This window comes from Serinus canaria, chromosome 21 (genome assembly GCF_022539315.1).
Source record: "Serinus canaria isolate serCan28SL12 chromosome 21, serCan2020, whole genome shotgun sequence".
NCBI classification, from domain to species: Eukaryota; Metazoa; Chordata; class Aves; order Passeriformes; family Fringillidae; genus Serinus; species Serinus canaria.
Window position 1 is genome coordinate 1,579,752 of NC_066334.1, and position 69,519 is coordinate 1,649,270.

Consider the following 69,519-nt stretch of genomic DNA (forward strand, 5'->3'; position numbering starts at 1 on the left):
TGGAATTTGGGAAGAAATTCCTGCCCAGGAAGGAGGAGAGGCCCTGACACAGCTTCCCAGAAAGCCGTGGCTGCCCCTGGATCCCTGGAATGTCCCAGGCTGGGCTGGATGGGGCTGGAGGCACCCGGGAAGGTGTCTGGCCATGGAATGGGATGGGCTCGAAAGTGCCACCAACCCAACCTGAACCATTCCGGGATCCTTTTCCCTGTCCCACAGTGCCACCTGAGGGGGAATTCCCGCAGTTCCTGCAGGAATCCCCGGCTCCGGAGGGATCAGCGTGTCCTGGGACCGATGTGATCGGACACAGCCTGGACACAGCTCAGGGGCGTTTCCCTCCCTCTCTCCCTGTGAGCGGAATTCCCTTGGGATCTCTCCGGGGATCTCTGAATCCCCTCCATGGAGCTGTTCCTCGGCCCCCATCCCGGGTTTTTTTTGGGATGAGCAGCGCGGCACCGCTCGGCATTCCATCGGCAGATCCCTGCTGCCACCGTGTGGATTCGGTAGGGAAGGTTCGGGAAAAGAGTCCCTGCTTTTCTCCGTGATCCATGGATCCATCCATGGATCCATCCATCTATGGATCTATCCATCCATCCATCCATCCATCCATCCACCCATCCATCCATCCATCCATCCCAACTCCATCCATCCCTCCTTTTCCAGGATAACGGATGAGGGATCCATGGATGGATGTTTTATATAAAATTTTATTTCCTCTATAAAAGGTTATTCTCTTTCAATGACATTTTCTATAAAATTATATTTTCTATTAAAATGACATTTCCAAAACTCCTCTGAGGAGGTTCCAGTGCCCCTGGACACTTGGGAATGCTGGACTGGATGGAACAAGCAGCACTGGAACCTCGGATCCTCCTTCCCAGAGCCCTGGATGAGACAGGAGAATTCCATGGAATCCTGAGCCCTTCCACCGGCCTCATCTGGGGACCTGCAGGAGCCCCCAGCTCCTCCCAGCCCCTCTGGGGATAAAAATCCTGGATGTCAAGGATGGGGAATTCCAGGGAGCTCCAAGCGAGACCTGAGCATCCAGCAGGGTCCAAGGAGCCTGGAGCAGGGGGAGCTGGGATTGGGAAGGACCCGCTGGAGGGGCCCCCTCTGCCAAGGAAGGAATTGTCCTGGGACTGGGAAGGACCCAAATCCGCAGGGCCGGGATGGGGAGGAGCTGTGGGATGAGCTCCCTCGGCCTTCCCGGGGTTTGATCCCCAGATCCCAGCAAAGAGCCATGGAGACACCCTGGGGAAAGATGTTGGAGGTCCTGGACTCCATGGGAATCTGTCCCTGGATGTGGGGCTGGATCTGGTGTGGAGGAAAACGGGACAATCCCACACCTTCATTCCAGGTGATCCCAAATCTCTGAACCAGGATCTGGGGCTGAATCTGGCTTTGGAGGAGATCGGGACAATCCCACAACTTCATCCTGGACAATGCCAGGCCTTTGTTCCAGGTGATCCCAAATCTCCACCTGCCCTGAAATGTGGGACTGGATCTGTCTTTGGAGGAGACTGGGACTATCCCTTCATTCCAAGTGATCCCGAGTCTCCACCTCCATGGCTGGATCTGGCTATGGAGGATACCCGGACAATTCCATGTGTTCCTTCCAGGTGATCCCAAATCCCTGCCTGCACTGGGAGGTGGGGCTGGATCTGCTGTGCAGGACACCGGGACCATCCAATCCCTTCATTCCAGGGATTCCAGGGATCCCAAATCCCTGCCTGGACCAGGATCTGGGGCTGGATCTGGCTCTGGAGGAGACCAGGACAACCCTGCACCTTCATCCTGGACAATCCAATCCCTTCATTCCAGGTGATCCCAAATCTCTGCCTCAACCAGGTTCTGGGGCTGGATCTGGCTGTGGAGGACACCGGGACCATCCCACACCTCCATTCCAGGTGATCCCAAATCTCCACCTGTATCTCCCCTCGGGATGTGGGACTGGATTCCTCTTTGAAGGACCTCAGGAAAATCCCACACCTTCATCCTGGACAATGCCAGGCCTCCATTCCAGGTGATCCCAAATCCCTGCCTGCACTGGGAGGTGGGGCTGGATCTGCTGTGCAGGACACCGGGGTCATCCCAAGTGTTCATTCCAGGGATTCCAGGGATCCCAAATCCCTGCCTGGACCAGGATCTGGGGCTGGATCTGGCTCTGGAGGAGACCAGGACAATCCCACAGCTTCATCCTGGACAATCCCATGTGTTCATTCCAGGTGATCCCAAATCTCCACCTGCCCTGAAATGTGGGACTGGATCTGGCTCTGGAGGACATCGGGACAATCCCTTCATTCCAAGTGATCCCAAATCCCTGCCTGCACCAGGATCTGGAAGTTCAGGGCTGGAAAAACAGGGAATCTGAGTTAATCAGGATAATTCCATTGGAACTGGGGTAATTCCCATTGGAACTGGGATCATTCCATTGGAATTGGGGTAATTCCCATTGGAACTGGGATCATTCCATTGGAACTGGGGTAATTTCCATTGGAACTGGCATCATTCCATTGGAATTGGGGTAATTCCCGTTGGAATTGGGATCATTCCATTGGAACTGGGATAATTTCCATTGGAATTCAGTGGTGGAAATGGCTGGGGGATGGATGTTCCTGGAATGTATATGGAATATCCTTTCCTGGAATCCCCCCATGGGAAGAGAGGGAACGGGATTGGATTTAGAGCCCTTCCAGTCCAAATAATTCCAGGATTGTGCTGAGGAATATTCCAGATGAGCACCCAGGCCAGGAGCTGGGAAGCTCAGGGCTAGGAAAACTGGGAATCTGAGTTAATAGGGACCATTTCCATTGGAACTGGGATAACTTCATTGGAATTGGGATTATTTTCATCAAGACTTGGATAATTTCCACTGGAATTGGGATCATTTCCACTGGAATTGAGGGGTGGGAAGGGTTGGGTTTCTTAGGGATCATCCTCCCCCTGGAAGCCCAGGGAATGCCTGGGGCTGGGAATTTGGGATTCCCTCACACCCCAGGGTTTTCCAGGGGGTCAGAGCTGGATACAGATCCCAAGGGAACCCCAGGAGAAATGATCCCATGGGAAAAGATTCCTTTGGTTTCTCCAGGCTGTAAAAACTGCCCTGATCCCAGATTTCTGGAATTCCCAGAAATCACAAATTGGCTGGAATTCCCACCTTCCCCTTATGCTTTCTTCTCCCTGTCCTGCAGGAATTTGGGATGAATCCTGCACTGAGCCCTTCCCACAGAGAAGAAACCCGGCACAGCCTGGATAAATCCCTAAAATTCCAATATCCCCAAGTGTGGTCTCAGGGAAATTCAGGAATCCCAATGTTCTTCTTTCCAAGGTGATTTTTCCCAAGGCTGCTGGAATTCCTGCTTTTCCCTCCCCCTTTGGCATTCCCTGGGCACGGAGCTGCTCCCCGAGGGATCCAGCAGGATCCTCATGCTGGGATTCCTCAGGATGAGCCCAGATGGACCCAGGGGAAGCTCAGTGGAAAACCTCTGGGAAAATCAGGAATAAATCCCATTTTTCCTTAAAAATTCCAGGAATTCCTTTGAATTCCCATTTCTTTGGCTGCTCCTTGTTCATTCCTTAAACTCCCTTTTCCCTGGGAATTCCCATTCCTCGATTTCAAAGCCATGGAATTTTTTTCCGTGCCTGCTTTGTCCTGTTAGGATGAGGAGCACCGGGAATTAAAGGAATCCAGGATGCCTGGGAATAAAAACATTTTGGGAAAATGGCATCTGGGTGGATCCCAAGGAGGAGCAGGAGGGGAATTCCCACTTTTCCCTGGATGTTCCCTCATTCCCAAAACGCTTTTGGGCGGCTGAGAGGGAGAAGGGGCAGAAATTGGGAAAAAAACCCTCCAAAATTATGGAATTTTCAGCCTTTCCCTATGGAAATGGGAGGAATGAGGATCCTGCTCCCTGTCCATGTGGGAATGAAGGATTTGCTGGGATGAGGAGCTGGGAATTCCCAGATTCCTGCCAGTTTTGGGAATTTGACATCCCAGCTGAGCCCCGAAGATGTTTTGTGCCTTCCAAGTTTTTTCTGGGAAGCATCCAAGTCTTTGCCAGGACTTTTTCCCAGGGATAAAACATGATCTTTGCTGGGATGAAAACTCCTGGGAAAACCCTGGGTGTAATCTAGGAATAAAAATTCCGGGAAGATCCCTGAAGCTGCAAACAAAGCAGGAAAAAAACCGCTGGAAAAGCCAAAGGAAAAAAAAAATTGGGAATAATGCTGGGAAACCGGGAATAAATTCCGTTTTTCCATGTTTTCAACCGAGAGCCCCTAGATGGCAGCAGCGCCCCGGGGAAAAGCTCGGGAAAAGGGAATTTTGAGGATTTGGGAATTTTGAGGATTTGGGAATTTTGAGGCTCCGTTGGGCTCAGCTTCCATTGAAAAATTCCGAATTTTAAAATTCCTCCGGATTTCTGCTCTCCTGGATTTTTTTCTCCTCTCCTCATTCCCGGATTTTTCCCATTTTAGGGAAAATCCTCCATTGAAATCCCAAAATCAATGAATTTTCCTGAAGATCATAAGGACCCTAAAACAGAATTTGGGATCGAGATAATCCCAAATTCTGTTTTAGGGTCCTTATGATCTTCAGGAAATTCCTGGGATTCTTCATCCCCTTCTCCAGCGGGCCTGGAAAATCTGGATCCCCCAGGAAAGGAAAATTCCAAAATTCCATCCTCATTCTCCAGCTCCAAAATTCCCAGTGTGCAAAAAACCCCTGGAATTCAGTAAGAACACCTCGGCCTGGGTGGATTTTTATGGAATTTCTCCAGGATTGGGATTTCCAGTGCCACGCTGCTTTAGGGAAGCAAAACCCTGGAAGTCTCATCCCGGTGCAGGAAATTCTCCTCAAAAATCAGGACAGATCCCAAAACCCATGGAAATATCCCCAAAAAAGGAAGACAGACCCCTAATCCATGGAAATGCTCCTCAAAAACCCATGGAGAGGCTCCAATCCCATGGAGATGATTGGGGTGGGAATCCCACATGGATGCAGCTGGAATGGTGTGGGAATGCTGTGGGAATGGGATTGGGGTGGGAATCCCACGTGGATGCAGCTGGAATGGCGTGGGAATTTAGGGAATTGTGGATTTTTATGGATCCCATCCCAGGGGGCTGGAGATCTCCAGGAGAAAACTCCCTGGAAATCCCAATCCCAATTTCCCCCCTCCGGGCAGGGCCCTGTCCCTGTTCCCAGCTCTGTCCCCTTGGGATCTCTTGGGAATCTCTTGGGATCCCTCGGGGGGCACAGCCTGGGACAATCCCCTCTCCCTGCTGGCTCGGGATTCCAGGTGTTATTCTAGGAATTTCTCTGGATTGGACCATTCCCGGTCCCTGTGCAGTTCTGGAATTCCTGAAGGATGGAAATGGAAATTCCCAAATTCCCTGGATTCTGGTGGCACCTGCAGATTCAGGTTGGATTTCTGGAAAAATTTCTCCTTCCAGAGGGTTCGGAGCTGATCCGTCTCCCCACGGAATGGGAACATTCCCAAGGCTTCCAGAGCCCTGGGACAGTTTGGAAACGTGGAATTTTGGGATGTCTGAGCAGGATTTGATCCCTGGGGGTCAAATTTTGGTTATCCCGTGATCCTTTGGGATATTCCTTGATCCTTCAGGAACACCTCATCCCATTCCCATCCCGCTGCCATTCCAGCAGGATTTGGGATCAGGGATAACGATCCCAGGGACGGCTCCGGCTCCGGCTCTGGGATGGAGCTCCAGGAGTGGGTGAGGGGGATCCAGCAGTGCCTGGGGATCCCTGACCTCTCCCAGCCCTTTTCCAGAGCTTTTCCAGAGCCCCAGCTCCCCCTGGAATTCCGGCGGAGCCCTCGGAGCCAGCTCAGCTTTTCTTCCGTTCCCCGAGCCCGGCTCTGCTGACGCTTCCCGGGAGCAAATCCAGGGAAAACAGAGCGGAAGGGAAGGAGCTGAGGAAGCAGGACTGGGGAAAAGCTGGGAAGCAGAAATGATGGGAATGCTGAGGCGGCTCTGGATGCCTCCTGGGGTGTGCCGGGAATTCTGCTGGAGCTGCCAAAATTGTCCCGGAATGAACTTCTCCCGCTCACTCCCTGGATCCGGGGGTGGGAACAGGGAGAGCTCCCTGAATTCCAGCCGTTCCCAGAATTTCTGGAGTTGCAGCTGCAGACCCCCAACAATTCCAGGGATTCCCAGATTTTCAGGAGTCTCTGCTGTTGGAGAGTCCTTGCAATTCCAGGGATTCCCGGATTTTCAGGAGTCCCAGCTTCTGTCCCTGTTGGATCCAGGAACTCTCCCTGTTCCCATCCATGGATCCACGGTGACCTCTGGTTGTTCATCCTTGGATACTTCCAGAAAGATCCATGGGGAAGGTGTGGAGTTTATTGGGATACACCACGTCATTCCCAACCCTTTTCCCTGGAAATTGTGGCAGCTTTTCCAACCTTTCCATGAAAATCCAGGACATCCCAATGAAAAGGAAGGACCAAACCTTTGGGATTTGGGGTCAGGGAATGAACCAAACCTTTGGGATTTGGGAGCAGGGAAAGAACCAAACCTCCAGGATCTGGGAGACTTCCAGAGGCTCCTCCCTGTGCTGGGTTTGGGAACAGGGAATGAACCAAACCTTCGGGATTTGAGAGCAGGGAAAGGACCAAAATTCTGGGATTTGGGATCGGGGAGTGAATCAAATCTTCAGGATTGAAGAGCACAGAGTGAACCAAGCCTTTGGGATTTAGGATCAGGGATCGATCCAAACCTTTGGGATTTGGGATCAGGGAACCAACCAAACCTTTGGGATCTGGGTGCAGGGAATGAACCAAACTGTCCGGACTTAGCAGACTTCCAGAGGCGCCTCCCTGCGCTGGGTTTGGGAACAGGGAACTAATCAAACTTTTGGGATTTGGGAGCAGGAAACCAACCAAACTTTTGGGATTTGGGAGCAGGGAATGAACCAAAGCTTTGGGATCTGGGAGCAAGGAACTAATCAAACCTCCTGGATTTGGGATCAGGGATTAATCCAAACCTTAGGGATTTGGGAGAGAAGGAACCAAACCTTTGGGATTTGGGATCAGGAAACGATCCAAACCTTTGGGATTTGGGAAAGAAGGAATCAAACCTTTGGGATTTGGGAGCAGGGAACCAACAAAACCTTTGGGATTTGAAAGCAGGGAACGAAACGTCCTGGTCCGGGTGTGGGTTTGGATTTTCCTTTTCCCTTTATTTTCCCTCTCCCTCATCCCGAAGTCATTCCCACACACTCCCGGCCTGTGTGTCCTTCCCGGCAGGACAAGGCCAGGATGTCCCCGGGCGTTTTTAATCTCCCAAATGCTTCCCAAAATTAATCTTGGAGAGTGCAGGAGCGGGGGAGGGAGCGCTGCCCGCGCCCCGTCCTTGGCGCTGATCCCCCGGGAATGCGGGACCGGCGGGCAGGAAGGGGTTAAAGAGAAGGTGAAACTCGAAACGCACCGGGAGAAAGGCGGGATCTGGGAAAGCTTTCCTGGGATGGAAAACAACCCGATGTCCTCTGGAAGGGCTCCAGGGCCGTTCCCACCCGCCGGGAGCTCTCCTCTGCAGCGGTCACAGGGAAAGGGCAAAAATCGGGATTTGGGATGGGGACGCACGCTCCGAGGGGCTGGAAAGCTCCAACTCCGGGAATTCGCCGTGGGAAAAGCAGGAATGTGGGGGAGCACGAGCGAGAGGAGCAAGGAGTTAAATAATGATGGGAAAAATAAGAAGGTTTTGGGATTCATGGAATTTCTGGGTTGAAACATCCCCAAAAAAAAGAGACTCTGGGATGAGCGAGGTGGGAATTCCAGCCCGGCAGCAGTGGGATGATCCCTCTGGAATGGCCCCGGGGTGGGAGAAGGAGGCTGGAGTTGGACAAGGGATCAAACCTTCGGGATTTAGGAGCTGGGAACCAACCAAACCTTCGGGATTCGGGAGCGAATGAACCAAACCTTAGGAATTTGGGAGTGAGGAAAGGACCAAACCTTCAGGATTTGGGAGAGAATGAACCAAAACTTTGGGATTTGGGAGTGGGGAAAGAACCAAACCGTTGGGATTTGGGAGAGAATGAACCAAACCTTCGGGATTTGGGAGTGGGGAAAGAACCAAACCTTCGGGATTTGGGAGCAAAACCTCCAGGTCTGAGCGTGGGTTTGGATTTGTCCTTTTCCCTTTATTTTCCCCCTCCCTCATCCCTGTCCTTACCCCGGGTCCATCCCAGAGGGATCATTCCGCTGCTGCCGGGCCGGAATTGCCACTCCCACATCCCAGAGTCTCTTTTTTTGGGATATTTCAGCTGGGAAATTCTGTGAATCCCAAAAAAATCCTCCTGCTCCAAGAGATTCCTGCATTTCCCATGACGAGGAGGGGTCCCTCACCCACCCCCACCAGCAGAAGCAGCCTGGGCAGGTTTGTTAATTAACAAAGCCCCGGGTTAATTAATTACCGCTGCCCCAGGCTCATTAATTAACGCAGCTTCCCAAAGTTCCCTGCCCTCGGTCCAGAGGCTCCGAGCAGTTCCTGGAATCCTCCGGGAGCGCTTTGGGAGAGAACGTTAAGCCAGGCTCTCCTAAACCGCCCCGAGCAGCGCGAAATTCCCAAAAAAACCTGGAAGCCCCATCCCTCCTGGAATCCCCATCCCTGGAAGTGTCCCAGGCCGGGCTGGAGCAGCCTGGGGCAGTGGGAGGTGAAACTGGGGGGGAATTCAGGACCTTTTCCCCAGCCCCTCTGGAATTGTGGGACAAGCAGTGATTTCCTGAAAAAGCTGGGAAAAGGGGATGAGGGAGTGTGTGAGCCGGGAAATGCTGGGAAAAGGGGATGAGGGAATGTCTGAGCTGGGAAATGGGGATGAGGGAGTGTCTGAGCTGGGAAAACCTGGGAAAGGGGGATGAGAGAGAGTCTGCTCCCAAAAAAAACTGGGAAAAGGGGATGAGAGAGCATCTGCTCCCAGAAAAGCTGGGAAAGGTGGATGAGGGAGTGTCTGAGCTGGGAAAATCTGGGAAAAGGGGATGCTGGAGCGCTGCTCCCTGTTCGCCTCCCCGGGGCTGCCGGCCGTGCCTAATTAGCCATGTCGAACATGCAGCGCGCTCCTGCCTCCAATTAGGCTCGGCTTAAAACGAGGCGCGGGGTTCGTTTCACCGAATGTTCGCTTTAATTTAGGCCCAGCTGTGCCTAAACCCCGAGCGCCGCTTTACACAGAGATTAAACACAGACAGCGCTCCGAGGAGGAGGTGAGAAATAACGAGATAAGAGATCAGAGATAACGAGGCCAGCCCCAAACGAGGCCAGCCCCAAACTCTTCCCAGGGTGGGTGAGGCGTCCCAGTGACGCTGGCGGAGCTTTGGCGACCTCCACCCTGAACCACTCCCCATCCGTGTCCGGGTCAATGTTCCCCACCCGGAGCCTGAGTCAGGTCTAAATCAGGTCCCGAAGGGTGCCCGGACAGCTGGAGCCCGCGGAGATCCGGGATTTGCTGCCGCCCAAACAAACACGGCCCGGTTGAACCTCCCCTGAGCAAACGAGTCCGCCCAGCTCCTCCCGGCGCTTCCTGGAGCCTCCTCCGGGCTGCGATTCCCGGCAGCGCCCGAGGGTCTGATCCCTTCCTCCTGCCTGGGGTGAGGAAAGAGGCCGGATCCAAGGGTTTGGTCTCTTCCTGCATCCTGGGTTGGGGAAGAGGTCAGATCCAAGGGTTTGGTCTCTTCCTGCATCCCGGGCTGGGGAAAGAGGTCAGATCCAAGGGCTTGATCCCTTTCTCCATGCCAGGGAATGGGGAGAGGCTGGATCCAAGCGTTTGATCCCTTCCTCCAGCCTGGGGTGAGGGAAGAGGTCAGATCCAAGGGTTTGATCCCTTCCTGCATCCTGGGGTGGGGAAGAGGCCGGATCCAAGGATCTGATCCCTTTCTCCATGCCAGGGAATGGGAAGAGGCCGGATCCAAGGGTTTGGTCCCTTCCTACACCCCAGGGTGTGGGAATAAGTCGGGTCCATGAAGGGGTTGCACAGCTCGGCCTGGGCGCTCCTTCTCCGGCTGCCACCGCTCCCTGGGGACCCCTCAGGGCCGCGGTGGCTCCGTGCCCCCCTCGGGCAGCACCAGGACCGAGGGCAGGAGGCTCCCGTGGGGCGCCGGGAAGGGCCGCAGCTCCTTGGCCCCGAAGCGCGGCGAGACGGGGTCGGCCAGGAAGCGGAGATGGAAGCCGCGGCCCAGGCAGTGGACGAGGCCGCCCAGGGCGGCGCAGCGCAGCCCGGCCGGCTCGGGCAGGGGGTGGCTGCCACAGCGGTACCACAGCCTGGCGCTGGCGCTGCACCGCGACACGGCCACCTCGGTGCCGCCCACGCCGCGCCGCAGCTGGAAGCGGTACAGGAACCCGTGGGCGCTCACCAGCTCGGCCGTCCTGTCCTTGTCGCCGACGGCCGGGCTGGCGGCCCAGCTGTCCCCGCGGGTGTCGTAGCGCAGCAGCAGCGAGCGCAGGGTGCCCCCGGTGACGTAAATGTCCCCGTCGCAAGCGGTGGCCGCGTGGGCCACGGCGAAGGTGTCCCGGGGCAGGGCGGCGGCGAAGGCCCAGCGGTCGCGCCGGGGGTCGTAGCGCTCCATGGTGGCCAAGCACTCGCCCCCGATGGCGTAGAGGTGGCCGTCCAGGGCCACCAGCTGGCAATGTGGCCGCGCCTGGCGCAGGGGACAGATGTCGCGCCAGCTGTCGCCCAGGGGGTCGTAGCAGAGCACGCGGCGCGAGGGGCTCCGCTCCGGGCCCGCGCCCTCCCAGCCGGGCACCACGAACAGGTAATTGAACATGGAGCACACGGCACAGCCCCGCCCGGCCACCTCGGCCGGCAGCTGGCACAGCTGGCACCAGCGGTCCCCGTCCTCGTCGTAGTAGCAGAGGCGGCCGCGGCGGTGGCCGGGCTCGGCCGGGGGGACATCGGCCACCACCAGGCGCGGCCGCCCGCGGCTCCGGAGCGCCGGGAGCAGCTCCCGCTCGCCGGCGTTGAGGCGGCCGTAGATGGCCGGGGAGCGCAGCACCTGCAGGAGGTGGTCGCTCATCACCTGGAGCGCGGCGTCCTGCAGGGCCCGCAGCTGCTGCGCCTTGGCCGCGCGCAGAACCTCGGAGCAGTTCCCCAGGTGCACCTGGCCGGGCGGTGACACCTGGCACGGCTCAGGACCCGCAGCTGGAACCCCACCGGGCAGCGGGAGCTGGGGGGAGATCCCCGGGGTGCTGCTCTTCCTGTCGGGAGAAGGTGGCTCGGGGGGGCTCTCCGTGCCCTCCTGTGGAGCTGAGGAGGGGTCGGGATCAGGAGTTTCCAAAGCTGGATTCTCCCCCTGGGTTCCGGGGCTCCACGGCTCTGCCTGGCCCTGCTCCCCGTGACACTGAGATGTCCCCGCAGGGACGAAGGGCAGGGACGTCCGCCTGGACACCGACTCGGAGGTGGACTGCACGAAGTAGTCGTAGACTTTGCCCCGCAGGCCAGGCCTGGGCGAGCTGTCCCTGTCCTTGTCCCGGCGCTCCGGGATGAAGTTCTCCTCCACCTGGATCTTGGCCACGGAGGAGAAGCAGTAGGAGGTGTCCGAGCCCGCCTCGCTCGCCGTCAGCAGCAGTCCCAGGCTGGAGGTGACGCTGAGGGTCCGGACTGTCCCCGTGCTGTTCTCTCTGCTCCTCCCTGCTCCAGCCGGATCCTGCTCCGTGCTCTGGGCGCATCCATCCCCCTCTGTCCGAGCGTCGGGAATCCCTGGGGAACGCCGGGAGCTCGGGGCAGATGCGTCCTTCCCTGCGGGGCTGTCCCGGCCTCCGGCCACGGCCCCGGGGTCGTGAGAGCCCAGATCGCTTCCCAACGACATCCCCGGCTCACTTCCCACCTCCACTCCCGCCTTGCTTCCAAGATCTCTTCCCAGACAAATTCCCGGCTCACTTCCCAGCAAAATTTCTGCCTTCCTTCCCAGCTCACTTCCCAGCTTGTTTCCCGGTTCACTTCCCAGCTCAGTTCCCACTTCAATTCCTGCCTTACTATCCAGCTTGCTTCCCGGTTCATTTCCCAGCTCGATTCCTGACTCAATTCCCAGTTTATTTCCCAGCTTGTGTCCCAGCTCTCTTGTCTGCTCACTTCCCGACTCATTTCCTGGCTTCGTTATCAATTTGCTTCCTGGCTCACTTCCTGGCTTTCTTCCTGGATTGTTTCCCGGCTTGATTCCCAGCCTGCTTCCCGGCTCTTTTCCCAGCTCGCTTCCCGTCCTGCTCCCGGGATCACTCCCCAGCTCAACCCCCGCCTCACCTTCTGATTTAATTCCCAACTTCCATCCCAGTTTCCTTCCCAACTCCCTTTCCATCCTGGCCGGACCGAGCGGAGCTTTCCTGGGAATCAGCTCCGAATCCACCTCCTCTCCTTCCTCCTCCTCATTCCTTGGAAAGCTCTGCTCCCCGCCGAGAGCCGCGTGCCGCATCCCGGGGCCATTCCCAGACTTGTCCCACCCATCCCTCCTGCTCCTCTTCCTCAGGGCCCCATCCCCATCCCCATCCCGGTTTTCTCGCTGCTCTCCCGGCGGGATTTTTCCCGGGGGAGGCGAGCGGTTCCTATAAAACCTGAAGGCCAGGGACAGGAGCAGCAGCGCGGCCGCCGACAGGAGCAGCTTCCCGGGCAGCTGCATGTCCGAGTGCCAGGCCGGGGGCACCCGCTGGGGCATTTTTCCATGCGGGAATGCCGAGGAGCCGATTAATGATTTGCCGGGAGAGGCCGGAGCGCGGCGAGCTGGGACAAGGTGACTTTGAGCGGGCAGAGCTGGCTGGAGGCTTCCGGAGGAGCCGCGAATGTTTGGGATGGGCTGGGCTCCAGGGAAAGGTGCAGCCCGGGGCCGGCTCTGTTGGCCCGGGAAACAGAGAGAGAGGCTCGGGGAAGGGCGCAAAGGCAGGAAAAACATCCTCGGGGAGCTGCTTCTCTCTGTGGTGCTTTAAAAAGGGTCACGCAATGAAAAAAGGGGGAAAAGAAAAAAGTTGTTGTGCCCAGCGAAGGCTCCTCATCCCCCTCGGTGCTCCCGGAAAAGGGAGGGAGCAGCAGCCGGGAGCCCTTTGGGCTGATGCCGAGCAGCTGCTCCGCGGCACGGCCGGGTGACGGATTCAGCAGCTGATTCAGTGATTAATTAATTCAGTGATTAATTAATTCAGCGGCCCTCGTTTGCCGCGCGCTGCCTAACGAGGGCTGACGGGAAAGAGCCCCGGAGCTTGTGGGGTCTCTCGGAGGCCGCCGTGGAAGTGGCGGGGAAGGAGGAGCTGGTGGGAAAGGAGCTGGGGGCGTCGGGAAGGGGAAAATCCGGGAGCTGGGCGGGAAATCGGGGCTGGAGTTCAGCTGTGGGCACGAGGAGAGGAGTGAAGGAAGGAATAAAAGCAGGGAGAAATTCGGGATGGGAAGGGATGGGAGTTGTCATTCCTGAGGGATGCTGCAGGGATCAGAGTCACCGTGGGGAAACTGAGGCACGGCAGGGCTGCCTTCTCCCCCCGGGAAGGTGCTGGGGTGGATCCGCTCCCGGCCTGAATTCCGAGGATTTCGGGGAATTCTTGTCCCCAAGACGACAAAAGTGGGAGCACGGTGAGGGGGAAGGCGGGAGCCTGGGGAATGGCATCGCTGCCAAGGGAGCGGAACTCAGAGGGGTCCGACCCAGGGGAACACCCGAGAGAGGCGGGAAGAACGGGGGAAGAAAGAGCTGAACTGGGCGTGGGTGGAAGCTCCAGTTTTCACTCGGGGACTCGCTCCCTGCTGCGATTCTCCCCAGGGATGAACCCAGGGGATGTGGGGGGTGTGCGGGTCCCAGCCCGTGGGTGGCTGCGGTGCGAGGGGGCCTTGCCAGGGTCTCCAGTGGGAGGTGGGAGCTCAGGAATTCATTCCCGGTGTCCTCAACTTCCCAAACCTCACCCCAACGGAGCAGCCGATCCCCACCAGCCTCTTCCCGAGATTTTGGGATGGGGAGGAGCCTCTGAACACCCCCGGGGCAGATTCTCCACCATCCCTGGCATCCCTGAGTGCCGAGGCGTCCGCCTGCCCAGGCTGGGGTGCTGAAATTCCCGGGAAGGCTGGAATTCCCGCTGTGGAGGGGATGGGGCTGGGTCCCCTGACCCTCCAGCTGGAGGATCCTGTCCTAAACACCGAAAATGTTTTTATATCCCTGAAAAGGGAGAGCAGGAATGGCCCCTCCGGGCTGGCTCAGCACTTAGCGATCCCTGTGCTCGTCCCTGCTGGGAACGCAGATCCACCAATGGAGGATATTTAGGACTTTTTATTTAGGATTAATTTAGGATATTTAGGGGAATATTTGGGATGCTGTCCCCTCGCGTGGGGAAATGCAGCACAGGAGAGCTTGGGGGAATTAAAACATTTCACTTAACAGCCGGGTTTTGGAGCACGGCTGGTCTCATGCATCCAAAACAGCGCCAGCCAAGCCCACACGGCCTCTCCTCCATCCTGCTGGGGACAGAGCCCCAAAATCCACCCCTGGGAAGCTCGGTTTGGCCAAAACCTCGGGAAAACTGGAATTTGTCCTGCCTGGAAAGCCGGACTGTGCTGGAGCTGAGGGAGGAGGGCCGCGTGTGGAGTCTGGGCACGCGTTCCAGGCCTCGGCTAATTGGGAAAGGGTCTGGCAGCCGCGACCTCCCGGGCCCTTCACCGCTCCTGCCGGGGCTTTCATCCCGCGGCTGGATCTACAAAGATCCCGGCGCTTGGGAGCCGGGGAGGAGGAGGATGAATTATTCATGTGCTCGGCAGCCCCGCGAACCAAGCCGGCAACGAGGGGGGAGGCGGGGGAGGCGCCGAGCGAAGCTCCCGCTGACTTTCCTGCAGGGCCGGAGCACCCCCGGTCCCTGCTATCCCAAAGAATCCTCGGATTCCGCTGGATAAATCCCAGTTTATCCCTGCCTGCGGTGTGCGGGGAGCGGGAGAAGCGGCGCTGACGTCTCGGCGCTTGTGACTCTAATTGAGCGTAATTACCTCTTCCAGATCTGCTAGAACCTTTTTCAAAGTCCCCTGGAATTCGGGAGCGTCGATAGCGCCGCTCCTTTGGGGTTTGCAGCCGCCGTCAGCCCCTCGCGAAGGCGCTGCGGTCTCGGTGTTTTTTTTCCGAGCTAATCAGATCTCCTCGGAAGGTTGTCAGGAGCGGATCTGTCAGCTCTCATCAATAATGGAACAACCTGAGCCGCTCCTTTCCCCTCCAGCCTCCTCCTGCATTATTCACTGCCGGCGCCTCCAACAACGGGATCGGGAACGGGGAAAAGGGGGGAAATTGGGGTCCTCTGCCATTACCTGCAGGGAGGGGATGGGGAGGGGAAGGTGGGTCCAGCACGGCGTGGATGGTTCCCTTTGGGTGGGACTGTGGAATGGAATCCCTTCGTGTGCCTTGTTTTGGCAGGAATTCAGGAAAGCAGGCAGCAGCTCTGCCCCAAAATGGGGAGAAATTCCCAAATCCCCTCACTCTTCTGCCTGTGCTGGCAGACTCGGAATGTCCCAGCCTTTGGTGGATCCATCCACGCCAGGAGATCCATCCCTTTTCCCAGGGATTCTTCCCAGAGCATCCCGAATTGGGGTGGGTTTGGGGTGCAGGCCCACCCAGCCCGGCGTTCCTGTCCCAGCCGCTGGCTGGGGACATCCCAGCGCTCCCGGGGTGGCACCGAGCGGAGCCGGTGGTGGCCCCGCCGCTGGAATTGCTCCTCGTTTCCACGGGAATGCTCCTCATTTCCACGGTTCTGGGCTAAACCGGCCACATTTGCATTCAAATGGAGCTTGGAAAGGCTGGAAATGCTCGCTTTTCCAAGCGGGAAGGCCTAATGGCTGTTTAATCCTGGCGGTTGTTTAATTAGGGAGGGATGAGGCTGCTGGAGCGGCTCAGATCCATGAGGAAGGCCGGAAGGATCCGTGGGAGGGGCTCTCCAGAGCGTGGGGGGAAACTGAGGCAGGGAGAATTCCTGAAGAAGCAACGCTTCCTCTGAAAAAATGAAGATTTTTCTTCCTGTCCGTGGAGTGGAAGCGCAGATCCGATGGGATTGGGATGTTTGGATGCCGTTCCTTCGGGGTGGAAGCGGAACTGCTGATCCTCCCACACATCCCAGCCAGTCCTGGCCCAACTGCTCCCAGTCCGAAGGGTAAAACTCTGGGATTTTGTATGGGAAGGAGCTCTGGAGCTGCCGTGGGCTCGTTCAGCTCCTCCGAGGCTGGGAAAGCAGCGAGGCTGGCAATGGAGCGGGGAAGGGCTGGAATCTGCTTAATAATAATTAATCATCACGGTGATAATGATGCTTAGCGCTCGTGCGGGGCTTTGGGGAGATGAGACACCACACGGCTGCCAAATAATCCTCCAGGATTACGAGTTCCCAGAGGAAAAGGCTTGGGAGCGCCCCATCCTCGGGATCCTTTCCCCCCAGGACATCCCAGCCCACAGCCGGGTGCTCCAAATCGAGGAAAAGGCTGGAAAACCTCCAGGACTGGGGCAAAACCACCTGGATTTGGCCAGGAGCCGTCGTGGTGCGGGATTGACGCCATCCCGGGATAGGGCATGGCGGGAATGGCCGGATCAGGCCCGTTTCCATGGGGACAGCCGGCCACCAGGGGCCCGGCGCCGACGGGACACGCTGCCCGCTCGAGTGTGAGCGCTGACATTTGGGGTCGGGAGCCGCCTGTCACTTGTCATTCCTCAGCCAGCCCGGGACCAGCGGCGCGCACGGGCCCTGGCTCCCAGCACAGCCGGAATCCCGCCGGATAAACCCAGTGATCCACGGCTTTGGGCTCCCGGTGCCGCCTCCGCCGCCTCGGGAGGGCTGGGGACGGGTGAGGGTCCTCATCCTGGAACGTCTCGGGGCAGTGGGAATGCTGCACGTGGGTTTTTCCAGGGAAAATTTGGTCCTTGAATCCTCAAATTCTCCTGCTCCCCCTTCCAAGACCTTGCAAAGCTCCCGAGACGGAGCTGGGAACGCCGAGATAGAGCTGGGAATCCTGAGACGGAGCTGGGAATTCCAAGATAGTGCCAGGAACCCCGAGACAGAACTAGGAACACCGAGATGGAGCTGGGAACCCTGACACACAACTGGGGATCCCAACACGGAGCTGGGAACCCTGAGACACAACTGGGGATCCCAACACGGAGCTGGGAACCCTGAGACACAACTGGGAATCCCAACACGGAGCTGGGAACCCCGAGATGGAGCTGGGAATCCCAGCACAGGTAAAACATGAATTACGACCTTCTCCCAGAAGAGGTTTTCCTTTTTCCCTTTAATTCAATCGTCTGAGGAAGCCAAGACACGGAAAGAGACCGAAACTGTCGAGAGTATAGAAAAAAAAAGAGCGGGAGACCCGATGGCTGGAGGCAGGAATGCCGGGAGGAGCCGGACATGGAGGCAGAGGAGGAGGAAGAGGAGGAGGAGGAGGTGAAGCTTCACGTGAGCTCCAGGATCACTGTCAGGGTGAGCGCCAAAACGAATCTGAAGCCGCAGTGGCCGGGAAGTGAACCTGGAGAGGAGGAAAAAGGATCAGGAGTTCACGGAGCTGCATCCCAGTGCTGGGGTTCAGAGCAGGACGGGGACACCACTGGTTAGGAGGGGATCCCACCCCAAAAGTTGGCCTAGGGTTGGGTGGGGTCAGGTGGAGATCAGGGATGGGATGGGAGCATCCGCGGGGTCCCTTTTGGTGCAAGGATGTTCCTGAGGACACTGGAGAGGGCTGGGAATGAGGAGAGATGGGAAAGGGCTTGGGATGAGGTGAGGAGAGATGGGAAAAGGCTTGGAATGAGGTGAGGAGAGATGGGAAAGGGCTTGGGATGAGGTGAGGAGAGATGGGAAAGGGCTTGGAATGAGTCTAGGAGAGATGGGAAAGGGCTTGGAGTAAGTCAAGGAGAGATGGGAAAGGGCTTGGGATGAGGCCAGGAGATAGAAAAAGGCCTGGAATGAGGCTAGGAGAGATGGGAAATGGCTTGGAGTGAGTCAAGGAAGGATGGGAAAGGGTTTGGGAGGAGGTGAGGAGAGATGGGAAAGGGCTTGGAATGAGTCTAGGAGATGGGAAGGGGCTTGGGATGAGGTCAGGAGAGATGAAAAATGGCTTGGAATGAGGCTAGGAGATGGGAAAGGGTTTGGAATGAGGCTAGGAGAGATCAGAAAAGGCTGGGATGAGTCAAGGAAGGATGGGCAAGAGCCTGGGAGAAGGCAAGGAGGGATGTGTGAGGGCTTGGAGTGAGACAAGGAGAGGCGGCGCAGGGCAAGGCCAGGCCCTCTCCGCACGGCCCTTCCCTCCCTGAGCGTCTCCATGGAAATCCCGGTGCACCAGCACCACTCACCGTTGGAGTCTTCTGGTCCTCTGGGAATATTGGGATTTTCTAAAGGGAAACAAAGAGCAGAGAGAGGAGGTTGGGGGAGGAGCCATGCAGGGAGCGCGGAGGGCGCGGCGGGGCCGCGCTGTGGCCGTACCGAAGACGATGAGGCGGGTGTGGGTGTCGGTGGAGCCCAGCGGGTTCTGGGCCGTGCAGCGGTACATGGAGCCGTTGAGCTCGGCCGGGACCCGCTCCAGCACCAGCTCCTTCCCGTCGTGCTCCGCGCTGCCGTCCAGGAGCCGGCTCCCCACGCGCGTCCAGGTGAACAGCGGCTCCGGGAACACCTCGTTCTGCAGGGAGAGGGGGCTGGAGATGGAATCAGCACATCCACCTTGGGCTTGGGCTTGGGGCTGGGGTTGGGTTTAGGTCTGAGCCTGAGCTTGAGTTTGGGTCTGAGCCTGAGTCTGGGTTTGGGTTTAGGTTTAAGCCCGAGCTTGAGTTTGGGTCTGGGTCTGAGTCTGGGTTTGAGGCTGGGCTTGAATTTGGGTCTGGGTCTGAGTCTGGGTTTGGGTTTGAGTCTGACTTTGGGTCTGAGCTTGAGTTTAGGTCTGAGTTTGCATTTGGGTTTGGGTCTGGGTCTGGGTTTGATTCTAAGTCTCGGTTTGAGTTTGGATTTGGGTTTGGGTTTGAGTTTGGGTTTGGGTCTGAGTTTGGTTCTTGGTGTGGGTCTGGATCTGGGTTTGAGTCTGACTTTGGGTCTGAGCTTGAGTTTAGGTCTGAGTTTGTATTTGGGTCTGGGTCTGGGTCTGAGTCTAAGTCTCGGTTTGAGTTTGGGTTTGGGTTTGAGTTTGGTTCTGGGTGTGGATCTGGGTCTGAGTCTAAGTCTGGGTTTGAGTTTGGGTCTGGGTTTGAATATGGTCTGGGTCTGAGTCTGGGTTTAGGTTTGAGTTTGGATTAGAAGGGACCTTTAAGCTCCTCCCATCCCACCCCGTGCCAAGGGCAGGGACACCTCCCACTGTCCCAGATTGCTCCAAGCCCCACCCAACCTGTCCCTGGACACTTCCAGGGTGGAACAGCCCCAACTTTGGCCAACCCATCCCAACATGGGGACCGTGATGCCACCAAGGCCACCAAGCCCAGCCCACACCCACATCCTCGGATCACGGCTGTCCGTTGGCCTCCGTGGCTGTGGGAATGCTGACCTGGAAGCCCTGCACGAGGATCCGCACCGTGTCCCCCACACGTGCCCTCGTCGGGGTCATCGTGATCTTCGGACCCTTGGGAGCAACTGCACAGGAAGGGGACAGGAGGAGCCGTCAGAGCCGCGCGACATTCCCGGTGCCGGGGCTGCCCTTGGAGGGGTTAACGAGGCTCTGATGGATGATCCCAGCGAGGGGTGGCAGCCAGGGGGGTGACAGCGCCATGACTGATGGCCGGGATGAGTGACACCGGAATGACAGATGGACAGGGAGGGAAGGACCCCCCAGGCGGGAGAACTGGAGAAGCGTGAGGCTGATGGATGGCTGGGATGGGATGGATTGATGGCAAGGAGTTATTTCCCAACCAAACCCTTCTCCACTCAGAAAAAAAGGCCAGAAGGATCAGGTTGGTTTGAAGCCAGGGAGATGGACACCTCAGAGGAACATTCCCAAAAAACGTGGCCTTGGTGAGTCTCACCAGGTGCTGTTAGCACAGGAGACAAAGCCTGGCTGGCACAAAATCCCAAGGACAGCGTGGAAAAAAACGGGAATGCCTTTTCCCATGCCAGACTAGGGATGCTCCTCCGCTGGGATGGAGGGACACCACACAGGACCTGCTCCTGCTTCCACCTGGGGCTGTGTGGATGTCCCTGCTGGGCCAGAAGTGGGATGGGACATCGCAGGAGCTCCCTGGACTTTCATGGAAGGAGAAGGGGAAATGGGCAGGAGCGAGGCTGCGCTTCGGATGTGCCACCTTTGTCCATCCAAGCTTTGTCATGGATGGGACAAAACGGACCAGGATGTGTCCCCAGCAGGACACGGAGGGACAAAGAGCCACCAGGGAGCTGTGGTGGAGGACACTGGGAGCCCTTGGAGTGGCCATCCCTGCCCTGGGGTGCTCTGCCTGGACACCCTGAGACCATGGACTGCTCTTTCCATGTGGGATGGGGCCCTCTGGAGCAGGACCAGGCAGGATGTGCTGAAGGTGATCCCACCACGCCCTGATTTGGGACAAAAAGGCAGATTTTGGGTTGGTGTTGGGTGTAATGCAGCTTTTATTGGGAGTATCTTCTCTTTTATTGGGAATCTGTATTTCCTATATACCCATGGTGTGTATTTGTACTGTGAATGCAGGGAAAGGGTTAAGGGGATCTTCTGGGATGGTTCCCCAAAAACTGGGTGTGGATGGGCACCCAAGGAGCTGCAAGGACACCCCCGGGATGAGGAGAGCCCTGGATTTGGGGACTGGGGACAATGTGGGATGAGCTTTGCCAGTCCAGGTCTTAGACCTCCTGGGCAAGAGCAGCAAAGCCACGAGGTCTTGACCTTGGATCTAAACCCGAAGAGCTCCAGGAAGTGGGAAAATGCAGGATTTCCGTATGTTTTGGATTCTGGGGAAGAGATTAAATGCCAAGATGTCGGGAAGCCAAGGAGAAGCTCTCCAGGAGATGATGAGGAGCCAAGTGCTCCGCTTGGCCTGGAGCAAAGCCCAGGCTGCTCCACCTGGCTGGAGGCTGGGAGAGCCTTTCCAGAGGGATGTCCTGAGGCTGCAAAGCCCCGTGGAGAGCTCAGCCTCTTCCAGAGGGAGCCGGGAGAGGGGAGGGGAGCCTCAGGCAGGGTGAGAGGTGGTGATGGACCCGTGGATCCCAGGAGCTTCTGCTCCTCCAGGGACCTGGGAATGCGGGGAGCCAAATTCCCTGGCTTTGATCCCATCAACCTGTCACAGCTCCACAGGCAGGAGCCAGCTCGGGAATTCCCTCCCTGGCAATTCCCACTAGGATGAGCTTTGTGGAGGCCAGTAAGGGTCATGGGATGTCCTTGGATCTCCTGAGGATGGAGGTGACAGCTCCATCCTCAGCTCCAACACTCTTTTCCTGCTCGTCCTGACACAGATTCCCCAAAAATCCATTTTTTTATCCCAGCAAACCCCACCCTAAATACTGCCCATGGCTGGAGGGCCATAAACACCTGGAAAATCCCTTCTTCTTCCTGATGGACATCCCAGATTCCCTCCTCTCATCACAAGATTTGTGGAACCTTGGCATCACCACCTCTATCCCAGTGCAGCCCCATGGGGTCCCCATGCGTGCCTGAAAGCCCCCAGAAGAAAAGGAAAAGGACAAAAGGAGAGAGAAAATGGGTGCAAGGGAGGCAAAACATGTGGAATTAAAACAAAATGTCAAAAAAAATGGGGGGAAAAGCGCCAAAAAAAAGAAAAAGAAAGACAAAAATGAAAAAAAAAAAAAAGGAACCAAAAGAAAAAATAAAGAAAAACTGGAGAAAAAAGCAAAAAAAAAAATTAAAAACCCCAAAATTGAGAGGAAAATAAAGAAACAAAAAGGAAAAAGCAAGAAAAAAAGAAAAACAGGCCAAAAATAGTGAAAAAAAATTTAGAAGACCAAACATGGGTGGAAAAGGCAAAAAATGGGAGGGAAAGGCCAAAAAATTGAGAGAAAAGCCAAAAACTGTAGAGAAAGTCCAAAAACTGAAAAGAGAAAAGCCAAAAAAAAAAAAAAAAAGAAGAAAAAAATCCAGCGAAACGAACAAAAGTGCCTAAAACCCAGGAAAAGCCCCAAATGTGTTGGCTTACCTAGCGTGACCTCAGACTGCATGGGCATGGAGAGCGCCGGGTGCTTGACCTCGCAGCTGAAGAGCGCCTCGTTGTCGATTTGGGGGTTCAGGGTCCACGTGAGGGTGGCCCGGGCCTCGACGGTGCCGTCGCTGACGGGCGCGTGCGTGTGCCGGAAGTAATAGATGGGCTCGGCCATGTGCACCCAGCGCGGGAATTCCCGGCTCACCACCGTCTCGGGAATGCTTTCCGTCACCGCATCCCGCTCGGCCGCCAGCCCCCGCGGCGGATCCGCCGTGGGAAAGGGGTTCCCCATTCCCAGCTCGCCGTCGGCCGCCAGGGATTTGGGCACCTTGGTGTCATCCAGGTCGCGGTGCAGGAGGCTCCGGGGGGCCCAGCTGCTGGCGCCGGCCGGCGGCTCCGGCAGCGGGGTGGCCTCGATGGGCTCCCCGTCCCGCTTGAAGTACACCTGGAGGGGACAAAGGGGACGATCAGTGTGGTGGGCGCGTGCTCAGTGTCCCTTTGGATGGAACTCGAGGTCCTTCCCCCACTCACAAATCCCAAAGTTTGGTTCATTCTCTCCCAAATCCCAAAGGTTTGGTCCTTTCCCCACTCCCAAATCCCAAAGGTTTGGTTCATTCTGTCCCAAATCCCAAAGGTTTGGTTCATTCTCTCCCAAATCCCAAAAGTTTGGGTTATTCTCTCCAAAATCCTGAAGGTTTGGTTCATTCTCCACTCCCAAATCCCGAAGGTTTGGTCCTTTCCCCACTCCCAAATCCCAAAGGTCTGAAAAGTTTGGTTCATTCTCTCCCAAATCCTGAAGGTTTGGCCCTTTCTCCACTCCCAAATCCCGAAGGTTTGGTTCATTCTGTGCTCCCCAATCCCAAAGATTTGGTTTGTTCCCCACTCCCAAATCCCAAAGGTCTGGTTGGTTCCCTGCTCCTGAATCCCAAAGGTTTGGTTCTTTCCCCACTCCCAAATCCCACCATCTCCATGGAAAGATGGGATCTGGGGGGCGGGTTTGGCCTGATGGAAGAGCACAAGGATCTGGTGGATTTTCCAGAGGAGGTGTTGGGTTATTCCATGTGCCAGTGGGAGGGATGATCCCGCTGGGAGCTCACCAGTGGCGCGGGCTTCCCGCCGGACACCACGCACACCAGGGTGAAGTTCTGTGCCTGGTAGCGGCTGAAGGGCGCCGGGGTGTCCGCGGCCAGCACCGAGATGGACGTTGGGGGAGCTGCAGGGGCAGAGACAGGAGGTCAACAAGGAGCCCTCAGCCATGCCCATCCCATCCTCATCCTTCATCCTCATCCCCATCCTCATCCCCATTATCATCCTCATCCTTGTTCCTATTCCCATGCCCATTCCATGCTCCCATCCGTGTTCCCACCCTCAATCCATTCCTTGTCCTAATCCCTGTCCCTATCCCTATCCATGTCCTGTCCCCATCTTCATATCAATTCCCATGAGCATCCTCAGCCCTCTCCCCACTCCATCCTCACCCTCATCTCCATCCCTGTCCTTGTCCCCATCACTGTCCTTGTCCATGTACCTGTCCTTGTCCCCATCCCATCCTCATCCTCATCTCTATCCTTGTCCATGTCCCCATCCCCATCCCATCCTCATCCTCATCTCTATCCTTGTCCATGTCCCTGTCCTTGTCCCCATTCCCATCCCCATCCCCATCCCATCCTCATCCTTGTCCCCATCCCCACCCCCATTCCTACCCCCAAGGATGGCAGGACGATCCCAATCCCTGCTGTTCCTGCACCCTGAGACCCCGCAGTGGTTTTCCCTCAATCCTAATCCCAATCCCAGCGCTCACCCATCACGTTCAGGAACACATTCCCGGAGGCCAGGACCACCTTTTCCCTCGTGGCTCGGTCGTAGATCCCCACGTGGCACTCGTAGGGACCATTGTCCGAGATCCGGACCTCGGGAAGGCTGTGGAGGAGAACAGCGCTCACCACTCCATCCCCACCTTGTTTTCCCGTGGGATTCATCCGTTGGCGCCGGGATAGCGCGGAGTTGGACAGGGATCAATAAACTCCTAATAACTCCAAAGGCTGCGGGAGGAGCTCGGGAATGCTTTAGCAGCGGGAGATCCCCGGCACTGACAGCTCCTCCGAGGGGAAGGAATTGCGTTATTGGAAGGAGACGTGGATGGAGCACAAATCCACGGCCACAGACATCGCCTGCCCGCGGATGCCAATGGGAAACCTTGACACTGGTCCTGCCAGGCCACCCCAGCACAGCAAATCCCAAATCCCAGTGAACCCGCAGCACGCATCGATCCACCTTTTATCTGGAGGGGAAAAACAGGAGAGGAGGTGTTGTGCCAAAGGATCCGTGCTGCTGGAGCTGGGAATGCTGGGGAGGCTGCTCAGGGGTCACTTGGCTGATGGGCAGCACCTTGGCTCCCTGGCCAGCAGCATTCCACCTTTCTGCTCCCCAGAGTCCCACCTTTCTAATCCTCACCATCCCACCTTTGTGGTCCTCAGTATCCCACTTTTCTGGTCTTTACCATCCCTCCCCTTTCTGCTTCTCAGCATCCCACAGTTCTGATCCCCAGAATCCCACTTTTCCAATCCTCATTGTCCCACCTTTCTTATCCTGACCATCCCCCCTTTCTGCTCCTCAGAATCCCACTTTTTTCATCCTCAGTGTCCTCAGCATCCCACCTTGCTGATCCTCCACATCCCACTTCTCTGGTCCTCAGAATCCCACTTTTCTGGCCAGCAGCATCCCACTTTTCTGTTCAGCAGCACCATCCGGCCTCACCAGCCGGCACCATCCCATCCTATCCCATCCCACAGTGCCAGCTGGAGCCATCCCTCCTTACCAGATGGCAGCACCATCCCGCCTCTCCAGCTGGGAGCATCCTGCCTTTCCAGCCAATATCCCATCCCGCCTCTCCAGCTGGGAGCATCCCTCCTTGCTGGTCTGTGACTTCCTACCTCCCCGGCTGGAAGCATCATCACAACTTCTCCAGCAGGAAGCATCCCACCTTTCCAGTTGGAAGCATTATCCCACCTCACTGCATGGAAGCATCCCACCTCTCCAGCAGGAAGCATCCCACCTCTCCAGCTGGCACCATCCCACCTCACTGACTGGAAGCATCCTGACTTTCCAGTCAGAAACATCATCCCACCTCTCCAGCTGGCACCATCCCACATTTCCAGTCAGAAGCGCTATCCCACCTCTGCAGCAGGAAACAATCCCGCCTTTTCAGTCAGGACCATCATCCCACCTCACCACCTGGAAACATCCGGCCTTTCCGGTCGGAAGCATCATCCCACCTCACTGGATGGTGGCATCCTGCCTCTTCAGCTGGAAGCATCCCACCTTTCCAGTTGGCATCATCCCACCTCACTGCCTGGAATCATCCCGCCTTTCCAGTCAGGAGCATCATCCCATTTCTCCAGCTGGAGACATCCCACCTTTCCAGTTGGCATCATCCCACCTTTCCAGTCAGGTCCATTGTCCCACCTCAATGGCTGGAAGCATCCCGCCTTTGCAGTCGGAAGCGTTATCCCAACTCACTGGATGGTGGCACCCCACCCTTCCAGTTGGCATCATCCCACCTCACCACCTGGGAACATCCAGCCTTTCCGGTTGGAAGCGTTATCCCACCTCTCCAGCTGGAAACATCCCCCCTTTCCAGCCATCATTATCCCATTTCTTCAGCTGGAAACATCCCCCCTTTCCAGTCGGGACCATTATCCCACCCCACCATCCAGAAGCCTCATCCTGCTTTTCCATCAACATTCCACTTTTCCAGCTGGCACAGCCATCCCTCCGTGGCGGAGAAGAGCATCCCAGCACAACCCCACCTTCCACCCGGCAGCATTCCCTCTTCCAGGAGATCCACCCACCTTCCACCCGGCAGCATTCCCTCTTCCAGGAGATCCATCCCACCTTCCACCTGGCAGCATTCCCTCTTCCAGGAGATCCATCCCACCTTCCACCTGGCAGCATTCCCTCTTCCAGGAGATCCATCCCACCTTCCACCAGGCAGCATTCCCTCTTCCAAGAGATCCACCCACCTTCACCGGCAGCATTCCCTCTTCCAGGAGATCCATCCCACCTTCCACCTGGCAGCATTCCCTCTTCCAGGAGATCCATCCCACCTTCCACCTGGCAGCATTCCCTCTTCCAGGAGATCCATCCCTCCTCTCTGGCAGCCTCATCCCACCTCACCTATCCCAAGTGGACAGGAGCAATTCCTTCATGGAGCACTCTGGTTAATAATCCCACTCGGGGGAATTTTTTCCTTCCAGGGAGATTCCAGCTCTGCTTTTCCCTTCTCCCAGCCGCTGGCTGCTTCCAAGGATCCCCCTGGAAGTGAACATTCCCTCCTTTCCATGGATACAACATTTCCAACCAAGCCTCCACCATCTGTTCCAGGCTCCGATTATCCAGGCACGGATCGGGAATCTCCCGTTAGCAGCACTTTGGAGCGGCTCCGATCCCGCTCCAGCCCTTTTGGAAGGATTCCTTTGGATTTGCACCCTGATTTTGGGGCCTGGCAGGCTCAGTTTGGAATTCCCAAGGATGGGGGACAGGGAATGACTGGCCCTGGAAAGGGAAACGCTCCCTGGCGCGTCCTGGAGTTGGAAATACAAGGAAAAAGGGATTTGGGAATTCCTAATGAGGGTAGGATTTTTATCAAGGGAAAGGAAAAAAACCCCGGGATTGGAGGGATTGGATCTCTCCCGGCTTTGTTCTTCACAGCACAGAGCCAGGCTGGAAAGAGGCGGCACCGGAGCCCCTGGGCCGCGCTGATAAGGAGCGGGAAAGGGCTGATAAGGCTGGCTCCACTCGGGAAAACGCTGATAAGGAGCGGGAAAGGGCTGATAAGGCTGGCTCTACTCGGGAAAACGCTGATAAGGAGCGGGAAAGGGCTGATAAGGAACTGGGAAAACGCAGATGTGACTGGCTTCTCCTGGAATAACGTTCTCTGGGATGGTTCCTCCTGGGATAACCCAGATCATGGGCAGGAAAATGCTGATAAAGCTGGCTCCACCCGGGAAAAAGCTGATAAGGGCGGTTCAGCCTGGGAAAACACTGATAAGGACCGGGAAAACACTGACAGGACCGGGATAGCGCCGATAAGGATGGCTCCTCCTGGGATAAAGCTCCTTGGGATGGCTTCAGCTGTGCCTGAACCATGGCAAAGATTCCCCAAAAACAGAGAGAATGAATAGATGGAAAAAGAAAGGGAGAATGAACAAGAACAAAAACCTGGATTGGGAAATGTTTCCTCCATTCCCAAACCCTTCACGGGTTTGCCCCAGTTCTTTGGGAGAGCCCAAAATCCAGCGGGACCTTCCCCAAAAAATCCAATGGCTGGGAAAACCAGCTCTGGGAATTATCTCCTCCTCAGACCGGCTCCTGTTTTCCTTGGAAAAAAAAAAGGCTGGGCCATGAAAACCCTTTTCCTGCCGACATCTCCCAGCTCCACACCCGATTTCCAGGACACTCCCGAGGCTTTCAAGGGCCTGGTGCTGGGGTGGGGGAATTTTCTGCTCCCAAATTCCATTCGTTCTACAACTTGTGGAGAAAGGGAGGAAAACAGAGAGCTGGAACCAGGAAAAGTGGGAGCTTTTCCTTGTCAGGTCCGGGAAATATTCCATGAACAGGGAATGGTTGATTCCTTGTTCTCCTTCTCCAGGGATGCTTCTGATCCCCTGTTCCATGAGCAGGGAATGTTTGATCCTTGTTCCTGCTCCGGGGATTATCCAGTCCCTCATTCCACACACAGGGAATGTTTGATCCTTGTTCCTGCTCCAGGATTCTCCCAATCCCTCATTCCATGGGCAGGAAATGTTTGATCCTTGCTCCTGCTCCAGGATTCTCCCAATCCCTCATTCCACACACAGGGAATGTTTGATCCTTGCTCCTGCTCCAGGGTTCTCCCAATCCCTCATTCCATGGGCAGGAAATGTTTGATCCTTGCTCCTGCTCCAAGGATTATCCAATCCCTCATTCCATGGAATGTTTGATCCTTGCTCCTGCTCCAGGGATGCTCCTGATCCTTCATTCCACACACAGGGAATGTTTTAATCCACTTCAATTCCCTGATTTTCCCATCTGGAGGTAAGTGATGGCCAAATCCCAAGGGAAGCCCTGGATTACAGCTGGATTTACAGCTCTCAGGTCAGGGGTGTGAAATTCCTGCCTGGAGCTGCCAGAACCTTCTCCACACAGGAGCCAGGAATGTGTTCAGCATCCGAGGAGCGGCTCCATGGATCCACGGAAACCAAAGCAGGGATGGAGCAACTCTGGAGCATCCTGGGAGCATCTCAAGAATCCCTGGAGTATCCCTGGAGCATCTCCGGAACACCCCCTGAGCATCCTCTGAGAAACCCTCGAGTATCCCAAGCATCATCTGACTCCTCTGAGTAACCTTGGAGTACCTCCCGACCTCCCCGAACATCCTCGTAAACATTCCGAGCTTCTCCTGAACATCCCTGGAGTATCCTCTGAGTAACCCCTGAGTGTCCTGAGCATCCCCTGATTCTCCTGAGTACCCTCTGAGTAACCCATCAGTAACTCCTGCTCCGCATGAGCATCCTCGTGAGCATCCGAGCTTCTCCTGAATGTCTCTGGAGTATCCTTTGAGTAACCTTGGAGTACCTCCTGACCTACTTGAACATCCACGGGAGCATTCCAAACTTCCTGGAGTTTCCTCTGAATAGCCCTTGAGTATCCTCTGAGTAACCTTGGAGTATCCTCTGAGTAACCTTGGAGTATCCTCTGAGTGGCCCCCAGGCACCCTGAGCATCTCCAGAGCATTCCTAGAGCATTCCCAGAGTAATCCCTGAGCACCTCCTGACCCCTCCCTGAGCATCCCAAACTCCTCCTGAGCCTCTCCCGAGCAGGGCCTGAGTATCCTCCTGATCCATCCCATAATATCCCCTCCCCAGCCCTGTTTTCCCTCCCTTTTCCCACTCTAAATCCACATTCATTCCCACGCAGCCGCACTTTTCCTTAAGGATAAAAACCAATCCAAACGCAGCAGGGAAAAATGGCAAAAAACCCCAAAATTCCCAAATTAATTCCAAAGGATTGAGGAGAATTTCCCACTTCCCACCAGCTCATCCCCTGGGATGAGCCCTGCCCAGCCCTTCCCGGGCCATTCCGGGTATTTCCAGGTGGGAAAACCTCCCGTGGCTGGAGGAAATCCCAGTTTTTCTTACCCTCCATGCCGGGAAAAACGAGCCGGGAAAATCCAATCAGGAAATTCTCATTTCCCAAGGAAACAAGGCCGGAAAGAAACCGGGAGGAAGGGAAATTCCATCCCAGATTTTTCCCCTTGGTTGAAGCCTCTCCTGACCTTTGTTCCAAGCTCCAGAGTTGGTTTTAGAGCAGCGGGAATGGAGCAGGTGTGGAATCAGGAATAAACCTGGAATTCTGGAAACGATTCTCACTTGGAATAAAAGCAAGGAGGAGCTCCTGTGTTTTATAAATAAATATGGATCTGGTTTTCCCAATTTTCCCAGGCTTTGGGTTTCTCTGCCCATTCCCACCTCTAAAAATCCCCGTTTTTCCCATCTTTTCCCTGAGAAACATCAGGAAAACGGGAACAACCCTTGGATGGGGGGCGGGTTCTGCTGGGATCCTTTCAATGGGGCCAAAAATGGGGAAAAAAATTCCTAAAAATTGGAATTAATAGGGAGAAAGGACTCACCGTACGGTGGATTGGTAAACGAGGTCTTCCCGCTTCCGGTAGTTTTCCATCTGGGAAAAGTTGGTGGAAAACATGGCATCGAAGGTGAAGATCTTCTGCTTGATGGTGCCACCATCAGTGACCTGCGGGAAACAGCGCCCGTGTCCCAAATCCGGGAATTTGGGGCCCTTTTTGGAATATTTCAAAGGGTTTTCGTGCTGAGAGTTTGAATAAATTGATTTAGATTTGAATAGATTTGTTTGAATTTGAATGTGTTTATTTAGGTTTTAATCGATTTGTTTGAATTTTGGTATAATTTTTTATATGTTGGTATTTATTTAGATTTGGATGAATTTATTTGAATTTTAATCTGTATTAATTGCTGTAAATAAATTTATTTTAATATTTTATGCGATGCATTTAAACACATTGGAATCTTGGTTTTGTTTTCATTTTAATTCTTGTTTTTATTTTAGTTTTTGTTTTTATTATATCATGATTTCCTTATTTATCCATAGAATCCCAGAATCTTTCATCTTGGGATTTATGGATTTATGATGCCCCTGCCAAGTTGAAACCAAAATCCACATTTTCCATCCCGTTATTCCATTTTCCAGCCGGGAATTGTCATTTTTAAATGGAAAATGGCTTTTTTTAGGATTCTATTCCCTGCGTCTCCCAATGCCTCTGGATTTACCTTCCCTGCTTTTGAGGAGTTTTAGTGGAAAAATAAGGAGGAAAATGGGAATTTTGGGGCTAAACCAGCTTCCAGCAGAGAGTGAAAATTCCCATTTTTTAAAATAAACCAGGAACAACAGAAGATGATTTTGGGATTTAATCCTGAAGTGCAACAATTCCCAAGGACAAACCCCCAAATCCCCACCCAACACTTGGCCAAAATTCCCCTATTATTCCCCATTTCCTCTTTTCCTTCTTTTTTTATGGCAAAAAGTGGTGGAAAAGGAGGAAAAAAATAAAAAAACTCTTCCAGTTTATTATCCCAGGCTGAGGCTTTTATGGGACAGAAATTCCACCCTGGCACTGATGTGGGATAAAGAAAAGCGGGAAAAATGATGGGAGTTGTAAATCTCCGGCCTTGGGAAGTTTCCAGGGAAGTTTCCAAGGATTTTTCTGGACTTTTCTTTGGGTTTGAGGAGAACCCTGGGAGCTGCTCTGGGATGGAGAAGGGGATCCAAATCCAGAGGGACTTCAGGAATTCTTTTGGGGTGGGAAGTGCTGGGAGTGGTGGAGGTGGCGCCCATGGATCGGGAATTTGCAGCCTTGGGATTTTCCCAGGACATCTGGACAGATGTGGGTCCAAATCCCGCCCCATCCAAGGGCAGGAGTGGGAAAATGCCTCTGGAATTGCCCTCTGGGAATCCTCGCATTCCCTGAGGATTGAGAGTACTGGGAAGAGCCCTTCCAATCCTAAGGGAATTCCAGGGAGTTATTGGCTCCCAGGAAAAGTCCATCAGGAATTCTCTCCCTCCAGGGATCAGCTCTAATTCCAGCCTTTTTTCCAGGCCCAGGGGAATTTTTTGGGAAGAGAGACTCCATAGCAATTTGCAGCCCAACAATTCCTGCTGGTAATCAAAAAAGGAGGATAATCGGGCAACAGCCCATGGTTCCCATCCCAATGGATGTCTCCACATCCAGGAATTTTGGGAAAAGGGGCAGGAGCACATGCCAGGCGCTGCTTCCTGCATTATTCATAAATCCCAGGAAAAATCCCATTCCCGGCAAAACTCCCCCCTGCCACCCTCCCCTCCACAGTGACCCGAACAAATCCCAAAATCCATTAAAGTGGATATTTGCTGTTCCCAAAATCCATTAAAATCCCCGGAGCCTCCCATCAGGATGCCCAAAGGACCCAAAATCATTGGGAAGTGATGGATGTGGGATGAAGGGAGTGGCCGGAAAGGGCCGGAATTGGGATCGGATCCAGGCTCCGTGTCCCGAGGATGGATTGATGGATTCCCTTTCTCCAAGCCAATGGAAATGGCTCTGGAAAGAGGGAAAATTCCCTGGAGCGGCTCCAGTGCTCCCGGTGTTTGGGGGGAAGAGGGGGGGTGCAGTGTCCACGTCAGAGCCACCAGGATGAGCTGGTTATCCTGGAAAACTCCAGATTTAGGATTTTCCTGCCCATTCCCTGGAGAATCAACTGGGAAAAACTTGTTATCCTGGAAAACTCCTGATTTAGGTTTTTCCTGCCCATTCCCTGGAGAATCAACTGGGAAAAACTTGTTATCCTGGAAAACTCCTGATTTAGGTTTTTCCTGCCCATACCCTAGAGAATCAACCAGGAAAACGTTTTATCCTGGAAAACTGCAGATTTAGGATTTTCCTGCCTATTCCCTGGAAAATCAACTGGAAAAAATTCTGTTAATCCAGGAAAACTCCTGGTTCAGGTTTTTTCCTGCCTCCCTCACTCATTTCCCAAAGAAACACAACCAATGGGAAAAACTCATTATCCTGGAAAACTCCGGATTTAGGTTTTTCCCATACTCCAGGGATACTACCAGGAGCAATGCCAGGGCCCTGCTCCCGGCATTCCCAGCTCCAGTTCATTCCCTTCCCACTAATTACCCCGAGCACCAAACTCTAATTAATGGAGGCAGAGCTCTGTGGGCTCCCCTCCATTCCCACCCTTCTTTCCCAGATATCCCAGGAATCCCTCGCAGCACCAGGGAACGGTGCCTGGCCCTGGTCTGACCCCAGATCCCCCAAACCCCGTTGCAGTTCCCAAATTCCCGTGTTCCAAGCCCGGGCCAACCCTGCTCCGCTTCCCTTCCCACTGCACGGAGCCAGATTGGAGTCTCCAAGGATTTCCCCTCCCTCTCCTGCTTCCCTGTCGTTTTCCTAAGCTCCAGTGGGAAAAGAAAGAATTTTCCCAGTTCCCATCCTGGAACCGACCTCACAAATCCGGGATCTGGTGCAACCCCGGAGACGCCGGCAGCAGGACCCGAGGAACAGCTCCGGGTGTTCCCAGCCTCATTCCGAGCGGATTCTCCCACCCCCCTCTCCTGCCAAGGCTGTGTCAGGAGCTCTCCAGGGGCAGGGCCGTGCTCGCACCTGTTCCCGGGAACATCACACCTTGGGAGGTGTTGGGATTGTTGGATGTTAATTAACGCCTCAGCCTGTGGGATGGGCTCCTGTTCATCCTGGGAAAAATTCCCTTTGCTTCTCCCGGGAATGCTGAAATCAGAGCCATTCCAGCAGCTGAGGGGTTCCCAGCAGGAGCAAAGGGTCGTCCCTGTCTGTCCCTCATTCTTGGGGAATCCAGGGGAATTGCTGGAATTGCGGGTGCTGGCTGCAGAGTGGGGCTTCTCCATGGGGTTTCACCCATGGGATGAGGCTCCTCAGCCTTGGAGCGCACCGATCCCAATGGGTTCACCCACCCAGGGGTTATGGATCCATCCCAGGGGTTACAGATCCATCCCAGGGGTTATAGCTGTATCCTGTGGGTTATGGATCCATCCCAGGGGTTACAGATCCATCCCAGGGGTTATAGCTGTATCCTGTGGGTTATGGATCCATCCCAGGGGTTACAGATCCATCCCAGGAGTTATAGCTGTATTCTGTGGGTTATGGATCCATCCCAGGTCTTACGGATCCATCCCAGGGGTTATAGCTGTATCCTGTGGGTTATGGATCCATCCCAGGGGTTACGGATCCATCCCACAGGTTATGGATCCATCCCAGGTCTTACGGATCCATCCCACAGGTTATGGATCTACCCCAGGGGTTGTGGATCCATCCCAGGTGTTATGGATCCATCCCAGGGGTAATGGATACATCCCAGGGGTTATGGATCCATCCCAGGGGTTATAGATGTATCCCTGTGGGTTATGGATCTATCCTGTGGGTTACGGATCCATCCCAGGGGTTATAGATGTACCCTGTGGGTTATGGGTCTATCCCACAGGTTATGGATAGATTCCCGGGGTCACAGATCCATTCCATGAGTTATGGATCCATCCCATAAGTTATGGATCCATCCCAGGGATTACAGAATTTACAGGGGTTTTGGATCGATCCCACAGGTTACAGATCCATCCCGTAGGTTATGGATGCATCTCAGGGGTTACAGATCCATCCCAGGGTTATGGATCCATCTCAGGAGTTATGGAACTGTTACAGGGGTTATGGATCCATCCCAGGGATTACAGCACTGTCTCAGGGGTTATGGATCCATCCCATGGGTTATGGATCCATCCCAGGGATTACAGCACTGTCTCAGGGGTTATGGATCCATCCCACAGGATCCATCCCGGGGGTTATTCCCAGCTCCAATCCCCACCAAAGCGCTGCCATTGACTTTTCCTCCTCTCTCCCCCTTTTCCCTGCCCCTTCCCGCCCCTGGAGCAGCTCAGATCCCTCAGAGTCCAGGAGCTCCCTCTGCTCCCTGTCCAATAAACCATGGGAATGAGGAGTCGGGCGTGGCCCCAATCCAGCGCTCCACAGCCACATTCCCATGATTTACAGGAGGAATAAACGGAACCCCACGGCTCCAGAGGCTCCGCCCGGCTCTCCCAGATCCATCCATCACCTCCAACACCCCGGAGCTGCCACCGGAGCTTTGGAAAGCTGCAAAAGTCCGGGAGTGAGGCAAGACAGGGAGAAAAACGGGATAAAAACCCTTAAAATCCGGAAGGAATTGGGCAAATCCTGAGACACTCCATGAAAAACCCAAGTTCCCAAACCTGGAAAACTCCCTGGGAAAGGAGCAAGAGGGAAGGAAGGGTAAAACCCCTGGAAGAAAGGGGGGATTTGTGGGGATGAAAATCAGAGCTGGGATATTTCTGCCCTTCCCTTTGCCTCCGAGGTTTGCCCCGAGCAGCAGCCGCTCCCACACCCCTGCTCGCAGGGGGGATTATGCAAATCCAGCTCCCGGGAAAGTGGGTTAATCCAATATTACCCGGTGGAAAAGGGAAGGAAAAACCTGGTGGAGACGGCGGAGCCAGCAGAAAAAAATTCCTCCCTAAAAAAAGAGGGAGGTGAAGGCAATTCCCAGCTGGGATTTTGGATTCGGGACAGGTCTGGGGTTCTGTTCCCTGCCTGTCCCGCATTTAGGGGTCCATCCATAAATAATTAAAGGAAAATCCATCTCAGATTCCGTGGAGATGCTCCTGTGCACACACCACATTCCAAGAGCCGGATTTGCACCCATCCTTTCCCTGTTCATAAACCTGGGATTGGAGGAAAGCATTAGGGAAGGGCAGCTCTTTCTTCAGGGAGCAGGAACAGGATGGGAAATCCAAGGAGAAATATTCCCAGCTGCTCCATCTGATGCCACCGGCCCCACTCGCCCCCTCTTTGCCTCCTCCAGTTTTCCCTGGAAAACTTCAGGCTCTCTTGGGTAAAACCATTTGTGGTTGGCAGCTTATCCCAAATTTCCCTGGAGAAAGCTCAGGATTGGTGAACTTGAGGCTGGATCAAGGCTCAGGAATGATGATCCAGGGGCAGCTCCAGCCTCCAAATCCTTCCATTCCCAAATAAAACCAGGCTCCAAATCCCCCTTTTCCCAAAGAAAACGAACATACAAATCTTTCCTTTCCCAAATAAAATCAGTCTCAAAATTCCCCTTTCCCAAATAAAACTGGCCCCCAAATTCACCTTTCCCAAATAAAACCAACATCCAAATCCTACCTTTTCCAAATAAAATCAATATCCAAATCCTTCCTTTCCCAAATAAAACTGGCCTCCAAATTCCCTATTCCCAAATAAAACCAAGCTACAAATTCCCCCCTCTCCCAAATAAAGCCAGGCTCCAAATTCCCCCCTCTCCCGAATAAAACCAGCAGCTTCCCTCCTGTTCAACATCCCAAATTCCCAAACATGTTTGGAACAGGGAAAGTTTGGGGTTTTTTAACAGCTCTACATGAAGAAGCCAAACTTCTCCCCAAACCCCGATATCCCAAATTTTCCCCATTCCTCCCTTTTCCCCATCATTTTCCACCCACCAAACTCTTGGCAGAGCGGTCCCAACCTCAGCCCCGACCTCCAAATCCCAACCCAATCCCGAGCCATCCCTAAACCCACCTGGCAACCACTCCAAAAAAAAAAGAGGGGAGCTCCACGTGGAGCCCAAATCCAATGATCATCCCAAATCCAATGATGATCCCAAACCCCGATGATCCCAAATCCATCCTGCGTCCCTCCCAGCCACCTTTCCCAGGCCAGCCCAGCTGCCTCCCTCCTCCTCCTCCTCCCTGGAATTGATATTCCCTTCAGCCCGAGCTCCGTCTGCTTTTCCTGCCTCCTCCAGCCCTGACCTTCTGTTCCCGGCCGGCTCCGCATTCCCATTCCCGAGGCGTCCGAGCTCACCCGGTACCAGACGATCTCCCGCATTTTCCCGTCGGTTTTGAAGTTGCATTTCAGGGTCACGGCGTCTCCCACCACCACCGGCGGCAGGGGCTCGATGCTGACCGTCAGATATCCTGGAAAAGTGGGGGGAAAAGGCAGGGAAAGAGAGCTGAGCTCCAGGGAAGTTTGGAATTGCTGGTTTCCAGGAATTTTATGGATTAATGGCACTGTTGGATGCCAGGGAAAGCCCTGACCCCTCACAGGGCCGCCCCCAATGATCCCAGAAAAGCCAAAATTGAAGGAAATCCTTCCTGAATTTGGGAAAATCCCAGCGGCCCCCATTCCCACTGCAAATTCCCGTCCTTCCTACGGCTTTGCCTTGGGCTCCGTTGTCTCTCCCCTGTGCTTGCACAAACCTTCCCAAATTCCTCATTCCTGGTGGGAATTCCCCAACAGCTTCCCCCGAGGATGCACAGCCCCCACCCCGGGGTTTTCCAGCTCCTTCCCCATCTCCCCACGGCTGCATCCCGGATCCATCCTCGATCCAGAGGGAAAATCGGAGCCCGGGCAGCTCCATCAGTTCCTTTTGTCTCTCTTTCCCTTCGGTTTTCTGGGAAATCGGGAGCAGGGAGCAGCGGGGGGGAGCAGGGACGGGAATTGCATTCCTGGTTTATTTTCCTGCCTTTCCTGGGGCTGTTGGGAATTGATGGATTGACAGCCTGGCAAATCCCAGCCATCCTTCCCTGTCTGACACCGGGACATCCCAAAAAAAACCCCTCACCCACTACAAATTCCTATTTTTTTTTTAATCTCTCCTCGCATCAGGTGGGAAAAGAGCCGAGTAAAACTCCAGGAAACTGGAACAGGTTTGGAAACGGGGCTGGAAATCAGAGATTCCTTTGTGGAAGATGCCCTGGGAGGGCAGAAGGTGAATTCCCGGGATTTTTTGTGCCTCCCAGGCGGTGATCCTGAGGCTCAGCATTCCTTGTAAAACAACCTGGAGGTGTTTGTGCCATAAATCCCAGGCACGACCTGCGGGAGAACACGCTCCGGGAACACGTGCCGGCTGCGGCAGCAGGGCAGCGTGGCCTGGAATATTGAACACCGGGAAAAAGCCGGAAAATCCCGTTTTGTGCTGCTTTTGGGGGCTGCAGGAGCAGCTCCGCACAAGGAAATACGGGGGGAAAAGTGGATTTTTGGGACTGTTTGGGGGTAGGGCTGAGCGCTAAATCTCTTTTCAGCCCCAAATGATGCTTGGAAGGAGGGAATTTTGGTGTTGCATCCCCGAATCCTGGTTTTCCTGGCTGGGAGCGACCCAAATCCCGGCCAACATTCCCAGTCCGCCTGGGGCCGGCTCCTTTCCAGCCTCTCCCTGCCTGTCCGGGGTTTATTTTTGTTCCTAAAGCGGGGATTAAATCCCCGCGACTGCCAAGGCTGCACGAGGGCCCCTTGGACTCGGGGCTGTGCGGATGGAAAAGGCAGAATCGGGAGGAGGAGGAGGAGGAGGGAGGGAGGAAGGGCAGCCGAGGTCTCTCCGGCTGCCCCGATTCCCCTCGCTCGGCTTTTGACATTTCCGAGGGCCGGGATGAGCAACAGGCACGGCGGGGAAGGAGGGGGATGAGCAAATCCTTGGCAGCGCGGCAGGATCCGCCCCAAGGAATTCGGGATGGAGCCTCCGTGCGTGCGGAGAGCTCTGCCTGCCCACGGAGCCCCGGGTGGGATCGCAGCTCTGCCTGCCCACGGAGCCCCGGGTGGGATCGCAGCTCTGCCTGCCCACGGAGCCCCGGGTGGGATCGCAGCTCTGCCTGCCCACGGAGCCCCGGGTGGGATCGCAGCTCTGCCTGCCCACGGAGCCCCCGGTGGGATCGCAGCTCTGCCTGCCCACGGAGCCCCGGGTGGGATCGCAGCTCTGCCTGCCCACGGATCCATGGGAGATTAAAGGAGGGAGGAACTGGCAGAGCTGGAGCAAAGACTGGATTTTCACTCCTGTCTGTGGGATGTGGAGATCCAGGAGTTCCCAGCTCAGCATTTCTGGATGTTTTCTATCCCTTTTCCCACATTGTTCCCTTCCAGACCTGTGCACTTCCATGCAAAACCATCCCCATGGCAGTCCAGAGCAGAGATTGGATTTTCCCCACGTCCATGGGATCCAGGAGTTCCCAGCTCAGCATTTCTGGATGGTTTCCATCCCTCTTCCCACGTTATTCCCTTCCAGAAATGTGCACTTCCACGGGACAGGGATCCATCCCCACCCCAGCCCAGCCAAGGCTTTTGGTGGTGTTTGGACCTTTCCCTGATTTTTGGTGGATTTTTAAAGCCAAAAAGAACCAAGTTTGGCCCCAGCCACTCCCATGCAGCAAATCCACCCATCCAAGCATTTTTCCAAGGAAATCCCCCTCCAAACCCACCCCTGACCTGCATCTTCTGGGTGGCCAAAAAAAACCCCACAAAACTGGAATTTTCCCCCTCTCTGCTTCCTCCATGTCCTGGAAAACCACTTGGAGCTGGCACTGGAGGCAGCTTCCACCCATATTCCTGGGAATTCTGGCTTGGCTGGGCCTTAAATCCAGACATTTGGTCCATAAAAACACCACGGTGGAACCACAGGATGCTCCCAAGCTTCTCCTGCACGGAAGCTCTGGAGCCCCAGGATTTATTGCTCTGGTGCTGTGGGATCAGGATCCCACAGAGAGCTGATTCCAGAGCCCTGACTGGGCCTGGAAAAGGCAGGAAGGGGAAAATTCAAACACTCCGAGGGCACTCCTGCCCGAATCCAGAGCAAAACCAGCCCAGAAGTTGTGGAAAAGAGAGAGAGGAGAGGGAGAGGGAAGCAGATGCCGAGTCCTCACAGCAGCCGGCCAAGGATGCGCAGAGGGGAGGGGGAAAATGGGAAAACAAAGGAAAATAAAGCAGGAATCCAGATGGAGCCGTCCAGACCCCGCTGCTCGGCTGCGGCTGACGCGCGAATCCCATCCCTCATCCTCCCCTTCCCTTCGCCTCCCCACAGGGAACAACTGCCAGGTGCCAGCGCTGCTCCGGAGCCTCCCTCGGCTCCCTTTTTTTGGGATTTACTGAGGAGAACAAAGCGGCTGTGACGGGAACGGCTGGGTGGGAAGAACTCTTCCAAAAGGAAGAGCCCATCCCAAATTTCTGTCATCGCTGGCGGTACCAGCGTCCCTTTATCAGCGTCCCCTTCTCAGCCTCGCTCCGCTTCCCCTTTGCTCTTTTCAATCCGAGATTTTCCAGAGAATGCCGGGCCCGGCCTCCCCCGGATCGGATTCAGCCCACTGGAAATTCATCCCTCTGATTAGATGGCAGCCCTGGGGAGGGGAGGATATTTTTGTTGGCAATCGCTGGGAATTCTGGCACCGTCCGGTTTAAGGGGGATTAAAAAAAAGGGAAAAGGAAGGGAGGGGGAGGAGAGGGGGAAGGGAGGGATAAAGGAAATGTCCTTTGAAATCGGGAGTGACGCCTTCCTAAAGGAGAGCGTCGGAACAAGCTCGGTGCTTCCAATTACAAAAGGGCTCCCAGGGATGAGGCAGGAATTGCTCCAGCCCTGGAAGTGCTGGATGCTGGATTGGATGCTGGATAAAAACCCCATTTCCAGCCCTTTCCAGCATTCCCTGGGGATTTCTGCCCACAAATGCAGCCGGACATTCCATGGGATTGGCCAGGGGTGAAGTGCAAGAGGCTGGAATCCCTCTGAGGTTCCTGGGATGGGATGGGATGGGATGGGATGGGATGGGATGGGATGGGATGGGATGGGATGGGATGGGATGGGATGGGATGGGATGGGATGGGATGGGATGGGATGGGATGGGATGGGATGGGATGGGATGGGATGGGATGGGATGGGATGGGATGGGATGGGATGGGATGGGATGGGATGGGATGGGATGGGGTGGGGTGGGATGGGATGGGAATGTCCCAAGGAAAGGCCTTGGAGTAATGGAGCCTTCCAAGGAATCCCAGCACCACATGGAGCCCCTTCCACATCTTCCCCGGGCACCTGATTCCTTCCATCCCACATGGAAATCCAAGATATATTTATGGAGATGGCCCAGAGCTCCTATTCTTGCATTTCTCATCTCCCAGTGCTTCCCAAAAATCTCAAAATGGAATTCTGGAACTGGATTGGAAGGGACCTGGGCAGGGACTCCTCCCACTATCCCAGGTTGCTCCTATCCCTGTCCAAGCTTGGACAAATCCCAGGATGGAGCAGCCCCAGCTGAGGATGGATTTTCCCCCTTTCCATGTCCCCAAAATCCAACCTGTCCCCATCCTTTTAGGAATGGTCCTTGGAAGCAGCAGTGGATCTGAGCCGAGTGGGAGCTCGGGGTGGAGCCAGAGGAGGGGATTCTTGGGATCCAGTGGCTCCATCCCCCTCTGGAATGTCCCCAGCATCCTCGAGGAGCCAGTGACAACACAAACACTTCATCATTTTAATTAGCCAGTGATTAACGGGGCTTATCCATAATTCCCTCCCATTCCTCCACCTCCCTTTTCCAAGGGATGGGATGGGAAAACCAGGTGGGAACAGGAAAACAGACACCAGCACTCCCTTAACCAGCGGATATCCCGAAATTCCCAGGATTTAAGGAGAGCAGGAGACATTTTGCTTCTTTCGGGAGGATCAAAAGGGGTGCAAACCCCCCTGGAAAAATCTGGGAGTACTCCTGCAAATTCCCGACCGTGGAATGCCCACGGCCGTGGCGGATCCAGGAATGGCACCCCCGGATCCTCAAGAACTGGCGGCGCTTTGCAACATCTTGTCCATGAAAAATTCAGCAGCTCCAGTTGTTCCTGGGAATGCAGCAAATTCCTTCCCGCTCCCTTCCCGGCTCCGGCCATGCTTTATTTATGACATTCCAGGACAATTTACAGTCGGAATATGATGCTGCCTCTCGTTGTTAACCCGGGAGGGCTCCAAGGGCAAAGAATTCCCAGCTGGCCCCATCCGGAGAGGTGGAATTTTGCTGAATCCGGAGCTTTTCCTCCTGGAAAGCTGTGGCAGGATTTTATTTCTCATTTAAATGGGAATGAGCGTCTGGCAGGGGTTTAACACCCACCAGGGAGTGGGACATGACAACCAGAGTCGGCGCCGCGCTTCCAAGGAAAACGGGCCTTTGGGAAGCGGGAAAAATGGACTGGGGGAGCCTCGTGCTGAGTTTTCCTTGGATATTCAGCTTTGCTTCCCAAAAATCCACCAGCTCAGTGCCAGCAGGGTTAAACCTCCCCAGCCCCCCACCACCTTTCCAAAAGTCATCCTGGCTTTTGGAAAACGGGCGTATTCCCTAAAATAAACCCGGGAAAGTTGGCGTCACCCCCAGGAGAGGAGGAGCCCGGCTGGCAGGAAGCAAATGGCATTAATCCCGGGAAAATGGGATATTAACGGGCCGAGCAGACAATTAAGAGCCAGTAATTAAAATTCCTCTTCCCTCACAAACATCTCATTAGGCGCAGCTTCCCTCCCTCATTTCCATAAGTGGGAGGGAACGATTCCGCAGCTGGATCTGGAATTATTCCTGAGGCGGGGCTGCTGGACCAAACCAGCTCCTAAATGTTTAGGGGTCAGGAGAAAATGCATGGAATGAGCAGGGGGACGTCCAGCCCATGCTTTGGGGCCATTTTTCTCCAATTAGTGGGATGCGGAACCTGCCGGATCCTATGGATGTGTCCCGAGCCTCTTTGTGATGGGAATCAATGGTTTGGATCAATCCTTTGGATCAATCCATGGATTGAGCGCGGCCCCTTCGGCCTCCCAGCCCCTTCCAAAGGAAGATGAAGTGAGGGAACCACTTCAAGCCGGCTCCAGGGGCCGTTTCCTGTCCATTCCAGGGGCAAACCTTGTGGGAATTACAGAATGATGGAATTTTATGGATCAATTCAGCCTGGAGAAGCTGAGGCTGCTCCATCCCTGGAAGTGTCCAAGGCCTGGTTGGGCTTGGAGCCGCCTGGGGTAGGGGAAGGTGTCCCTGTCCGTGGCAGGGACTGGGATGGGATTTAAGGTCCCTCCAATCCAACCCATTCCATGATTCCCCCTTTTTATAAAATACGGATAAAACCGACTCCTGAACCCAGCTTCCAAGGATTTCAACACCTAAATCCCATCAAGATGGAACTTTTAACCACTGTCCAGCGTCCCTTTTTTCCCTAAATCCCAGATTTCTCCTAAGCAAAATATCCCAAATAAAAGATATCCCAAAATATCCCAGTCCAAAGAAAAAGGATGAATTCCCAATTTGCTCTGTGCCGTGCTTCCCAATGTCCTTGTGTCCATGGGAAGTATCTCCAGCACCAGCTGAGGGCTTCCCAAGGATTGATGCGGATGGATCTTCAGGAAAAATCCATTTTGGGGGCTGGTTTTCTCCTCATGATGAGCTCCGGAGTCACTTTTGTGTTCTGGAGGGGTGAGGCTGGCTCTCGTCAGCTCCGAGATTCCAGTGGCTCCAGAGGCAGCGGAAAACTGAGGAATCAGATCCAAATGGATCCTGCTGGGCTAAAAACATTCCGAACATTCCAGCTCCATGGGATTTTCATCCCCATCAGCACAACCTCCGCCCAGTAAAGGATTTCAGATGGAAGGGGAGAGTTTGGGGACCTTGGGAGTGGAAAGACCACAGGAAATTTGGGATTTGGGAGCCTCCCGGTGGCGCTGTGTCCCATCTCTCCAACTCCAATATCCGTCCTCTTCCCATCTCCTCCTTCCCACATTTCCATTTTCCCTGTCCAGTTTCCTTCCCACAACGACTCAAGTCCAGCTCTCTCCATGCCCAGTAAATCCCAGGAAAACCCCATCATTTTCCACCTTTGCCACGGCCTCCCGACAAACAAATCCGGGTGGGATTGAGCCGTCGGAATCGGCCCTGTGGCTTGGGCACGGGCTGGAATAAATCCTCGAACGTCTTCATCCGGCTTTTCCCAAGCTCCTCGGAGCTGTTCCGGCTCATTGGAGCACGGGATGAGAGAGCCCATTCCCGGCTCGGCTTCGGCTCGCGGCGTCGATTTCGTGCTTGTTCGACATCTCCGGCACAAATCCCCAAGGAATGCGGCATTCCAGGAAAAAGATGGATGTTTGGAGGGAAAACCGTGACGGCTTTGGCTAGAGGGAGACCAGGCCCTGCTACAAACTCCCGGAACGGCTTTGGAATCATCGTTTGGATGTTAAGGGGGTCCCTCATCCCAAAAATCCAGGGATTTCCTGGATGCTCAGAGATGAAATTCCATGGTGGATCTAAGGGCTGCATCCCGCCCATCCCGGGAGATAAATCCAGTGGCTACAAAACCAGGGATGCTGGGAAAGTGAGAATTCCAGGATGAACACAGGAAAAGCACCGTTGGAGGGAAGCGACAGCCAGCAGAAAATCAGGATCAGTTGGATTTGGGAAGTATGTCCCTGGGATAGATGGAACAAAACCAGGGATGCTGGAAAAGTGAGGATTTGGAGATGAACACAAGAACACAGGACTGGAGGGAAGCAACATCCATCAGAAAGCCAGGATCTGTCAGATTTGGGAAGTATGGAATGGAATGGATGGGAATGATCTTGTTTGGGACAAAATCCCAACACCCTCAAAACTGAATCCCCCTGGAAGAGAATCCCTCTCCATGAAAACACACCAAGAAGGATCCAAGACTCTCCCAAGGTTTTGGGAATCCCAAAACTCCTTAAATCACCTCCGGCAAGGCGCAGCCTGTGCAGAAAAGATGGATTTTCCCGGCCCACGCTTATCAGCGGGAATGTGGTGGCTGCATTGATATTCCCACTGATTTATGGGATTTTATCCCCCTGCCCGCACAGCCTGGGAATGCAGGGCCGTAAATCACACAAGGAATATTTATCTCCTCATGGGAAGGATGTTTAGGAGCATTTACCGAAGCGCTGGGAAGTTTTATTTATAACTTTCCCACCCCCCTCTTTCCACTTCCAACGTTTCCATAAAATCCCTCGGCCTCCCGGTGGTGCTGGAGGGGGGAATATTTTATCTCCACATCTTCATCCCTCTGATATTCCCATAAAATAAAACATGGGACATGCCACTGGAGCTCCCACAGCTGCTCAAAGTGGAGGCTTGGGATGGGTCATCGGGATTTTGGGAAATCCATGAGATGGGTGGTTGTCCTTGGATTTTGGGAAGAGCTTGGAAGAGGTTGCGGGGTTGGAATTTCAGGAAGAGCTTGGGATGGGTCATTGGGTTGGGATTTTGGGAAGAGCTTCTGGTGGGTCTTTGGGCTGGGGTTTTTGGAAGAGCTTGGGATGGATCACTGAGTCAGGATTTTGGGAAGAGCCTGTGATGGGTCAATGGGTTTGGATTTTGGGAAGAGCTCTTGGGTTTTTGGATCAGGAATTTGGGAAGAGCCGGACATTTGTCATCATTCCGCTGTCATTTCTCCTGTTCCATTAACCCCTCTTCCTCACTATCGAAGGATTTTTCCAGATTTTTCATTTCATTTGGATCATTTTGGGTGCTTTCAGAGTCCAAAATGATGCCTCATCTCGGGAAAGGTGGGAAGGTGAATCCAGCAGAGCCAAATTCCCTCAAAAACCTGGCACCATCCCTAATCTGGAGCGATGGCTCTGCCGGCACCTCGTGGCCTCTTCCCAGATGTTGGAACAGCTGCCGGAGCCAAAACGGAGCCGAAAATTCCGCAGGGCCAGGCTGGGTCTGAGACGCCTCGTTTGATAAATGGAGATCGTGGCCCTCATTTGCATCTATGCAAATATGCAAATCAGGGCTGATTCCCAGCTGCCAATCAACTCCCCCTAAGTTAATTAAGGAAGAATCTCCCAAATCGGTCGCGCCCCAATTTTATTCCCATTCCATGGGGTGAAGCCAATGGATTTTGGGCAAACGAGGCCCGGCAGGTGGGAGGTGCCACCTCTCATCCCAAATTTTCCCTTTTCCCTGTAAAAGAACCCCATTCCCGCAGGATTTCCCCCACATCAGCTGGATTTTCCTGTTTTCAACCGGGAAGTGCTTCCACCCCCAGTCTGGGCTGCAGGGCAGGAATTCCCTCCTGCAGATAAATCCAGGAGGGAGTTCCTTCCTCCTTTTTCCAGCAGATCCCAATGACACCTGGGAACAGTTAAAAAAATCCCAATTTTCCCTTCTTTTCCCCCATTTTTTCCAGCTCCCCCCAGCTGCCCCATGGATCACTCTCCAATCCATTTCCATGGATTTTCGTCTATCCCCAGCAAATCCCAAGCTCACCAGACAGGGATTTTTCCTACAATCCCAACTTTGCCAAGCGGGAGCGACCAGTGACCACCAAATCCAATGGAATGCCTTCAGAATAACTCAGCATTCCCTAAAATCCTCCCATCAGAGCACGGTGCCTCCTCAACACCTGGATTAACCTGGATTAACGCTCCAAGCCGGAATGTCCAGGTGTCCCAGGGCTAAAAATTCCCCCCGTTCTGCTTTTCCCTGGTTTTTAATCAAGCAGCTCCACGGAAAACCCAGCAGGATCCGATCTCCGCGTGCAGATGTGGAATTAATCCTGAATTAAGTGTGGCAGGAGAAGGAGAGGCCTTATCCAAAAAAGATTGGAAATGGGATTTTTCCTCACACCAGCAAATTCCCGGCTCTCCTTTTCCAGGGGCTCAGCTCTGCATCCCGACAAGGAAGAGATTCCTGCCAGCTGGATGCTCCTGGAGTTTCCCAGGAAGCTGCGCCCTCTGAATGCCACCCCTGGGCACCAGGATCATGGAAAACCTCACCTGGGATAAAGGATTTTATCCCCAGATGGTGTTGCCGTACAAAATCCATCCCGGGAATGCAATTCCAGAGTTAAAAAAGAGAATTGCTGCGGCTGGTGCTCCTTTTTAGAGTCCCAAACTGGAGCTGAGGGATTGGAAAATCAGGGAAAACATCCCAAACCCCTGGCAGAGCTCAGTCAGTGGCTTGGGAGGGATTTGCCGGCAGCAGCCGAGGATTTTCCCGCTGTTCCAGCTCCGTCGGGATGGGGATTATGGCACCAGCAGCCAATTCCGGGAAGCCATGGCTCAGGGTGTTAATCCCTGCTGGAGTTAATCCCAGCAGGAATAATTAACAGAGCGGGAAGGAGCTGGGAGCTGCTCCCTGTTCCTGGAAGTGCTCAAATCCAAGTTGGAACAACGGCCTATGGAAAATGTCCCTGTCCATCCCAACCCAAAGCATTCCAGGGTTCCAGGTCTTTCCGTGCCTCAGTTTCCCCACTTGGGAAGGGGAAAGCGAGGTCCTTTCCAGCTCATCCGAGATCCAGGAAAATCCCATCCCGGAGTAACTGCAAGGTGCTATTAGAGATCCCAATAAATCCCATCCTGGAATACCAGCAGGGATTTATTAGAGATCCCCAAAAAGTTCTGGAATATTTTATTCCAGATGTCAGGGGCTTTTAGAGATCCCAGGAAATCCCATCCCAGAGTAACAGCAAGGGGATAATTTGAGATCCCAGAAAGTCCTGGAATAACAGCAAGGGGATAATTGGAGATCCCAAAAAATCCCATCCTGGAAGAAGAGCAGGGTGTTAGCAGAGGTGCTCCTGCTCCCAAAAATAACCCCAGGAAGGAATTTTCCCACTCAAAACTCCCCAGTCCTCCCTAAAACTCCTCCTTTTCCAGCTTTGTTGGGAGACCCGCAGGCTTGGGATGGGAAAAAGAAGGAAAATCATTAATTCCATTTGGGAAAGTCAGCGGGTTTCAGTCTGGAAGACCCCGCTGGGTTTCCCACCAGTTCCAAGCAGGTTTTCCCAAGCCCCGGTGGCCCTGGAGCAGGGGTGTCCCTGGCCCGGATGATGAATTCCCTGATTTATTTCTCCACTTGCAGGAAATCCAATTATCCCAGATTTCTGATTGGAGACAAACGAGGAGCCATTGATCCCCCCTCCCTCCCCGCTGTCGGCTCCGGGCGATCTCTGCTCCTTCCATCGATTCCTGCCCAAGGAACTGGGAAGGGATCATCGTTACTGATATTTTGGGATTTTTCCTTCTGAGCTCTTTCTCCGGAGGCACAACCTCAGGCAGAGGAAGAGCAATACCAAACCCAGTCCATGCAGGAATCCCAGGAGCTCCAAAATCCCAAAATCCACTTTGTTTTTGGAATTCCGGGTGTGATGTGTGGCTTTTCCAAAAAAAAAAAAAAAATTGACTGGAGGGTGCCTGAGGCACCTGGTTCAGCCCCAAAGGGTCCTGGGTCAGCGGGAAAACCCTCGGTATTCCCAAAGGAATGTTGAGGGGAGGGGAGGGGAGGGGAGGGGAGGGGAGGGGAGGGGAGGGGAGGGGAGGGGAGGGGAGAGGGGGAGGGAAGGGAGGGGAGGGTGATAGGGAGGGGAAGGGAGGGGAAGGGGAAGGGGAGGGCAGGGAGGGAAGGGAAGGGAAGGGAAGGGAAGGGAAGGGAAGGGAAGGGAAGGAAGGGAAGGGAAGGGAGGAAGGGAAGGGAAGGGAAGGGAAGGGCAGGGAAGGGAAGGGAAGGGAGGGAGGGGAAGGGAAGGGAAAGGGGGGGGAAGGGAGGGAAGGGAAGGAAGGGAAGGGAAGGGAGGAAGGGAAGGGAAGGGAAGGGAGGAAGGGAAGGGAAGGGGGGAAGGGAAGGGCGGGAAGGGAAGGGGGAAGGGAAGGAAGGGAAGGGAAGGAAGGGAAGGGAAGGGAAGGGACGGGAAGGGAAGGGGAGGAAGGAAGGGAAGGGAAGGGAAGGGAAGGGAAGGGAAGGGAAGGGACAGGGAAGGGAAGGGAAGGGAAGGGAAGGGAAGGGAAGGGAAGGGAAGGGAAGGGAAGGGAAGGGAAGGGAAGGGAAGGGAAGGGAAGGGAAGGGAAGGGAAGGGAAGGGAAGGGAAGGGAACTCCTCCAGACCCTCCATGGAAACAGCCAAAATTCCCACCAGGATTCACAGCAGAATTTTGGCCCTGGAGACGCTTCTTCCAGGCACTGGGACAAAAGGCAGCTACATCCCAAACTCTCCCTCATCCATTGGGACAGCCATGATCCCATCCCCCAGGATCTCCCTGGCCCAACCTCATCCAGCTCCACCTTTCCCATCCTCTCCAGCCCCATTCCCTGGACAAAGCAGGATTGTGATCACCGCTCCCTCTCCTCCAGATTCACACTCCATGATTTATAATCCCTCTGCTCTCCTGGTAATTCTGCATCCCTAATGGGATTAATGGATATCTCTCTCTTCCAGCCCTGATTCCAGGAGCTGATTCCCGACACTTCCCCACCTCCTTGGGGCTGTTCCTGTTCCTGATCCATCTTTTTGGGGCTCTTCCCTTAAACCCGATTCATCTCCTTGGGGCTGTTCCCTTCATCCCGATCCATCCCCGCTCCACTGGGAAATCACTGCTAATTAACACCTTTCCCTCTCCCAGCACTTCCAGAGCTGTCCCATTATCCATGTTTGGCTTTTCCCACTGATCCCAAAGGCTGATGGGGCAAAATCCCGGCCCTGATTCCTCCTTTAGTTCTGCTTCTGGAATGATGGCATTTTTTGGGATCTTTTCCCTCAAATCCGACATTCCTGGTGTTCTCCCACCTCTGAGAAGGAGCAAAGCTGGAAAATCAGGAGGAGATTTTTCCATGGCTCCACGTGGTGTCCATGACTCTACTTTCTCATACCCATCCCTATTCCTGCAACCATCCCAATTCCTGCCACAAAACTCTGTGGTTTGCCTGAGGATTCAATGCAGAGAATCCTCAGACAAACCACACATTCCCATTTTCCATCCCAAATTTCCCTCCTCTTCCTGAAGACCCCCCAACCTGACCCCCCCGGCCAAGCCAAGGATTGGGAATAACAGCGGCAGCCAGACCTTGGAAAAGAGGGACAAACGCCCGGCAGAGCCTCAGATCCTCCGGATGTGCCGGGAGGCCGAGGCTCCGCGTTAATAAAACATAACCAAGCGTGGGATCATCCAATATTCCTTTAATTCAGTGCTCCCGGGAGGGCGGGAAGAGAGGCCGGGAATGCGGGAGGTTTTCCTGCTCAGCGGGGCGGAGAGGAGTGCCCGGGATGTTACACAGCTGGAAAAGCCCTCCCTACCCACTCCCTTTTTCCAGGCTGGAAGTGCCCTCCATTCCCTTTTCTCCAGGCAGGAAGTGCTCTCTGTTCCCATTCCCCTTCCCATCCTCATTCTCATTCTCCAGGCTGAAAGTGCTCTCCATTCCCATTCCCATTCCCATTCCCATTCCCATTCCCATTCCCATTCCCATTCCCATTCCCATTCCCACTTCCATTCCTATTCCCATTCCCACTTCCATTCCTATTTCTATAGGCCAGAAGTGGAGAATCTTCCATGGAGGAAGATTCTCCATGGAGCAGCGGGAGAATCCCAGAAGTGCTTTCCATTTCCATTTCCATTCTCCAGGCTGGAAGTGCTCTCTATTCCCATTCCCATTCCCATTTCCTCCCTCCCTCCGAGATAAAATCATTCCAATCAAATACTTTCATCCCAAAAACCCTGGGATTTTTTCACCCTTGTTTTTTCTCCCGGCAGGAAGCATGGAGCAGATCTGGAGCACGATCCATGCAAACCAAGAACAGCAGGATCATCCTGACCATCCCATTGCCCGAACCCTCCCACCATGGAATCTCCCAGATTTTCCTGCCCTAAATAAAAACAACCGCAAAAATTCCAAGGAATGAGAAGGTTTAATTTGGGAAGCGCTTCCCGGAGCTCCTCTCACCTTCCCATCCCTGCACTAATTACAGTGGAAATTCAGGAGGAATCCAAGCAATCTCCACTCCTCACAAAGCGCTTCCCTACAGAAAAAAAAGCTGGAATAACACAGGGAGACGCAAACAGAACTTCAAAAGGGTCACCGGGAGCTGGCGTTAATGGAAAACATCTCATTATCCAATTCCAAAGGGAAGGACTCCGAGTGGAGCCGGAGCGCAGGAGGCTTTCCACGCAGGATGGGCTCTCTGGGGCCCTTGTTCCTGGTGGGAATTGCATCCTTTGGATCTTTTCTGGAATGGGGCCTGCCCTGCCCATTGCCTGGTGCTTTCAGCAGCAGATCCAGCCTTGTATCCCACATGGAAAATCCCATTCCCCAGCAGATCCAGCCTGTTACCACACATGGAAAATCCCACACAGTGGATCTCTTTTCATCCATCCATCCATCCATCCATCCATCCATCCATCCATCCATCCATCCATCCATCCATCCATCCCCTATGGAAAATCCCACTCTCCAGCAGCTCCCTGGGAATATTTTGGGCTCCTTGGCCTTTCCCAGCCCCCCAAACCCTCCCACCCCTCTCAGAGTCACGGGGTCCTCCCGCAATCCAACATTCCCTGCTTTATTTTTAGGAGGAAAGCCAGGAAAGCAGCCAAATTCCACCCCCGGTTCTCAGGATGCTCCCGGAGCTGCGGAGGGTGGAACGGCAGAGCCCGTGTTCCCACGTGGATCCCGTGTTCCCACGTGGATCCCGTGTTCCCACACTTTGTGCAGCTCCATCCGCAGGGAACGGGGGCGGCCGGGCCTAAAAAAAGGAGGAAGATTCTCCATGGAGCAGAGGGAGAATCCCAAATCCTGGTCCAGGAATCCAGGCTTGGAATCTTCCAAAGCCTTGGAGCCGGAGCTTTGGAATGCTCTCTCCAGAGGGGCAAAGCTGGGCTGGGAATTTCCATCCCATCAAAATCCCTTCCCAGGCAATTCCCATCCAATCCATGGGGTTTTTCCAAAGGAAGGACGCAGCCATGGAGAACTCGGGATGAGGAAGGGGAACATCTCCACAAGAGGCTCACAGGGAGCCCATCCGCATCCCCCTTATCCCAAAATCGGGATGATCCCGAGGATTTTGCGGGATTTTGCTGAGCTGGATTCTCTGTGCCTGTCTCCTGCTGTCCCAGTCCTGCCGGGAAGAGATGGAGATTCCCAAATCCATGCCAGGACACCCCATGGTGACAATCACTGGCCAAAAACGTCCCTTCCGTCACTTCCCTCCTTTCCAGGTCCCAGCTCCAGGAGCAATTCCCACCTTGGGACCAGCCTGGCATGAGTGACCTCCAAAGCAACGTTCTACCCATAAACCCAGGCCTATCCATGGAATTCATCCCAAAAAACCATTTCCATGGACTGGAGACCACGAGGAAGCAGATCCCTCCTTGCCCTTCATCCCACCCATCCCCCTGATCCCAAACGCCCCTCACGAAGCCTCTCCCTGGATCCAGCCCTTCCCTGGGGCTGCAGATCCTTGGAAAAGGGACAAGAAGGTGGAAAAGCAGGAGGTGCATCCCAAAGGAAGATTCCCAGCTCCTGCTTTCCCTGTCCTGGCTGGATGGGAAGCAGCTCCTGGATTTACCCCTGAGCACAAGGAGATGGAGAGGGGCTTTCAATCCCCTCTGCCTGGAGAATATTGACCAAGGAATTACAGGAATGGGAAATTATTCCCGAGTTTTGGGCAGGAGACAAACAAATTCCCTGCCTCCCCTGCTCCAGGTGGGATTGTCCAGACGGAGAAGCTCTCCCAGCACCGGAGGAGCCAAAATGTGTGGCCTAAAGGCCAGGAAGGGCCCGGTGGAGCCACATTCCCACTTCCATTCCCTTTACCAGGAATTGTGGGGTTTCCTGGCATTTCCCCAAGCTCCTCGGAGCTGAATCCCAGCTGGGAGTGGGAACGAGGCACCTTCCCTGATCCGAAGGCTTTGGAGAGCCCCCAGTCCCTAATTTAATAAAACCAACAATTCCAAAGAGGGAACAACAGCCGCGGGTTGTTATCCCTGCCTTTGGAATCCGCCCACCCTCGGCGTTCCCGCCGGATCCGGGCCCCAGCGCACTGAAAACAAGCCCGTGATTGACGGGTTATTTTGGGAAAAAAAGAGGGGAAAAGTGGGAAGCAGAGAATGGAACGGGAGCGCCAGCCACGAGCTCGGAACGAGCCCGGCAGCGCCGCGCGAGCAAACAAAAGGGCACAGAGAGCAGCTGGGTCGGGAAGGATTCCAGCCCCATCCGTCAGCTGCATCCCTCCCGCCGGGATCGGCCAGCCGGGAATCGGCACGGCTGGAGCTGCCTCCCAAAATTAGGGATTTGGGGGCCCCTTCCCTCGTTTTGCCTCTCTGTGGGGTCCGAGCGCAGAGCTGGATGTGGGGTGGCCGAAGTTGAGGATTCAGCTTGGAAAATTGGGGAAAATCCCAAAAAATCCCATTGTTGGGAGTTGCGAGGGAATGAGGCTGCTTCATCCCCCCACACCTGTTCCAGGTAGGAATTCGTGCCCATTCCCAGCCATCCAGGGTGAGCTCCCAGCTCCATTCCCAGCTCCCTGTGGAGCTTTTCCCTCAGCAAGCGCTGCCAGAGCCTTGGGAAGATCCTTGGCTCTGCTCAGCTGGATTCCCACTAAAACCACTCTCATCCCAAGGGCTTTTCCTCGGCAGATCTCGGAGCACGAGGTGAGAGCTGGTCAAGCATTCCCAAGCCAAGGAATTCCCAGCAGGAAAGAGCATTTTGGTGGGAAAAAGCCATCACAGGAAACATCTCCATGGGATCATCTGGATGCTCCAGGACCACCCATGGATTTGGGATGCAGGATCCAGGCAAGGCCTGGAAGAGTTTGGAGGAGCCTCCAGGCTTCCAGACCTGGAAAAGTCCTGGAGTGGCCCACGGGAATCTCCTGAAGTTTAACAAGAGCGGGGCAATCCCGGGATGGATCCCAGCTGGGAGAAGGACCTGGAGCAGGACAATCCCTGGGATGATCCAGGCTGGGATGAGCACACAGAGCAGCCCTGGGAGAAGGACCTGGAATGGGACAATCCCAGGGTGGATCCAGGCTGGGAGAAGGACCTGGAATGGGACAATCTCAGGATGGATTCAGGCTGGGATGAGCATAAGGAGCAGCCCTGGGAGAAGGACCTGGAGAGGGGCGTGGAAACCTCCCAAGTCTAGGGCTGATCCCAGAGCAGGAAAATGAGGAATTCTGCCCTCTGGAGCAAGTCCAGAGGAGGCTCCAGGATGATCCAAGAAAAGGCTGGGAGAGTTGGGAATGTCCAGCCTGGAGAGAAGCTTTGGGTTGACCCAATTTTGGCCTTCCAGGACCTGAAGGAGCCGACAGAAAAAATGGAAAAGAAGGGCCTGGAGTGACAGGACACAGGGAATGGCTCCACAGTTCCAGAGGGGAAACTGAAATCAGTATTTGGGAAGGAATTCCTGGTTGTGAGGGAGGTGAGGCCCTGGCACAGCATTCCCAGAGCATCTGTGGCTGCCCCTGGATTCCTGGGAATGTCCAAGGCCAGGCTAGACGGGGCTTGGAGCCACCTGGGACAGTGGGATCTGTCCCTGGCCAAGGAATTCCCACCCAAAGCATCCCGGGATTCCAAGGCTGAGCCCATGGATGGAGCTGGGAATATCTGACAGCCTGCACAGGGCAGGGCTGCTCAGCTCCAGGCTCCAGCACCTGGATCAGAATTCCTCATCCCGGGCCAAAGGCACCGACATTCCCAAGCCAAACCCTACAACATTCCTGGGATTCGGTTTTGGGGAATGCCAACAATCCCAAGGGAATTTGGGCTTGGGGGGAGTTTGGAAACACTCTGGGAGCAGCCAAAGGAGCTTTTCCAGGGAGAAACAAAGCTGGGAATATTCCGCCTTCCCGAAGATTATCCCGATTATCCTGGAAAGGCACAAGGAGAGGGAAGATCCTCGCCGGAGCCGCAGCTTTTTCCCGAGCTCTGGATTGGAAGTGGCGGCTCCGAAAGGCAGCTGGTGGGAGGAGGGAAATTGGGCTAATTGGGAAAGGGCAATTAGCACAGCGAGGGGGAATTTCCGAAGGGGCTGCGTGGCCTGGGTTTACCTGGAGAGGCTCCGCGGGAATGTGGGATTCGTGGAAATGGGAGGGAAAACTTCCAGAAAAGAGCTGAACGCAGGATTTGATGGGAAAAGCGTGAACAGGAAAGGATGGTGGGAATGTGGGGTGGATTTCTGGCACCTGCAGGTGAAGCAAAGCAGGATTTCACCCCTGCTCCTCCTTTTCCCTCATTCCCCCAGGACACAATTCCCACCAAATTCCTCCTTCCATTAAAAAGAAACATGAGCAGGTGCCTCCCACCACCCTGGGGAAAGCCCCACGCTGGGATTTCCCTCCAAAAACGAGGGAAAATCGCCTTTTCCAGGTTGGAAAAGGATCCATCTGGGGGGCTCCCTGTCAGCTGGGAAAACCCCAGCCAGAAAAACCTGCGGGGGGAATGCAGAGGGGAGAGAATTCCAGGTAAATCCCCAGCCGCAAAGGGCTGTTCCCAAGCTGGGTTTTTCAGGAATATCCCCAAGGACAGCTCCCTGCAAAGCCCAGGAGCTTCAAACACTTGAATCTTCCTGTTTTTTTTTTTTCCCCGGGCTGGGGTTGGGAAGCAGAAGCCGAAGCAAATCCCACCGGGATAGAGCCGCTGGAAATCTCCAGGAACTCGACACTTTCATCCCTCCCGGGGCGCTAAAACAGCCCCAGGAGCCCTTTACGGGGCCGCATTCCAGACAGGGCTGAAGGAGCCAGCCCTGATCCCAGAACCCACGGATCAGGGGAAAAGGGGAGCTTTTCCAGCTTTTCCAGTCCCTTTTCCAAGCACTCCTCTCCCTTTCCATGGTCCAGCGCTGCCTCCTCCGCGTGGCCTCGTTTTTCCCTCCTGACGGCTCCTTAACCCACTTAGCCCCGGCCCCGGCGGCTTCTTTTGGCAAAAGGAAGAGGTTGAGCCGGGGACAAAAGGGGAAAAAAAAGCTGGAATAGCAAGGGTGATGCTCCCGGAGGGCTGGAAAACACCTCGGGAATGATCCCGGCTGCGCTCGGGGTCACAAAAGGGCTTTTCCTGAGCGGGTGAGGGATGCAGAGCAGGGCTGGAAGCCTCCCCCCCTAAAAAGCTTCCCGCGGATGATTTGTGGGGTGGGAAGCGATTCCAGTGGATTCCTGGGGGACCCTCCGGGATGCGGATGAGGAGGTGGATGAGGGGACAATAAAAGCAGGAAAAATTCCCCAAAAAAAAAGGGTTTTGGAGACACAAGGCAAATGTAGGGACGGGCAGCGGGGAGTGGGTTCGTGCCCACCTGGATCTTCCCGGGGTCTGGATCCCTTGGATTGCTCTCCAGCCGGGATGGGGAGGGCACGGAGGGGAGGGGAGGGCACGGCCGCGGCTCCAGCCAAGGATGCCGTCAGCCAGGGAAAAGCCATCTGCCCTCGGAAATTCGGGAATGGCGAGCGCTCTGCCCCCCCAAATTCAGGAACAAGGCTCTGCCCCCCCAACTTCGGGAGCAGCTCAGCCCCCGCTGCCCCGAGCAAAGGGAGGCGCCCCCGGGCCGGGGTTTGGCCGGGATTTGTGGCTGGCTGATGGAAAAACAGAGCTCGGGATGGGATTTTTGGGAAGGCCGAGGGGGGAATCACAGAATTCCGGGGTGGTTTGGGTTGGGAACCCCAAAACGAGCACAGGGACGGCTTCCATAGGGAAGGAGATGCCGAACACGGCGGATCCTCGGGATGCAGCCAAGTTCCAGTGGGGTTTAGGAACCCAAATCCAGCTCGTGGGTGCCCAAACCCGAACAATTCCTGACGCTGGATCCATCACTTCCTAACCTCCAACCCCTCCGGGCTCCCCGAGCTCCTCCAACCCCCTCACAAACCAACTTTGATCCCATTTCCCAAAAAAACCCCTCACAAACAGAGATTCCCCCGCAGCCGCTCTCAGGAAATCAACAGCACGAGAGAAACCGCCCGATCTGCGGCGAGAAAAAAGCAGGAGAGAGGCAGGAAAAATGATCCCTGCGCCAGTGACAGACAGCTGGAGCTCCGGGAAAGCCGGGGGGATGCGTTGTTCCTCGGAAATTGTCTATCCATGACCTTAAAACGGCGGCGGAGGAGAGCGGGGAGGGGAGGGGAGGCAGCCGGGGCTGGGTTTGGCACAAGTTCCCCCCTTTTCCCGAGCAGGTTTTATTCCCGATGCTGGGATCGCGGGATGCTCGGGATGCTGGGGAAGGGGGCTCGCAGCGGCAGCCGCAGCCCGGCAGGACCCGAACCCCACGGCCAAGGGAAAAGAGGGGCTCAGGGGATTCTTTTCCCGAGCCCAAACCCCGGCTGGGCTGGGGCTGCGCCGTGCCCGAGGGACGGAGCGGGAGCAGGCGGGGAAGAATCGGCTCCTTTGTGTGGAGCTGGCCCCGCGCAGCCCCGCAGAGCCGCGGCTCCCCCGCCCCGCGCCCTGCAGCGCCCGCCGGCGCTTCCCGGAGAGCACAAAGTCCATTAAAAATCAGAAAAAAACCCCCAAAAAAAAACATCCAAAAAAACGGGGAGATGCGGAGCAGGCTGCGCTCGTGCCTCCATCTCCCGGCGCCTGGAAAAGCTCCCGCTTCCCGGGGCTCGGGAAGGAGCCGCCACCTGAGACCCCCCCGAGCGGGAATTGGGGACAAAAAGAGGGAATTCGCCTCAAATGGACACGGAATGAAATCCCACGGGTGGCCCTGTGAGGTGCGAGGAGGGCAAAGTTTCCTTCCCCGGCGGTTTCCCCTCCCCGGAGCCCCGGGTTTGGGGCTGGCGTGGGGAGTCCCGGGGTTTTTGGGAGCTCGGGAGCTGCAATCCCCCAGGACAGCGGGAATTTGGGGGATGCTGCTCTTTGCTTGGGATTTGGGCATCCCAAAGGGGCAGGAGGGGCTGCGACCCCCCAAAATCTGAGCTCGTGGGGGGTCCCCAAAGCACAGTCCCCCCCTCCGTGGCTGGAGCAGGGCTGGGATGCGCAGCGGGAGCGGGGGAGCAGCGGGAAAGGGACACGGGGTGGCCCCAGGGATGAGACCCCCGGGCCCTCGCACCCCAAAAACGGCGCCCCATGAGCGGCTCCACCCCTGTGCCCGGCTCACGGTTCAACAGCAGCGCCCGGGGAGGGGGCGCCCCAAATAAAACCCCCCTCTGTAGAGTGTGCCCCAATAACGGACCCCACAGCAGTACCGGGTTATGGGGTGCCCCAATAACAGACCCCACAGCAGTACCGGGTTATGGGGTGCCCCAATAACGGACCCCACAGCAGTACCGGGTTATGGGGTGCCCCATTAATGACTCCCACAGCAGTACCGGGTTATGGGGTGCCCCAATAACGGACCCCACAGCAGTACCGGGTTATGGGGTGCCCCAGTAACGGACCCCACAGCAGTACCGGGTTATGGGGTGCCCCAATAACGGACCCCACAGCAGTACCGGGTTATGGGGTGCCCTATTAATGGTTCCCACACCAGTTCCCTGTTATGGGGTGCCCCATTAATGACTCCCACAACAGTACCGGGTTATGGGGTGCCCCACTAACACCTCCAGACCTCATCCCCCAGTACCAAACCCCAATTCCCCACTCCAAACCCGTTCTCCTCTCCGTGGGTGCCCCCTCCCCCCAATCACCCCAAACCCCAGGGCGGGGGCACCGAGCCCCGAGCCCGCCCCTTGACAGGAGGGGTGCGGGGGTCACCCCATCCCTCCCTCGCCCCGGGGGTGTCCCTGTCCCCTCGGGGGTGACACTCACCCAGCGCCAGGTGCCGCAGGTGCCAGAGCAGGAGCCACAGGGGCAAGGGGCTCATGGCGAGCATGGTGCCCGCGGGGGCGGCTCAGCGGGGCCCCCGCGCCGGGCGGCGGGCGGGCATCGCGCCGGGCACCGGTCCGGTCCGGGAGGGGGCTCGGCCCGGTCCGGTCCGGGAGAGGGCTCGGCCCGGTCCGGCCCGGTCCGGTCTGGTTCGGGAGGGGGCTCGGCTCGGCGCTGCCCCCCCGGTGCAGCAGCTCCGCCGCCGCTGCCGCCCTTAAGCCGATTTGGAGCAGCCGGAGCCGAGCGGGGCTGGAGCGGGCCGACGCCCCGGCCCCCACAAGGGGCGGATCCCCCCCCGGCAGGAACCCGGGGGGGCGGGGGGGGCGGGCAGGGGCCAGCCGGGGGGGTTTGGGAGGGGGGAGGGCGGGGGGATGGGCGGGGGGGTAACGGAGGATGCGAGGTGGTATCGGGGGGATGGAGCGGGGGGGGATTCACGGAGGGATGCGGGGGGATGGATCCAGGGGGGAATTCGGGGCGGGAATCCGGGGGGGGATACGGGGGATGGATGGGGAGGGATCGGCGGGGTCGTGCCGGGATGCGGGGGGGATTCACGGAGGGATCGGGGGATGGATCCGGGGGGGAATTCGGGGGAGGGATGGACTGGGGGGGGTGCAAGGGGAGGATGGATTGAGGGGGTGCAGGGGGAGATTCACGGAGGGATCGGGGGATGGATCCAGGGGGGATGATGGATTGAGGGGGAATTCGGGGGGGGATGGATTGGGGGGGGATGCAGGGGAAGATTTACGGAGGGACGGCGGGGATGGATCGGGGAGCGGGGGGGATGCAGGGATGGATTTGGGGGGCCGGAGGATGCTGAGGGCTGTGGGGGATGGAAGGGGGGGAGGGGTCACGGGGGTGCGGGGAGGGCGGGAGGGGCACAGGACGGGATGGGGGAGGGGCGGTGAGGAGGGGGGACACGGAGGGGTGGGGGTGACACGGACGCAGGAGGGGCTGGATGCAGGCAGGGATGTGGGATGGGGCTGGGATGCGGGGTTGGGATGCAGGCAGGGATGTGGGGTGCAGGGTTGGGATGCAGGGTTGGGATATGTGGGGTGCAGAATAAGGAGCAGGATGCAGACAGAGATGTGGAATCCAGGATGAGACTGGGATGCAGGCAGGGATGTGGGGTGCAGGGTTGGGATGCAGGCAGTTGGGATAAGCAAATGTGGGAATGCAGGATGGGGTTGGGTGCGGATGGATGCAGGTTGGATGCAGGTGGATATGTGGGGTGCCAGATAAGACAGGGATGTGGAGTCCAGGATGGGATTGGGATGCAGGCAGGAATGTGGGATGTAGGGTTGGAATATGGTCAGGGATGTGGGATACAGGATAGGGAGCAGGATCCAGACAGGGATATGGGGTACATGACAGGTTGGGATGCAGGAGGGGCTGGGATGCAGGATGGGGTTGGGATTCAGGATAAGGAGCAGGATGCAGGCAGGGATGTGGGATCCAGGATCCAGGAGCAGGGACCCACAGGATCCACAGGATCCACTGGGATCAGCGCCTTCCCCCTGCCCCCTCTCCCCTTGGCAATTCCTGCCTCCCTGAACCCCCAGATCCAGCCTGGAGCAATCCCAGACTCCCCAAAATCCCACCCTGGCTGGGATCCCAACCCCTCCAGGGCCCTGCCCCACAGCTTTTCCTGGTTTCCCTTCACTCTCAGACTTCAGGAAGATGCCAGGATTCCTTGGGAAGAGGGGTTGGGATGCCTGGGGCTTCCTGAGAGCAGAAGAGCTGGAGATCCACATCCCTTTTCTTACAAAAATCCACTTTTTCATCCCTTATTCCCACTTCTGGGTTGTCTCCCAGTCTTCCTAAATCCTTTCCTTCCAGCCCTCCATCCCCACCCACTCCCAAAATCCCAGGGGAATTCCTGACTTCCAGCTGGACAAAGCCAATTCCATGGAAAAACCCCCAAAACCTGCTCAGAATCCTCTTTTGGGGCTGGAATTTGGGGAAAAACATCCGGACAAAAGTCTGTCCTGGGGTGGGGCTGGCAAACAGCCGGAATTCCACTGAGGGGGAAAGTCCTGGATGGGGTCAGCCCGTGGTGATGGATTTGGGCATTTCTGACTCCTGCTGGTTCCTGCCAGGGAGGTTTTTTGGGAATCGAGTCCCAGCAGTTTGGATCAGACAGGAGTTACCAGTTGGGCTGGAATTCCAGCTGTTCCCAACCCCCTGAAAGACAATTTCTTGGAAAACCCACCCGTTTTCCCTCCCAGGATCCTCTTTTGGGGCTCTGGTTGGGAAAAATCTCCGGGACAAAATTTTGGAATGACCCATCCCTCAATGCCTGGAAATCCGGGATAAAACCAAATCCAATCCCAGATTCCCAAGTTCATTTTCCTCCTTGTGAGGAGTTTTCCATGAGAAACAAAACCACCAGGAGCCAAAAATTCCCAAATCCATCACCACGGGTTGACCCAATCCAGGACTGGCTGAGGGGGCCTAAGGTCTGGCTCTTCCATTCCATTTTTCCACGGAAAAAGGCAACAATCCCAACATTCTGCTCTCCCAGCATTCCTGCTTTCCTCAGCCAGGGCTGTTTCCATGCTTGGAACATTCCTTTGAATGGGAGCCATTTTTGGGAAGCTGGGAACTGCTTCCCAAAGACCCGACAGCTCCTTAGACAACAAAAACAAACCCGGATTTTAAAAATTCCCACAGTTCCACAGCTTCCCAATGGGAATTTCAGCCCCTTTCAGCACAACCTCACCCACGATCTGGTGGGAGAAGGGTAAAGGGGAAAAACCCGGAATGTTGGGAGCGGGATTCGCTTGCTGGAGGCAAAGCTTCCTTGGCAGCCTCCAGATTCCGTGGGGAATTCCCGGGAGCGGCTCCCAGGAGATGGGAGCAGACAGAGAGCCCGGGAAGTCGGACAGGAAGCCCTGGAAACCGCGGGATGCGAATTCCGCCGTGTCCGGATCGCTCCCATTTCCCCCTGCTTTTAATTCCCTGTGGATCCAGTGGCTGGTGGGAGCTCCCTTGGAATGCCCCGGGGAATTCCTGGCCTTGGGAAGGGAGGGAATCAGTGGCGAATGCTGCTCCTGCCTCATCCAAATGATTATTCCCATTTTTTTCCATAATTAGGGATTCCCCCGCGTTCCCTTCCAAAGCTGGATCCCTTCACTCCCGAAAAGAGCCATTCCTGTTTTCAGATGGAGCTGGTGCCCTCCCGTCCTTCCCAGATTCCCAAGGGATCGATCCAGCCTGGAAAACCAGGCCTGAGCCTCATTCCAGGTGTCCCTTGGGAACAGCCGGAATCCGGGACAGAACATTCCAGGTGAGGCTCCTCCATCTGCCCTCAGAGGTGGGAATTTGGGCCAAAAAAAGCTCCCAAGGGGAAAATTCTCCAGTTTCGCTTTTTCCCGACCTTTCCAGAACAAATCCAGGGGCTGGATCTCAAATGAGAGAAGAAAATCCCAAATTGAGCAGGAATGTCCCACATTTTGGAGAGAAAGTCCCAAACTCTGGGGAGAAATGCTCAAACTGGAAGAGAAAACCTCAGATTTAGAGAGAAAGTCCCAAATTTTGGGGAGAAAGTCCCAAATTTAGAGAAAAAAATTCCCAGATTGAAAGACAAAGTCCCAGATCCAGGGGTAAAGTCCCAAATTTGGAATAACCAGGAATTTATTCCAGAGCATCATCCTGGGGAGCCAACCCCAGGGAGGAAGTTTTGATGGAACGTCGCCTCAGAAAAATTTCAGGAATTTTGGAGCAGGAAATCCCTCCTGGAATGGGGTTTGGAAAGGAGGAGCAAACGAAAAATGGGAGGATTGGGATGAAAAATTCCCTGGTGAAAAAATCCGGGAATGGAACTGGGAAAATCCAAGAGTGGGAGTGAGGAAAGGCCGGGAAGATCCAGCGCTCCCAGAGCTGAGCTGGTCACCGGCTCAACCACCGGGAAAAATCCAAGGAGATGGAAAAAATCAAGGAATGGGGATGGGGAAAAAAGGGAAAACTCAAGGCTCCCAAAGAATTTGGAATTTTAACTGGAATTTCCCTGGAATTGAGGGGATGAAGGATGGAGTGGCATTCCCTGTGAAGTCCCACGGGATTTTTTGGGATTGATCTGGTTCCTTAGTGGAGAAGCCTGGAAAAAAGCGGGAAAAGGGGGAATATTCCCAATTCCAAACAGGCCTGGTGAAGGGGGAGGAGTTGGAGCTGAGCCCCAAAATTCCTGCCTGGATGGTGGATTTGGGATTTCAGCCGGATTTGGGATTTCATCCCACAATTTGGGGAGTGAGGAATGATTGGAATTTATCCTGGAGGGATCCAGGAAGCCAGATGGGAACAGGGGGTTGGTTTTTCGGGAAGTAGGGCCAGAAATTCTGGTTTGGGAATATTTAGGGATAAAACGGGATCAGTGCCTGGATGTGGAATTTTTGGGATAGAGGGGAAGGATGGGGGATCCTGAGCCTGCTTCCGCAGCGCTGGCACTTGGCAGCTCCTAAAAATTCCCAAAAATTCCCAAAAAATCCTTAATCTCCTCATTCCCTGCTCAGAGCCACTTCCAATGGGGAATTTTCCAGTGCAAATCCCAAAACCCACCTGGCTGCAGTGCCAGCCAACGGGGATAACCCCTCAGAGCATTTTCCAGCCCCAAATCCCACCCATGGAATGCTCTCCCATCCCAGTGGACACGGACAGAGGGAAAACCCCTTGGAAAAGCAGGAACAGTTCTGCACCAGCATGCTGTTCCCCAAAAAGTTGGGATTTTAGGAAATCTTAGGATATTTCCGACATTTTTTGGCAGCATTCCTGGCTTTGCACAGGTCCCTCCTTCCTGCTGCTTGGTTTTCCTGGTTTTTCATGGAATTTTTCCCTGCAGTGACGCGAGGTCCCCAAGCCCAGCCCCACTTCCATCTCATCCCAGAGATTTCCAGGATTATTTTGGGATGTCCATCCCCATCTTTCCCTTCCCGAGGCCTCTCAGGTCCTCTTTGTTTCCAGTGCCGGAATTTCCAGGAGCAGATCCCGGGTTTATCCCGGATATTTCTATAGGTAACAGGACAATATAAGCATTTTTCCTGGGAATTCACTCACTAGGGGATTTCCTTGGGAATTTGGAGATTCCTGCCCTGAACACTGGGACATTCCCAAACTGGGAATGCCGCTGGGAGCTTCTCCAGCTCTGCCTCCATCCCCAAACCTTGGGAAGAGCCCAGGCCAGGAAGGCCCAGCGGGATCAGTGGGATGGGACTGGTCCCTGGAGCGTGGCCGAAGCGGATCCAGCGGGATTCCCACACCTGGCACCGGGATGAGCGGCTTTTCCAGACATTTCCCGCCCCAAAGGCTCGGGAGCAAACAGAGCCAGGGCTGTGCAAGCAGAGATGCCGTGGGAGGGATCCCGGGATATTGACGCTCCTGGAAAAACAATCCCACATTCCCAGCTGGCATCTCCCAGCACGGCTCATCCCCGATTCCCAAATTCTTCCCCATCCCGCATTCCTGGTTTGGCTTCCCATTGGGGAATTCCTGCTGCCTCCATAGCCCAGAGGGATCACTCTGCTTCCTTTGGGAATTCCATATCCTGGAGGGATTTTTCCACTTCCATTGGGAATTCCATATCCTGGAGGGATCGTTCCAATTCCTTTGGGAATTCCCTAACCTGGACGGATCGCTCCACTTCCTTTGGGAATTCCATATCCTGGAGGGATTGTTCCACTTCCTTTGGGAATTCCATATCCTGGAGGGATCGCTCCGCTTCCATTGGGAATTCCTCCAGGGAGGAGGTGTCAGTGTCACTGCTCAGAAACTTGGGAATTGCTGTCAAATCCTGCCCCGATCCTCCCATCCCGGTACCTTCCCGTTTTCCCATCTCCCATCTTCCCGCCTTCCCATATTTCCATCTTCCCATCACTGCAGGAGCAGCCGGAGCAGGAGCTGGGACAGGAACCATCCAGGTGGAAGTGTCCAAATTCCAGCGGGATGAATCCAGCTCCCATCTCCAGGAGAATCCCGGTGCTTCCTTCTCCATGAACTCCATGGAAAGCAGCGTTTGGATCCCAGCACGGGACCCTTGGAGCTGGAAAATCCCACCTGGATTTTCCCATTCCGGCGGCTCCCGTGGGAGCAGGGATGGTTGGGCTGCTCCAGGCTGGGGAGGAAGCAGGAATGAGGCAGGAAAACCGGGATCCTGAATCCCTCCAGTTTTCCCTTCCGTCTCTTCCTGCTCCTCCCATCCCTGCTCCAGCTCCCGGCACCGGGAGCGGGATGAGCCGGGGATTGCAGATCCTGGGGAAGGAATTTCATAAACATGGAAATGGCTGATCCTTGGGTGGGAAGGGGTGGGAATGAGGGATTGGATCCATCCAAACACCTGGAAAAGAGGTGGAGGAAGCAGGGCTGGGAAAAACAGGAAAAAAGGGATCTGAGGGTGACAAGGGAAGATTTTATTGGAAAATGAATCCAAACCATTGCACAGAGGAAGGGGAAATATTCCAGAAAAGAGATTCCAAATCCAGATAATTCATCCCAAATCTGGAAAATAGATCCCTGATCCGCAAAATACATCCCAAATCCAGAAAATATGTCCCAAATCCACAAAATAGATCCCAAAACTACAAAATATATCTTGGATCTGGAAAACAGACCTGAAATCCACTAAATAGATCCCAAATCTGGAAAATAGATCCCAAATCCATGAAATACATCCCAAATCCATAAGATACATCCCAAACCCACAAAATAGATCCAAAATCCTGAAAATATATCCCAAAATAAATCCTAAATCCAGACAATAGACCCCGAATCCACAAAATAAATCCCAAGTCCGGGAAATAGAGATCCCAAATCCACAAAATGCCGTCGCATCCCAGCTTTTTACAAGTAAAGTTTTCCCCAGGGATTTTCCCAGCATTTCTGACTCCTTCTCCAGGACCTCCCGATTCTCCGCCTTTCCCCTATCCCACATTTCCCAAGTTCCGAATTCCCGAGCTCCAGGCTCCGCTCCTGGATCCCTAAATCCAGGCCGCGGCCCTTTGGAGAGGAGTTTCTGCAGGACAAGGAGATTTGGGAACATTTCCCCCACGGAATAAATCCCAATTTTCCTTCCAGGGGCAGCCAGGAAAATTCCTTGGGAATTTCCCTTGCAGCCAAAATTTTCCCAGCTTTTCCTGCAGCCAACATTCCAAAGAGTTCCTGGAATGTGCCACCCCCACCACCACGTTGGCAAATTCCATGGGCAAATTCCACGGGTGACTCCTGGGCGCTCCACATCCCATGGGATCACCTTTTCCAAGAGATGGGAAGGAGCTGAGGAGATCCTGGATTTCCCAGGATCCAATCCCAGGATGGAACAGAGGGGAGGAAGAGGAGGCAGGAGCCATTTTTAGGTGGAAAAGCGCCTGGAATTTCCAACTTTGGAGCTTGACCGGAGGACAGGACCGGCCCTGGATGGGTTTTAGGAGGAATTTCTCCATCCTGGGAATGTTCGGCTGTTGGGAAGCTCTGGAGTCGTTATCTCCACACAATTTAATTAAAGTCTGGCGTTAATGACACAATGGCCACTAATTAATTTAATTAATTTAATTAATTTTAAATCAATTTAATTAATTCTCGCTCCTGCACAGGAGATTTGGGGGGAAGGAGGGATTTTTTTGGTTGGGAAGGAAAATTGAATTCCAGCCCTGGAAGTGCAGAGGGTCCTTGGGAAGCAAAGGGATTTGGGAATGTGTGGGGAGCATCCAGGATTGGGAACAGGGAATGTTTCTGGGAATATCGACTGGGAACCAGGAAAATGGACTGAGAACTGGGAATATTGGCTGGGAACTGGGAATATTGGCCGGGAACTGGGAATATTGGCCGGGAATTGGGAGTATTGGCTGGGAATTGGGAATATTGACTGGGAACTGGGAATACTGGGATATTGGCCGGGAACTGGGAATACTGGCCGGGAATTGGGAATATTGACTGGGAACTGGGAATACTGACTGGGAACTGGGAATGTTGGCTGGGAACTGGGAATACTGGCTGGGAACTAGGAATGTTGGTGGCACAAAGCAGCACCAGGCAGGGACCAGAAACGGGGACGTCTCCGGCTGGTTCCACTCCCACCTGGTCATGGAAAGATGGGAACAGGCTGTGATGACTCTGGAATTCTTTAGGATGGGTTGGGAAGGACCTGGAAGCTGATCCCCTTCCAATCCACTTCCCACACGTGGCTCCAAGTCCCAGTGTCCAGCCTGGCCTTGGGCACATCCAGGGATCCCGGGGCAGCCACAGCTGCTCTGGAATTCCATCCCAGGGCCTCGCCACCTTCCCAGGGAAGGATTTATCCCAATTATCCCATCTAACCCAGCACACGGAATCTTGGAATGCTTCAGGTTGGAAAAATTCAATCCCAGGGTGCTCCAAGCCCTGTCCTTGGACACTCCAGGGATGGAGCAGCCCCAGATCCCTGGATAAGCTGTGCCAGGACCTCCCCATCCCGGTTATTCCTACAGCATCAAGCAGGAATTTTGGGATGAGGCAGAACTTTGGGATAGAAACAATTCCTGCTGCTCCAATCGCGGCACAAAAATCCAGGGACAGAAGATGAAACTCCTTGGAATGACACCGAAATCCGCCTTTCCTCCCGAAATAACTTCCCAGGCCGCAGCCCAGCTCCGAGCTGTCACTTCTCTGGGAGCAATCCCTCTCCGCCCAATCCGGCTCTTTCAAGAGGAATTATTCCCGCTCGGAGCCGCCACGGCTCCGAACGTTCCGCGGTGATTTCAGCTCCGCGCTTCCACCTCGTCAGCAGAGCAGGGATTTGGGAATTCTGCTTCCCCTCCCTCCCCCCGGCCAGCTTTTGGCTGCTGGGAGATTTCCCGGCTTTCGGCCTCAGCTTCCCTGGAATTTGGAGATAACGAGGCCCAAATTCCTTTGATCTCTTGAATTCCGGCACCCCGGCTCCGCTGCTCCTCCTAAATCCACGTGGGGGGAATTAAAGATGGAATTTTCTCATCCCAGGGTGGAGTCTGGAAGTTTTCCAGGGGTCCAGGGAAGTTCTGCAGCTTGGAGAAAACTCCCGGAATTTTTGGGTCTGTTTTTACTGATTTTCTCCCCTGCATATCCAAATAAATCCCCACATTCCAAAGGGTTTCTTGGGGGGAATCTCCAGAAGATCCCATTTTCCCACAAGGAAACCAGACTTGGAAAATTCAGGAAACTTCCCAGGCTTGGGAAATCTGGGAATGGTTATTTTGTGGAGATGTTGGAAACACTTGGCAATTCCAGCTGCTCCAAGCCTGGAATTGCCATCGCAGGGTCCCAGACATCCCTAAAAGTCCAGGTTTGTCCCAGCTGATGGATGAGGAATCCTCGCTTGAAGGCTTCAAATATCCATGAAATATCCCAAAGTCTGGGGGACGGGGGAAGATCCTGCAGGATGCTTTTCCCAGCGGCACAACCTTGACTGGGAATGTTGCAAAGACATCCCGGATAATTTGCATCCATGATTTTCCTCCTCCTCCTCCTCCTCCTCCTCAGCCATCTGCTCCCCTGGAATGGCTCCTGCTCCTTGGGGAGAAGTTTTCCAAGGTTGGAAGGAGCTGGAAAAGCTGGGATGGGAGGAGGAAGAGCCCTGGGAGGGGTTGGGAAGGGAGGGACAGAGCTGTCCCAACGGCCTTTTCCACAGGGATTGTCCCAGACTGGGCACGGAGAAAAGGCAAAGGAAAAATGAGGGGAAAAGGAGGGAAAAAGGAAAAAGGGAGGAGGAAAAAAAGGAGCAGGAAAAAAGGAGTGGGAAAAAAGGAGACAAAAGGAGGGAAGAAAGAACAAAAAAAAGAGAGGAAAAAGTAGGGAAGAAAGATGAAAAAGGAGGGAAAAGGGGGAAGAAAAGGAGGAAAAAGGAGCAGGAAAAATGAGGAAAAAAAAAAAGGAGGGGAAAAATGAGGAATGTGCTCATTGTAGATTCCAGGGTTTTTTCCAGCTATGGGAAGCTCCATAAAATTTTGAAATCCTCAGGAATAAATTAAAATAACAAGGAAAAAAATCCCAAAGGGAGTGGCCAAGCCAGAGCTTCCCGAGGGTTGGAAGTGCAGCCATCCCAAATCCATCCCTTTGAGGCCTCCTGAGCTTTCCTTCTCCTCCGGAGCTTTGGGAATTCAGGAGAAGGGACCCGGGGGTGGCTGAGCCGATCCCTCGTGCTCTGAGTCATTCCCAGCCGGATTTAGGAGCTCTCCCACGCGCGTTCCGGGTGTCCCGGCCCACCTGGAACTGCTGACTCAGGATTGACTCCTGGTCCCACACGGCCAATTCTGGGGCATCGGGAACAGCCCGGATTCCCTGGAAAAGTGGGGGTCCGAGGATGCTCCCACTCCCTCCTGGCTGCATCCCAGCAGAGGAATCCCCTGGGATTTTCCTACCCCTTCCCGCCAGCCCGACCCCAAATTCCCAGGAACACAAATCCCATTGTCATCCCAGTACAACTTTGTTGCTTTGTTCCTGCAAAATTCCAAAAAAAAAAAAAACCCAAAATTCCCAGGAACATGAATCCCATTGTCCTACCAGCACAACCTCACTGCTTTGCTCCTGCAAATCCCAAAAAAACCCCAAAATTCCCAGGAACACAAATCCCATCTGCCTCAGCACAGCTGTTGATGATTTGCTCCTGCAAATCCCCAAAATTCCCACCAAAACCTCTCCTGACTGCTCCCAAAGCTGTCTCCCAGGCAGAGGAATCCCATGGGATTTTCCCACCACTTCCCAACCCCGACCTTTTGTTTCCCAACATCATCATTCCCTTTCCAATTCCAGCTTCATTCCTTCATTCCCATCTTTCCCAGCCCATTCCCAGCTCCCTGTGGGTGCAATCCCCTAATCCCAATTAAATCCAGTTTGCACCAGGATCCCAAAATCCTGGAACCCAGAGGTTTTTCCTTCAGATCCCTCCAAGTTTCCACAGCTCCACTCGCTCTGGAAATGTTTCCATACAAAATTTGGGAATTCCAGCTCCTCCTGCTCCTTCCTTGCCTTCCTTTCCCAGAATCCTTGACGTGGCACCAGCACAACTTCCTACAAAATCCCAAACATCCCCAAATTCCCAGGAACACAAATCCTCTCATCCTCCCAGCACAATTTCTGATGCTTTGCTCCTGAAAATCCCAAAAAATCCCCGAATTTCCAGGAACACAAATCCCATTGTCATCCCAGCATCCCAACTTCACTTCTTTCCTCCTGAAAACTCCAAAAATCCCCAAATTCCCACCAAAACCTCTCCTCTCCTGCTTTTCCAGCAACTCCTTCCTTTGGCTTGTCTGGGAACAGATCCAATGGGATCATCCCAGACTGGGAAAACCAACCTGACCCCACAACAGGCCCGGAACTGGCAGAAATTCCCCCAAATCCTGCTCGCCACATTCCAGCTGCTCCCTGCCTTCCCAGGAGATTCCCATTCCCACTGTGACTCCCTGGCACCGGTGGATGCAGCTGCTCCTACCTTCCCAAAAAACCCTGGAATTACATAATCCCACAAAACAGAGCTTTTTTTCCCAGCCCCCGTAGGATCCCTAGAAATCAAAACCCAGAAAAGGTGGAAAATATTCCCAGTGTGAGGTGGAGATGGAAAAATCCACCCCCAGCTCCCATTCCCGGGGGAAGAGCGTGAGGCTCCTCCTTCGGCCGGAAGGATCCCACCGGGAATTCTCACCCCTGGATTGGGAAAGGAGCAGCTCCAGGAATTCCGGGGGATAGGAGGGAGCTGCTGCTCTGCTTCCCAAGGTGAGGAACTCTTCCCGATCCCACAAATCCATGGGGAGAGGTCAGGGAAGGTTTCCCTAAAAATCCAATTTTTTCACTGCTGGCGCATCCGAGGCTGCGTTTTCCTGGGAAAAGGGAGGTCAAGGGAAAGGGGGGGGAAGGGGGAAAAGGGGGAAATGGGGGAAAAGGGGAAAAGGGGGGAAAAGGGGGGAAAGGGGGGAAAGGGGGGAAAAGGGGGGGAAAAGGGGGGAAAAGGGGGGGAGAAAAGGGGGGGAAAAGGGGGGGAAAAGGGGGGGAAAAGGGGGGGAAAGGGGGGGAAAAAAGGGGAAAAAAAAGGGGAAA

The 69,519-nt window shown here is 54.9% G+C and overlaps 2 protein-coding genes across 3 annotated transcripts; both read right to left on the reverse strand.

The window, feature by feature from the left end:
* Positions 1-10,031: 10,031 nt before the first annotated feature.
* Positions 10,032-12,650, reverse strand: KLHDC7A (kelch domain containing 7A). The gene is made up of 2 exons (XM_050982730.1): positions 11,918-12,650; positions 10,032-11,833 (listed from the first exon to the last, which is right to left on the reverse strand). The coding sequence occupies exons 1-2, from the start codon at positions 12,648-12,650 to the stop codon at positions 10,032-10,034; spliced, it is 2,535 nt and encodes an 844-aa protein (XP_050838687.1).
* A 4,544-nt stretch (positions 12,651-17,194) lies between these two features.
* Positions 17,195-57,508, reverse strand: IGSF21 (immunoglobin superfamily member 21). Of its 2 annotated transcripts, XM_009095760.4 has the most exons (10): positions 57,433-57,508; positions 36,013-36,125; positions 29,707-29,828; positions 23,839-23,957; positions 23,135-23,250; positions 22,035-22,482; positions 19,448-19,533; positions 18,403-18,595; positions 18,273-18,311; positions 17,195-17,452 (listed from the first exon to the last, which is right to left on the reverse strand). In XM_009095760.4, exons 1-10 carry the CDS (start codon positions 57,494-57,496, stop codon positions 17,379-17,381), a joined length of 1,374 nt encoding a protein of 457 aa, XP_009094008.1. In that variant the 5' UTR covers positions 57,497-57,508; the 3' UTR covers positions 17,195-17,378. The 2 variants fall into 2 exon arrangements, with proteins under 2 accessions (XP_009094008.1, XP_050838481.1); XM_050982524.1 differs by lacking the exon at positions 57,433-57,508 and having other exon boundaries at positions 35,961-36,032.
* Positions 57,509-69,519: the final 12,011 nt, after the last annotated feature.

Bases quoted from the DNA above. Each gene is read 5' to 3' on its own strand.
- KLHDC7A (XM_050982730.1), bottom strand. From the start codon at position 12,650: ATGCCCCAGCGGGTGCCCCCGGCCTGGCACTCGGACATGCAGCTGCCC. The intron at 11,834-11,917 runs GTGAGCTGGGAA...GCAAGGCGGGAG, and splicing joins ACCGGGAAACAAGCTGGGAA to TGGAGGTGGGAAGTGAGCCG.
- IGSF21 (XM_009095760.4), bottom strand. From the start codon at position 57,496: ATGCTCGCCATGAGCCCCTTGCCCCTGTGGCTCCTGCTCTGGCACCTG. The intron at 18,596-19,447 runs GTCAGCATTCCC...CTCTCCCTGCAG, and splicing joins TCCTCGTGCAGGGCTTCCAG to AACGAGGTGTTCCCGGAGCC. The intron at 18,312-18,402 runs GTACGGCCACAG...GTTTCCCTTTAG, and splicing joins CACCCGCCTCATCGTCTTCG to AAAATCCCAATATTCCCAGA.